Source organism: Talpa europaea (genome assembly GCF_964194135.1).
Source record: "Talpa europaea genome assembly, chromosome: 16".
NCBI lineage: Eukaryota > Metazoa > Chordata > Mammalia > Eulipotyphla > Talpidae > Talpa > Talpa europaea.
The window spans coordinates 45,268,641-45,324,933 of record NC_140084.1 but is presented as its reverse complement, the minus strand read 5'-3'; the positions used below and the strand labels follow the sequence as shown (position 1 = coordinate 45,324,933).

Here is a 56,293-nt window from a genome sequence, read left to right as displayed (position 1 = left end):
CCTCCAGGTTGCAGCAACAATGTTCTCTCTCGCAGCCAGCCCTCCCTCACTCCAAAGCAGGCAAGGGGCTGTCTGGGTCACTGCAGTATCTGCAGCACCACCCAGCAGAGGGTGGGCCACCGAGGAGGAGTTTAGGGATGAGACAAGCTCTGAACCAGCCTGTTTCTCCAAGGGAGGGCCGCAGACCTTTCCCCCGGTTTGGAAACCGTTTGGAAACCAGCATCTCCTGCCAGCACTCCCAGCACCATGTAGAGCTGAGAGCATCTGTCCTAGGCCATCAGAACATACCCCGCCTTTCTCCCAACCCAAGGCCCTGCCAGTTCAACAACCCTGCCCAAGACACCACAGGGAAGCCCCAAGAAAAGGTGGTGATGGTGGTATCACAGGAGTAAGACCCCATAAGCACCGGTGCACTCTCCAGGGGCTGACTGCCATAGTCACACAGTATCCGCAAGCTAGTGGAGGCTCTAAGAAGCCAGTAGACACAAACACGAATCTCTGTCAGGTGGTGACAAGTGCTATGAAGAAAAATAAAGCCAGGGGGTGAGGGGCTGGGGAGTGGATGGTCAGCAAGGGCCTGTAGTTTACCTCTGAGACCTGGAGGTGAGGGAGAGGCCCTGTGGATACCTGGGAGTGGGGGGGAGGGGTAATCTAGGTAGAGGGTATAGCAAATACAAAGGCCCTGAGGTCAGAATGTATTTGCTTGTGTTTGAGGGACAGCCAGGAGGCCAGATGGCTGAAGCAGAGGAGGGGGTGGGGGTGTTGATGGCAGGAGTCAGGGCATGGAGGAACGAGGAGGCAGATCAGGTAGGAGCCTGGCAGGCCCAGCAAGGACCTTTAAGCAGGAGATGGGAGCCACACTGTGTGACTTTTGTTTTAACAGGATCCCCAGACTGTGGGGTCAAAGGCAGAGGCAGAGAGCCCAGAGGAGGCCATAGCAACAGACCAGGTAAGAACAGGTCATGGCCTGGACCAGAGTGGCAAGGGAGGTGATGAAACACGCTGGATTTTGGAAGTGTTTCTGAAGGGAGAGCCCACGGAATTTGCTGACTGACAGACCACAGGTTTTGTCCTGAGTACCCAGTAGAATGGACCTGCCACCAGCTGGGTTTGGAGCTGGAAAAGGGAAACCACAAGTTTCGTTTGAGACAAGTCGGGTATCACTTGGGCTTTCAAGGAGAGAAGTGGGCCATGGGGTGTATGCGTCTGGAGTTGAGGGGAGAGGCCCAGACTGCAGCTGCCACATAGAAAGACCATCTGAAGCCTGACACTGGGTGAGGCCGCTGGGTGGTGGCAGGTACAAAGAGGTGATGCGCCTGAGGCTCACGGGGCTAACCCAGCCGCCCAAAGCCAGCGCGATGGGGGCAGGACCAGCGTGCAGACCCGGGCAACCCAGCCAGAGCCCGCACTCCGGACACCCCGGAGCTCGTGAGGTTGTTACGAGCTGCCCGAGGCAGCGCACTGGGAAGGCGCCTGAGCCTTCGCTCCCCGCTGAAGCTCAGCCTCTCCCCTGCGCTCTCCACCGGCCCCCACGCGCCTCGCCGCAGGGACCTCGCCCCACACGCTGCGCTGGGGTAACCCCCTGCCTCGACGTGTCCCGCGGGCGGCAGAGGCTGCATCACGGAGGCAGGTCGCCGTCCCGGCTTTGCACACTCGGCCCATCAGACACCTCCCGCGGGACACGAACCTGCCCCTCCTCACACGCCGCCCTCCGCCCCACGCCCTCGCATTCCAGCGCCTGATCCCCACTCCCGGGTCCCACTCGCCGGGTCGGCCGCTCGCCCGCCGCAGCCCGCCGCTCGGCCCCGGGGCGCCCCCTCCCCGCGCCGGGACCTCCCGCCCGGCCCGTGCACCCGCCGATCCCGCCGCCTCTCACCTCCGCGGACACCCCTCGCGAGCGGTTCAACTGCCGATTCGCCAGCCCCGCCCAGGATCCGGCCTTCTCGCTTCTGATTGGCCTGGGTTTACTCGCCGCCAAGTTTCCATTAGTCAAAACAGACGCTCGTCGCCTTGGCCCGCCCCTGAGAAGACTCCACCCACCAAGGCTTGCAATTAGCCAATTCGGAAGAGACGTTCCCAAGTGGGTTGGAGCGCCGATCCCTTCTCCAATCACTACTGGCTAGTAGCTACTGTCAATCATAAAGAGGGGTGTTCCCTGGAGGGGGGAGGAACCCCGGAAGTAACCCTTGGCTCCACCTACCGCCCCCAGCGGCGAATAGGCCGCGCCCACCGGGAGGGGAGGCGGGGAGCATCGAGCCGGGCGTGCTGGAAGCTGCGGGAAAGTTCTGTTGTAAAGGGAGCTTGAGGGTCATCATCGCTCCTGCGTTCCAAGTCTGCACTAAGCGCTCTGCCGGCCTTGGCTTATTTGAAGTTAACAGCGACCCTGTAATAGAAGCACTAGTGTTCCAATTTTGCCACTAAGGAAACAGCCTCAGAGAGGTACAGCCACTGGGCCGAGGTCACACAGCATGAGGACTCCCTATTTTGAGTCAATGAGTCGTCAACAGGGCGAAGACAGTTTCTAGGATTGGGTGAGGGAGTCGGGGAGAGGACAGTTCTTTAAGAAAAGTTCATGATCAAACCACCCTGAATGCTACGTGAAAATTAAGTGAGGTTGGCCTGCTTCGTATTTGGACCGGAGGAAAGGAACACACGAAGTTAGGTGTGAACAGAACAAATTACTTAGAATGTGAAAAATAACAAATTACAGCTTTAGAAGAGCTGACATAGCACAAACGTTGCAAAATCCTGAAAGATAACGTAATGTTTTTATTTCTTGCCTGACACACCTCTGACATGTTGCCTACTTTTCAGCTGCATCAATTTGTTTCATAATATCTTGATGTAGAGGGAAGAGAAAAGTAAATTATCTTTGCCTGATGGAAATTTTTCTGTCATTATAACTCAGCAGACCTTTTCATTTTCACCAGTCGACATTGGTGATACCACCTGTGTATTGGGGGAATAGGGTACAAACTTTTGTATTAAACTCACGGTAGCTCCATGTTCTGGAAAATGTTTCCGCAGGGTTCTTCTGCCTCTGTCCTTTTAATTTGGAACTTGCTGCCATTACTCCGGTGCTCCTGGACTGGACCACTGAAGGAAATGATCGTGACATAACAGACTGTGACTTGGCACCGATCAGGTTAGCACCTTGGATAGTGACATGTGGCATGTGGACACGGCCTGAGAAACTCATACTGGCACTTTTGCCATTGTGCGAATGTCATGGAGTGAAATTGCATGAATCTAGATGGCACACCTGATGGCGTACGGTAGATGGCTACTCACCTAAGCGATGTTAATAGCCTGTGGTGACCACCACTATATAGAGGGTTCGTCGCTAAGTGAGGATTAATTACAAGAACATTCCTGGAATGTTCAACCAGTTAGACAACCAGTTAGACCATCAAAGTATATCAAAAAGTATCTGTGAACCACATCAAACTATCCCACCCATGAAACCCAACCAAATGTAGCTTCTACTCAGCTGGGTGCCAATACCACCCATGACATAGAGATATCCAACTTAGAGGAAGTAGAACTGGAAAAAGACAGTGACCTTATCCAATTGCATTTTAAACAGTCTCCCTTGGTGAATTTTCCCCAAAACATCAGACATAGGCACATATTGCTATGCCTCTGGAAGGGTCTTGGAAGGGCTTGTGCAAGTCTGGAGTCCTAACGTTTACCTGTGTTTGCTATAATCCCTCCCCCAACATCAGTCTGTGCACTTCCTGGGTGGCCACTGTGTGCCAGAGGCTCTTGCCGGAGGTCCTGCTTCAAAGCATTAATAGCCAGTCCTGACAATGCCACCCACTGGTTGAGGGGAACCCTTTCCCTCTCTGGGTATGAGTTTTCCCACCTGTAAATTGAGTATTGATAGAAGACTAACTTGGTTATTAGGAGGCCCAGATAGAAAGTTTCCAAGACAGCCTAGAACTTGGATTCCAGGCTTAGAAGCTGGGTTTTGCCATCATAGACCTAGATTGGCATCCCAGGCTTCCTCTCACAAGCTGTCGGTCCTCCCACAAGCCATGCCTCTATGTGAGCCTCATTTTTGTCACCTGTAGATGGAGATTCATTCATTCATTCAAGCTTTTTTTTTTTTTTTTGGTGTACCTACTCTGTTCCAGGCACTTTTCTGGGTGCTGGGGCTAGATGCATTAGTGAATAAACAGTCCACACCTTTGCGAAAGGGAAAAAAGTAGTAAATGGAAATAAATTGGCGACAAATGGAGAAAATAAAGCAGAGTAGGGGGGTCAGGATGGTTGAGGAGGTATCTTGGAGAAACTGGCTTAGAGCAGAGACCTGAAGTAAGGGAAAGAGCCGTCGTGTGGGTACAGGGGTAGAGCACACTGCCCAGGGTGGGCAGAGAGTTCCAGGAAAAAGAAGGAGTGAGTGCAAAGGACCTGGGGTGGAAGCATGCCTGGTGCTTTTCCATAGCAGCAAGGAGCTCAATATTGGGTGAATTAGGAGTCGAGCGCATGATGTCCTGGAGGGAGCTCGAAGCCAAGTCAACAGGGTCTTACAGGTCCCTGTGACATCTTTGGGTTTTCCTGAGGGAGATGGATCCCACTGGAGGTGGAGAGCAACAGGGACATTATTTCACTCCTGTCTTAAGTGGCCAGGCTGGTGGCTATGTTAATAATTATTATTAAGCCATTAATAATTTACAAATTAATAAGATAATTTGAAGGGGATAAAATAGCGCAAACTATCCAAAACATTTTGGTGGTTCCTCCAGAAGTGAAAAATAGAATTACTGCCTGAGCCAGAAATTCCACTCATAAGTAGAATTGAAATTGATGTTCAAAGACCTGCATATTCACAGCAGCACCATCCATATAGGCAAAAGGTGGCAATAACTCAAATATCTATCAATAGGTAAATGGGTACATAAAAGGTTGTAGTCACATAATGGAATATTATTCATCCCTGAAAAGGGATGGTGTACCAGCACATGGCAGAACAGGGATGAACCTTGAAAACATCATGCTGTGTGAAAGACGCCAGAGACCAAAGATCACACATTGTGTGATTCTGTTCATATGAAATATAGAGACTGAAAGCCTATCAGAGGTGCCGGGCGATGTGGGGGAGAATGGGGAATCATTGTTTAATGGGTGTGGGGTCTGATTTGGGGATGATGGAAATGTTATGGAACTAGATAGAGATGATGCCTTCACACCATTGAGAATGTACTAAATACCACTGACTTGTGCCCTTTAAAATAGATCCTTTTATCTTACATGGCTTTCACCTAAAAAAAAAAAAAAAACCCTTTTAAAGCAAAGATTTAAAAAATAATTCAAATGAGAGATGATGGTGTCTTTCATGAGGGTGGCAGCAGTGGGGGTGGCGGGATGTGGTTAGAATCTGCATATATTCTGAAGGTAGAACTGACAGACCTGCTGATGGATTGGGTGTTGGGAGAGAGAAGGAGAGGGAAGTCAAACCTGATTGCAAGGTTTTGATCTGAGAGGCTGCCAAGATGAAATTTCCATTTATTGCGATTAGATGGATAGCAAGTGGAGGGGATGCGGAGGGAGCGTGGCAGCCAGCACTTGGGTTTGGACAGCTTGAGGTACCTGATAGATTTCCAAGTGGAAATGTTGAGAGGATTGGTGAATAGATGAATCTGAATTCAGGTGTGAGGTCCGGTCTAGAGAGCTATATAAATTTAGGAGTCTATCACCAAAGGAACAAGGAAAGAGAAAAGAAGGGATAAAGGACAGAGCTCCCAGATCCTCCAGTGTTTAAAGGAAGAGGAAGAAATAGTAGAGATTGAGAAGGAGCAGCTACTGAAATAAAAGAAAGGGGTGTCTTGGGAGCAAGGGAAGAAAGTAGACCGAGGAGGAAGATATGACCACCCCGAGAATGTTCCAGAACATGAGGGCAGAATTGGATTACAGGGTTGAGCCACTTGAAGGTTAGTGCTAATCTCAAGAGATGATGTGGCCAAGCAGAGGTGTCAGTCCCTGTTTTAGAGTGCTTCAAGGACTGGGAGAAAATGAACAGGAGACATTAATACAGATAACTTTTTTTTTTAAGATTTGTTTATTTATGCATACAAGAGCTGGGTACAAGTCAGAGGTGCAGGGGGTGCATACAAGAGCTGGGTACAAGTCAGAGGTGCAGGGGGTGAGACGACTCACCAGAGACATAGTGGGGAACAGAACAGGCAGACTGACTGACATACACTGCTGAGGGGAGCAGAGGGCGAGACAGGAGAGGTCTGCTGCACCATGTGGGTTTCTCTCTGGCCGGCCGGGGATCTAACTCGTGCTGCAGAGGCTGTGGATTGCCTCATAGCGAGGTGTCTAATCCCTTGCGCCACCAGGGAGGCCAATACAGATAACTTTTTAATTTATGTTTTATTGGAAAAGGGAGCTTGAAGGACTGTAGGGAGATGAGGTTAAGAAAGCACATTTCTATTAGAGCCTTTATTATGCCAATGAGAAGAGAAGAGAGAGGGGAACTGATGATGCAGGAGTTGATGCAATACAATTGCCTGATTATGTCCTTGAGTAGACGAGAGAGGACAGGGCATGGCGCAGGTGTGGAAGGGCTTCCAGTGTGATCAGAAGGCAGAGCTGAGGGTCTTGGGAGCAGGTGGGAGGTTGGGGTCCTGGGAACCAGCTCGTGAGTTCTCTTCTATCTCTGTGAGACTGGAGCCGGTCAAGGTTGACAGGAAAGGTGGGGAGGAGGCAGGAGAGCTTGAAGGAGAGAGGCAGGGAGAAGGTGTGAGATGGTCTTCGGAGTGTGTGAGAGTGAAGGGGTGTGAGGGGGCACTGCCACAGCCCCCTGACCTTGGCGGGGGTTGAGGGCACAGAGCAGGGGAGTACTGGTTCAGAATTGCCCTTCGATCTCCTTCTCATTCAGTTAAAAGCTGGAAACAGAACACAGTTCCAGTGAGTGCTGGGAAGGAAGGCGGACTGGGATAATTTTAAGGGCTTTTATTTGGGAAACAGAGGGGCTGTGAAAAGGCTAGGGACTGAGATCTTGAGCAACCCCATCCCTTCCCAGATGGGGAGACAGAGGCCCAGGTGAATCCCTTTCAAACACTAACATGATTTTTTAAAATGTGAGGTGCTTGTACGCTCGTACCACGGCCCGCTAGCTAAACCCACCGTAGACCCACTGTCGCATTTGCTGAGAGAATTAGCAAACATTTCCCCAAAGCCCTCTGGATCCTGTGAGAAAGGGACCTATATGTCAAGTAACCTCCAAGGACAAATGGAGAGACCACCTCCCCCCACCCCAGGCTAAGTAACTGGCCGCGGGTCATTCAGTCTGTGAGTGGCCAGGCCGGGCACAGCAAAGACTCAGTCACGGAGAGCTGGAAGTCAGCAAAGCCACGTAGGGGGCTCTCAGCAAGCACTGAGGAAGACAGTGTGATCTGAGGCTCAATGACATATTTGCAAATTTAAAGCATGCAGATACACATGGATCTTAAGAGAATAGAAGGATTGGAAACCCCAAATTAAGCATGATAGAGTGGGTACCTATGAGGGGGGCAGAGGAAAAGGGGAAATAACTAAAATCAAATTCAACCAAAGATAATTGCATAGAATCAGCTCATGTCTCTGTGTTTGGGGTTCTAACTAGGGAAGAAGTGAGTATCCCAGGGAGGAGGGAGGTTATAGGGGTGGGGAGGGTGCCCTGGAGAAGCATGGCTGAGGGGAGGGGGGCAGGGTGGTGAAGGTTGTCCAGAGCATGGCCCCTGCTTTGGGATGGCCCAAGTTCAGATCCCGGCTCTGCTCCAAGTGTCTCAAACTCCTTGTGCCTTAGTTCCCCCTATCACCCCCAGGTATAAAGCCTGCGGTGAGCCGCACAGAAAGCCCCACAACCTATGGCAAGAATCTATAATGATCTTCGGATTCATCCAGAAAGCCCATTTTTATTTCTCTTGGATACAACACAGCATATGACCTAACTTGCCTTTGAGAGGGATGGATGTTGCTATTGCTGGAACAGGATGGGCAAGAGCAGGAACCCAGAGGCCAGAGACCCCTGCCCCCCCCATCCCCACACCTCACCCCCACCCCAGTCCGCCAGGGAGGGAGCTGAAGGGTCCAGACCATGGTGTTGTTGCAGGGATGGGGTGACACTTAGAATCTAAAGGTACAGCAGAGAAGGCTTGCTGATGGATTGGATGAGGGTATGAGAGAAAGAGGGGGTGTCAAGGGCGAATGCAAGGTTTTTGGCCTGAGCAACTGAGAGAGTTTGGAATTTATCCCAGAGGCAGTAGGAAGTCAAGGCAGGGAGATGTTGAGACTGGGGGAAGGGGGGCATGGCCAGATGCCGCATACACCCTGGAGTCAGCCAGGACTGGGAGCAGGCCTGCAACAGGAGCTGGTTGGATTCTACTCTTGGACCAGATAAAACAGTCCCCCCATCATCATTTCCCCACCCTTCAAAGGGGCTGCTGGGAATGAAAGAGACCCCAAGTTCCTCTCGGCACAAATGGTTTTGCTCCAGGGTTTTCCGACTCAAGTATCCCCGGGATCAGATAAACGTGAAGTATTTAAGCCTCTTTTCTTTATCCTCCCTAAAGCCCCTCTTGCCACCACTGAGCAGGACAGAATTTCCTTGGTCTGAGAGCCCCCAGGGGTTACGGTGGCAGAGACTGTTTGCCAAGCACGCATTCCGTGCCAAGGGCTGTCCACTGAGAGCAGACAGGAGCCCTGAGGGATGGGTGCTTTATGAAACACCCTTGGTTCTTGGCGCACCCTTGGGAGCTTCTCCCTTGGTACGTGGAGAAACTGAGCTTTGAGGAGGTGAAATGATTTCCTCAAAGTCCCAGGTCAGAGCTGGGGCTCCACCGTTGTCTCCCTACCTGCACTGCCACTTCTCACCCCGGCACTGTGTTCTTCACACACGGCCAGAAGCATCTTGTGACCAACTCTTGTCCTCCCCTGCCGACAACCCTCCACGGCTCCCACCTCGCTCGGAGTCAAAGCTATGTCTTTACCTTGGCCCTCGGAGCTCCACAGCCTGGCCCTGCTGGCTTCTGTGACCTCATCCTTCCCACTCTCCACCTCCCCCCATAGTTTTTCTGGGCTCCTCTTTCCTCCATCAGGCCAGGTGTACTCCTTTGAGGGACCTTTGCACCTGCTCTTCCCCCAGACACCCACTGAGCCCAGCTCCTCACCTCCTCAGGTCTCTGTTAAATGCTACCTCCTCCTGAGGGCGTCCCTGCCTGCTCTATTTTTCTGTTAAAGATTTATTTATTTATGCATACAGGAACTGGGGTACAGGGCAGAGGGGCGGGGGGTGAGAGGATTCATCAGAGACAGAATGGGGAGCAGAACAGGCAGATTGACTGAAATACACTGCTAAGGGGAGCAGTGAGCGAGTCAGGAGAGATCTGCTGCACCATGTGGGAAGTCCCCTGGCCGGGGATGGAACACATGCTGCAGTGGCTGCGGGTAGCTTCACAGGTAGTGTCTTAACCCCTTGCACCATCAGGGAGGCCCTGCCTGCTCCATTTAGAACCCCAGACCCCCCCCCACCTCCATCCTTCATATCCCCCTTCCCACGTATATATTTCTCCCAAGCATTGTCATCATCTAACATGTCATGTTTTCCTTCTTCTACTTCTTTATTGTTTATGTCCCTAGAATGTGAGCTCACAACACCAAGAATTTGTGTCTATTTTGACCATTGCTGTATCCCCAGTGCCTAGAAGAGTGCCCAGAACATAGCATGTGCTCAAAAGTACAGTTGAAAAATGGCTGTTTGTAATCACTAGACATCGTATGGGCTACACTGAGTTCACAGCTTCAGGCATTGACTTCTGACCCTGTCCCTCCAGTTCCCCCACCCCTGCTGGGATCCAAGCTAAGGACCCCTCCTTCCTGGAGTCTGTTCTGGCTCCATCCCAGCCCCTAGTCCGGCCCTTCCCCTCCACTGCCCATTTGATGCCCATGTCATTCCTCTGCTTAAAATCCTCCAGGATTCCGCCTCGTAGCAGCCACACTGGGGATTCTCACACTGTCGGTCACAGCTGGCTGGTGAACTGTGAAATCCACTAACATTTTTCTATAGAAGAGACAAGATGGTCCAGACATGCACAGCGAAGGTAGAGGTGAAGAGTGGCTGCAGGAGGCCTTTGTTTCATGCTGTGTGTCCTGAGCCATATGTCCACGTATTTCTCACTGTGGGTCAGAAAAGTTTGCAAAACCTGGCTCCACGCAGTCCTACCTCCCCAAAATCCCATTATGTCCTGGGGGGTGATATCTGAATCAGCTCAGGTGGTTCTCTCTGCTGGGACTCGCCCCGAGCGGGTTTACCTGCCATGGCTCTTGGACTCCTTGCCACACCCTGAGCAATGATTTCCATTGACAGATGGTGAGACTGAGGCTCAGATCGAAGGCCGCTGCCTTCGGTCCCGGCTGGGAAGAAGCACGGGGTGTGGCGCTAGCCAGCCTTCCTCCCCAGCCTGCCGCCTTGCCGGCTCACCCAGCCTCTCCCAATCTGCTCCTCTCCTGTCAGGAGCCTGCAGGAGTAGAGCCTGTCCTCAGGGCCCCCGGGACCAGCTCCTTCGAGAGCCCCCAACACTCCAGCCTACGGTATGGCTTCAGCCCCACTCAGCAGGCTAGAAAATTGAGGCGAGGAGCATTCTGAGACTGTACCACCTCTTAGAGAGGAAGGAGAGACAAAAGGCTAAGAATGTGTCTCTGCCTGCCTGGGCTCAAGCCCCATGCTTCATAACTGTAGTTGTGCGGTCCCTGGCAAGCTCTGCGAGCCTCAGTTTGCCATCCTGTGAAATCGGACGCATAGTACCGCCCGCAAGGTCATGCTTAAGACTGGGACAGGAGGAAAAAGCAGGCTGAGGTTTGCCCCTGGCCCCCATTTGGTTTGGGGTCTTTAATGCCGGGCTCCAGTCCCTGCCCAGTCTAGGGTGACAGCTGAGGGCTCTGAGGTGGGGGTGCTGGAGTGGCATGGTGATGGCAGGGGTGCAGCAGCCCCCTCCAACGGCCTCTGATTGGGGCCCTGCAATCCCCCAGGATTTGGTGCTTGGGAAGCTGACGTTGGGTTGCTATGGCGATGGGTTTGGGGCGGTTGCCATAGCAGCAGAACTAGCCTAGGTTTAAAAATATCTAGAAGGAGGTTTGTGTTTGTGTGTGAGTGTGAGTGCGTGACCGACCATGCTGTTGTGTGTGTCCAAATGGGAGGCTTTGGTGGGGGGGGGGCGGTGTATGGAGCTGGGGTTTCAGGCATGACTTGGAGGCAGGGGTTGAACAGCACATGGGAATCCATGTGTAGAGCGCTGGGCACTGAGTGCTGGGCCCGTGAGATCCCATTTATTGTGTGTGTAACCATGTGGGCCGGCGACCTAATGTGTGTGATTACCCAGTTGGTGTGGAAGGCATGACCGAGTCCTTTGTAGCACAATCACATGTAACAGCCATGTATACCTGTGTCACACGGGTTGTGTACGTCTTAGGGCTTTGGTTTTGTGCTTGTAACTTCTCAGGGTGTGTGGACCAGCGTGGAGGATTCTGACTCTGAATCTGTGTGCCCAGGACATATTTGGATATTGTGTGTGTGTGTGGTAGGGCCTTGTGTGTGTGTGTGTGTATCCCCATGAGTCTCTCTCATCCATCAGTGTGCCTGTGAGGCTGTGCACCTGTGTGTCTGCAGGAGGGCCTGTGTGAGCCTGTGTAAGTGTGTGTGTGTGCGCACGCACCATGTATGTGAAGGGGGGAATCTCTCCCCAACTCCATGGATGTTGAGGAATGTACCTGTGTGGCAGGAGAGGCTGGCACTCAGAGGGTCTAAGGTGTGGATCTGGGCCTGACCCCAGTATCTCCCTACATCCTTCTCTCCTCTTCCCTGTCTCCATGGCAACCAGCTCCTCAGCTCCCTCCAGGAAGATGGAGGGGGAAGATCCAGACTGCAGTGGACCACAACCCCACCCCTCCCCCTTGGCTCTGGGGACAATGGGGGGGGAGGGGACAGATGGGCAGCCACCCCGTCCACTCTAGGCCATCTGCTGCCCTCCCCATCCCGGGGACCTGAGAGCCAGGCAAGGGAGGAGCCGGAGTGGGATGAAGCAGAGGGAGGGGCCCCCAGTTGCTACAATTACCCCCAGCCTGGCCCTTGGATCTTGCCCTTGACTAGGCGAGGAAAGAATCCTGGGAGACCAGGGATCCAGAGAGAACAAATTCACTTATCAGAGAACATTGAATATTAGCCATGATCTATTGCGAGGAAGGGCCCCGTCTTCCAATGACTTCAGACTCTGGAATGAAGTGCTTCCTGCCTTCAAAATTCCAGGTTTCCCTCCGCCTACCTGTGTGCCCTTGGACAAGCCACACTCCACATTCCTGGAAAATTCCTCCACTTTGTCATGTGAAAATCAGGTTTTCTTAATGACATGAATAGTAATACTTGCGCTGCCAGAGCCAAGAGTGTTCTGTTCCCCTTTGTGTCCTAGCGTTTGGGACAGTGTGTGCACATAGTAGGTAGTTCATAAGTGCTGATGATTGCATCGAGTGTCAGTCGTATGCTAGGCTCAGGGCTACCTGCTTCAACTCAGGTGCTCCTTGAATTCAGCCCGCTGAGGCTTGGCGGTCACCCTGTGTGGATTCTTCAAGGGATGGATGAAAGATCTGAGAGAAAATCTCCACCTGCCGTGGTGGGGAGATACTATGAAGAGGGATTTGTTATCTCAGCAACGGGGCCGAGTCTCTGAGGTTCGGTGTCCTCTAAAGTGGGGGTGTACAAGAGCACCTGCTAGAGTGCGGTGCTCTGGGATTAACTACGATAACGTTTGTGCAGCGCTTCCTTAGAGCCGAGCCTGCGCCTAGTAAGTGCTCACGAAACGTTCCTGACAGGTGGGGCGTGGGGAAGGCGCGGTCGAGCCCAGGGTCCCCTTTGTGGCCGGCGGGGAGCTGCGGGCGGGGGTGGGAACTCTCGCCCCAGCGGGACGGGGCGTGGCCGAGCCGGAGGGGTGTGGTCCAGGTTTCCAGGGCAGACCAATGGGGGCGCGGGGGCGGGGCCTGCCCGGCATGGGCGGGGCCTCGCGCGGGTGGGCGGGGCCGGGCCGCTGTGGGAGCCTCCGGGAGGAAGATGCTCGGGCCCGCAGCCGCCGCCAGCCCCGCCGCCGCCGCCGCCCGCGCCCGCCGCCCCCCGGGTTCCCACTAGCGGCCGCCGCCGCCGCCCGCCCCGGCCCCTCCTCCGGCCCCCCGCCCCGAGCAGGGCCTGGGGGGCTCGGGCCTCTGCCCGGGAGATCAAAGAAAGGGGGTGCCCTCCCCCCAGTGGCGCGGCCGGCCCCGGCCTCCGTGGTCTCGAGACCCCACCCCGCGCCCCGCGGGCCCCGGCGGAGACCCCCGGCCCCCCGCGCGGCGCGCCCCGCGCTCCGGGCCCTGTCAGCGCCCCCGGGCCCCCGCCCGGCCCCCGCCCGGGGCGCCCCCTCCCCCACCCGCGCCGCCGCCCCCTCCCCGCGGCCCCCGCCGCCCGCCATGAGGATGATGGCCGCCGGCGCGGTGCACGGCCTCTTCACGGCCTCCGCGGCCCCGCAGCCGCCGCCGCCCCCGCCGCCGCCGCCGCCGCAGCCGCAGCCGCCCCAGCAGCCGTCGCCGCCGCCACAGCAGCCGCCGCCGCCGCCGCAGCCGCCGCAGCAGCAGCAGCCGCCGCCCCAGGCCCCCCCCATGGAGCCCGAGGCCCCGGATTCCCGCAAGCGGCCCCTCGAGACGCCCCCCGAGGTGGTCTGCACCAAGCGCAGCAACACGGGAGGTGAGCGGGCCGGGCCGGCGGGCGGGCGGGGGCCCCGCGTCTCCCCGCGGCAGGTGCGCGGCGCGCGGGTCGCGCGGCCGGAGCGGGGGCGCCGGGGCGGCCTCTCCCTCCGGGCCGCGCGGGAGCTTTGTTCGCGTGGAGAGGGCGGGGGAGGGGAGCGTCCTTGGGGGCGCGGGCTGGGGCGCGGGTCCCGCGGCGGCCGCGCTGTGTCCTTGAGGGGTGCGCGCTGTGACCCTCGGGGCGGGGGCGCTCCCGCCGCGTCCCGGGGGCGGGGAGGGCGCGGGACGGCCGGGCCGGCTCCAGCCGCCCCCGGGTGTCCCGGGCGAGCGCCGTCCCCGGGGAGGCCGCGCGGGCCGGCGGGTCCTGCGTGGGGCCGCGGGTGGGCGTGTTGTCGAGCGGAGGCCGGGGCGGTGCGCGGCGCTCGGGGGCGTCCGTGTGGCGGGGACAGGTGTGCGCGCCCCCGGGTGGGCCCTGCAAGGCCTGGACGTGTGACACTGGGCTCAAGGCTCTGACAGCAGAGGCAGCGTGTGCGCGCACGCGCGTGTGTGCGTGCGTGTGTGTGTGTGTGTGTGTGTGTGTAGGAGACAGGGCGACGTGCAAGGGGCTGGGCTCCATGTTTGAGACCCTGCGGAGGGGTATCTGGGGCAAGGGGACGTGTGTGCATGTCACCCCAGAGGAGGCTGTGGCAGTGACACAGGAGTGAGAGGGTGTGTGTGACAGGCAAGGGGGTGTGTGGGGGACAGCGATGGGCTGGCTCTGGGTGTGAGCCATGGGAGGCTATGTAGATCAGAGAAGGCAGTTTAGGTGTGTGTGACACAGGCGTGCCTGAGGTGGGGTGGGACCAGGAGATGCTGGTGAGGGGATGTGACAAGAAAAAGGGTGTGGGTGTGACTCCAGAGAGGCTGTGGCTGGGTGTGACACATGGAGGTGTGCAACGGTGACATCAGAGGGGGTGTGTGCAGCCAGGGAAGGTGGGTGTATGACGAGGGAGAGGTGGGGGGAGCTCTGTGGGTGAAGCACACGAGGGCGTGTAACAGGGAAAGGGGAGGAGGGATGCCTGTGTGTCAGGGAACATGTGCATATGACACCCGAGGGGTAAGAAAAGGCAAGGTTGTGTGCATGTGTGTGAGACGCCCCTGGGTGTTTGTGTAAAAAGGGGAGGGGTGTGTGTGAAATGGTTGAGTGTATGACACCAGAGATTCGGGGCTGATTCTGCATGTGTGTGACAAGGGAGAATGAGAGAGAGAGAGAGTATGTGTGTGAGAGAGAGAGAGCAAGAGAGAGCGAGGAGAGAGAGAGAGGGCTGAGTGTTTGATTCCAGGGAAGGTACGAGTGTGACAGACAGAGAAACCGTTGCTCTGTGTCACTGATAGGATGTGGCCCAGAGACTGAAAGACAAGCCAGGGACTCTGGGCACTGGGACTCGGGAGAGGTGAGGTCTGTCGGGTCCTCAGAGCCTGGCCTGGTTGTCTCCCTAGAAGGAGGGAGACCCCAGAGCAGACAGCCCCTCCCGGCGGTCACCTTGGCCAAAATCTCTGCTTCCTCTGGCCTTTTCCTCCGGATGGGAGAGGGATGGCCTCAGGCGGGCCGGAGTGCGCCCTCCCGCTGACGGGCACGGGCACGGTAGCCAGTAGCAGTGGCTCATGGCCTGGGGTGGGGGGGTGTCCCCACTTCCTCCCAGTTGGATGAACACCAGCGGAGTCTGCTGTTCCCATCCCAGCTCCCAGCCCAGGTGGCCCAGGAATCAGGACCCCTAACTGCCTGTGAGGGTGTCCACTAGAAATTAGAGGAAAGGGAAGTTGGGGGAGGGGTGGGAGGGAATTTCCTGTCCTTCTTCCTGCTCCCCCACCCCCAGCACATAAGCGAATATGTCCCTGCGAATATGTCCCTGCCGACTTCCTTCCTCCCTGCCCTACTGCCATTCCCAGTCCTGGAGACAGTCGGGTACCCAGGAGGTCAGGGAGCCCAGCCTGGAGTCTAGCCCTGCTGTGGGGGGTGGGGACGGCTGCTGTCCTTCTCTTAAAGGGGCTGGGATGCTCGAAACCCTGTTACTCAGCCTCACCAGGGTGATTTCCAAGGACAGTGAGCCCCGAAACTGGGCACCTGAGATAGGGGTTTATTTCCCAATACAGCCCTCAGGAGAGGTGGTTTAAGCTGCTTTTTCAGATGAGGAAAACTGAGGTTCAGCAAAATGAAACCGTTTTCTCAAAGCTACACACGTAAGTGGAGGGGTGGGGATCAGTCCCACCCAGGCTGCCCACTTCCCGCGCTCCTCAGCACTCGGCTTAGTCACCCAGCGTCCTGCCTCCTGTGCTGGTGGCAGTAGTGGGGAAGCTACCAATAGAAAGAATGCTGGGGTTCTTCAACCTCCCCTCCCATTTACCAGTGGGGAAACTGAGGCCCGGCGGGGGACACTAAGGGGTAGTCCTCCATTCACTTTATGGAAACACTCAGGGCCAGGGCTGTGCAAGGGCCCAGGACTTTCATCTCAGAATCAAAAGTTCCTCCTAATAATACTGTCATGAGGAAGGTCTGCTGGGTCCACCCCACCCCTTTTCTGAACCTCAGTGTCCCCGTCTGTCAAATGGAGCAATGACAATAACCACAGCAGTGCCAGTAGCACAGCTCCCAGTTTTATTGCTTAATGCCAGACCTCTGCCCCCACTGAATCTCCCCAACCCCTGTGACATGGTGATAATAAGTTGCAATAATGGTTAACATTCAGGGGGTGTGGTCTCAGTGCTGTGGGCCAATCACTTCATCCTTGCAAGTCTCACCTGCTACCATCTAACAAATGAAACACTTTGGCCGCAGAGAGATTCTGTAACCTGCCCAGGGTCAGTCAGCTTGTAAGAGGCAGAGCTGCAATTTTTACTCAGGAGTCTGGGTAAACACTATAGTGAACCCCATTTCTAGGTGAGGAAAACAAGGTCCAGAGGGATGAATGGCTTTCTCAGGGTGTTACACCAAGTCGTGACAGAGTGGGCAGCCTAAGTCCCACTCCTGAGGGCTGACGGAGGAGATGGTGGCTCTTACCACTGGCTTCTGGGCCCTGGGCACCATGACTGGCAGGCAGATCATGGGGTTTGGGGGAGACCAGGCTCACAAGACAGGAGGGCTGGGGGGTGAGCTGGGTGGAAACTCCAGTTAGGGATTCCTGGGAGAAATCCGTGACCCCTGCTGTCGGGACAGTAACAGAGCAACCCCCTGAGTACAGATGATAACTTTTATTTTAAAGATTGTTTTTTCATTTTTTTAAGATTTATTTATTTATACATACAATAACTGGGGTTTAAGCCAGAGGTGTGGGGGTGAGAAGATTCTCCAGAGGATTCACCAGAGACAGAGTGGGGAGCAGAACAGGTGGCTCCATTGAAATAAACTGCTGAGGCGGGTAGCTGGTGAGACAGGAGAGGTCTGCTGTGCCATGTGGATTAGCTCCCTGGCCGGGGATCGAACTCATGCCTCATGGCTGCGGATACCTTGATAGTACTGAGATTAACCCCTTGCTCTACCAGGGAGGCCCCAGATGATAACTCTTAAGGTGCTGGAATGCCCCCTTACTCCTGACTGTGTCCCCTCCTCTGCTACCCCCATGTACACAGCACCTTACCCATATATATTCACACCCACACGGATCTTACACCAGCCAGCTGTGCTCCCCACATTCAGACACGAAGCTACTGTCCCTAGGGTGAAGGGTCCTTGAGCAAAACCTTCTAGGGTTCCCCTCATCACTGTCATGTGCTTGGGGTCTGCTCCCCAGACAGGTCATTTCCAGCTCTGAGCCTCAGTCTCCTCACCTGGAAAATGGGGCCAAGATGCACCTCTCTGGGCTGTCGGGTGAGGGCACCTTGCTTGCGGCCTCATGGGCTGGGAGCGCTCAGTAAACAATAGCTACTACGAGGTTACTGCTACTGTTTTTATTATCATTGCCGCTGGGGCCTGTTCCCCCAGCCAGGGATTTACCCCGAGGCAGTCATGCCCATCCACCTTCCCTCAGAGGGGGTTACCACCCAGAGAGAGCCTGGCACCTCCCAGCCCCACACCCACCTAGGCGCCAGCTCTTGTATTAGGTTTCTCACGTGCACCAGCGGGCGACACCATCTTTCACAGAAAGGCATCGCCCGCCTGACGTCAACCCCCCCCCCCCGTTGTACCGCTCCCACCCCACACCCCCACCAGCTCTTGTCTTCCACCAACAGGCCCCCCACAACTGCGTCACTCACACCCCAGCCTCCTCACACCTCCATGGATCCCACCATAGCTGTGTCTCCCTCAGGCCCCCAGACTGGAGGGGGGACCATGAGTACAATACCCCGACTTTGGTTCCCGCAGATACACGATCACCGAAAGCAACACATCCACAAAATACAGGGTCTACCTTTGTCGTAGTGACCCCCCTCCCAGGTCAAAGTCACCTCCAGGAGGGATGGGAGACCAGACACTCAGAATGACCAGAAAGGAAAGTCAGCTCTTCCCCAAGGGAAAGTGAAGTGGCCACCAGAGGGAAAGGTCCCTCGGGAGAGCTGAAGGTGGACTGGCATGGATTCTGGGGAGCTGCACAGACCCCAAGGGAAGAGCTAAGAGGGGAGGGGTGGTAGAAAATTCAGCTGAGGTCACCTGTCTGCCCCCCCGATGCAAGGGAAATAGACGCCTGGCTTCTTCTGTGGGAGGTAGCCCCCGAACTGGAAAGATACAGAAGGTTCTAAAGAGAGCCAGAGCAGGCTGGTGGCCACAAGGGGACCTCCTGAGTCCTGGAGTTCTGAGCTGCTACAGGTTGGTGGGGTGGGGGTGGTTTGCTCTGTGGGAAATCCACCTGAATTGGGGGCGCCAGGTTTCCACTAGGCTGGGGACCACTGAGCACCCTCCCACAGGGTTGTTTTTTAAAAAAAAAAGATTATTTATGCATGCAAGAGCTAGGGTGTAGGCCAGAGGTGCAGGGAAGTGGGGTAACTGGGTTCACCAGAGACAGAGTGGGGAGCAGAACAGGCGGATTGAGTGAAATACACTGCTGAGGGGAGCAGCTGGGAGACAGAAGTCTTGCGCCGTGTGTGTCAGCTCCCTGGCTGGGAATCGAACTCATGCTGCAGTGACTGCAGATAGCTTCATAGTGCTGAGACCCCTTGTGCCACCAGGGAGGCGCCCACAAGGGGGTTTAAGGAGGGCCATGACAAACTTTTTTTTGGCTTTTGGGTGTGTATATCGATTTGGATGTAGGGAGCGGGGGACGTGACTGCCCTTCCATCTCTGAATATTAGCAGTGAATTTTAAGTGTCCCCTTTCAACAGAGGCACTTAAATTTTAATTTTTTTTTAATTTATAGAGGCATGTTTTTATTTATTTATTTTATTTATACAAGCACTGGGTACAGTCAGAAGCACAGGAGGGTGAGAGAATTCACCATAGCCAGAGTGGGGAGCAGAGCAGGCAGAAGGACCGAAGGACACTGCTGAGGGGAGCAGCGGGCGGCAGGAGAGGTCTGCGCGCCATGTGGGACCCTCCTCTGGTGGCTGGGGAGCAGCCGGGGATCGAACCGGCACCTCAGAGGACGCGGGCAGCTTCGCAACCCAGCGCTCAACCGCTGCGCCACTGGGGAGGCCCATAAGAGGCACTTAAATTTTAAATGTGAATGGATTTAAAGGAAATGGTTTTGTCTGTCTTGTTCTCTGCTATATCGTCAGCACCTGAAACAAGGCCTATCCCCCAGTGGATACTGGGAGAAGATTTGTGGGTGAAAGGGAGGGAAGTGGGAGAGAGGAAAGAAAGAAATGATAATACAGAGATGTAAGAAAAGCAAAATGCAGGAAAGGAGGGAGTTGGAGGGAAACTGAGGCAAGTGAGAACACATCCCTCCCAGAAGTGGGGACAAGCTGGGGCAGCAGCTAGGGGGAGAGGTGATGAAGGAAGTAGGGTCTCCCCGCCTCTTCCTCTCTCCCAGCAGAACCCCAAATCTTACAGGCTCATCTCCCATTTATATAGCGCTTACTGGGTGCCAGATGCCCTGAGGAGAGCTCTGCTCTCCTCGAATCCTCCTGACGTAGGTGATGGTAAGGATAATGATAATGTCCAACGTTTCTCAAGTGCTTTTGTGCCCTAGACCACCCTGCATCCTAACACCTTGCGGTTTACCATTTAATTAATCACAGTAACCCCATGAGGTGGCGCTGTCATGTCCCCATTTTACAGATGAGTAAACTGAGGTGCAAAGAGGGACAGTGGCTGCCACACAGGCTGTCGCCGACACAGTTCACTCTCGAGTCTGGGCCTGTTTCATACAGAGATTCTCGGACAATACCCAGGGAAGTATGAGAGAGCCTAAAATGGAGTGGGGTGCCCCAGTTTTTAGAGTTTATGTTTAACTCCCATCTTCAAGAGGGAAGCAGAAGAGGCGCTGCCTGGAGAGACCATGGGGATGGAGTCAAAGAAGGAAAGAACGGGAATCCTAGTGAGACTCAATGGGTCCCCCACCTCTGTGAGAGGTTTAGGGCAGGGGCAGCCAGGGGCCACCTCGGTGAGCCCAGGGAAGAAAGTGAATTTGGAGGGGGATGGTCAGGATGATTGATAGGAAGGCACCCTGGGGAGCTAATTACCTAATGGGCTTTAATGGTCTGATTAGGCAAGTTTAAGAGGATTGCCTCAGACTCCGGGAAACCCCTTCCTACTGGACCCCCTCCCATGCCAGCAAAGCCACATCCAGCTCTATCCACCCCAGACCCCTATCCACCCTGTACTATCCATCCCTTCTGCATCAGGGAGCCCAGAACCTTCTAACTGAAAGGACCAGGTGGAGATGGGCAGAGCTGGCAGCCCCATCTTGCCCCCTCCTCCCCTGGAGAGTTTTCTCTTTTATCTGGAGTTTCATGTGCGACTTTAAAAATACATTTCCTTTGCTTAAAAGAAAAAGTTGAAAACTGCTGGGGGGAGGGGATGGCTGCAGATCTCAAGCTTTAGACCCGAGATGGCCTGTCCCCCGCCTTCCTTTCCCCAGCGTTTCTCACGCCCTACTGTGTGCAGGTGCTGCCTGAGTCAGCAGCGAGAATTCTAGTGATGTGCGTCCACAGACTTCTGTGATACATTGTCCTGAAGGCATGAAACGGGGTCCATCACCCCACAGCGTGAATTTCAGGAGTTTCCCACATGAAGTGTCATGTGAGTGGGGACTGGCAGGACAAGAGAAATTCACTGGGGGAAGGAAGTTCCAGGCAGAGAGACTGTGCAAAGGCCCTGAGGTGGGAGGGAAATGTTTTGAGGAACTGAAAGGAAAGTGTGTCCAGTGTCTGGAGAGGAAGAGGGGGGCTTGAAGCCGGGAAGGTGGGTAGGGCCAAACACAAAGAGTCTGCTCCTGAGAAGTGCCAGAATTTCTGCCCTGGGAGTACTTCGTGGCAACAGTTTAGTTAGATCAGAGAGCTTAGCATTCGCCTGGGACCGCATTACCAAAGCGCTGTGTGCATGGCCCAGCAAATTGGTCCCTTACAGAGACCCTTGACATCATCTCACCACCTCCAGGTCTTTGAAGTTGACCTTGAGGTTTGGCCACCAGCAGCAGAGGGTGTTAAGCAAAGAAATAACAAGAAGGAAGCAGAATCACTTTCGCATCTCAACCCACGATCGTCTTGGTGCCCTTCACGTGTCTGTCCTCCAGTGCCTCCAGCAGCGAGAATTCTATTGATGCGCGTCCACAGACTTCTGTGATACATTGTCCTCATGTCAAAATGGCGCTCATGTGACCCACCTTCCTGAGGCTTGGATGAGACTGTGCCAGGCCAATAGCAGGAGGTGACTGGAACCCTCCTCCTCCCTCACCTCCCACGTGGCTTCCCCTGCCATCATTTCCTGCCTGGCCCGCTGTGGCACCTCCTCTGGGCTCCCAGCTCCTTCACCCTTACTTCTCAAGCTGCTCCCCTCGTATCATCAGGAGGCTCTTGAAACCTAGGGCAGGTCACATCCTTCTGCTCAGGTCCCCCCAGTGGCTCCCACCTCACTTGCAGTAAGAGCCAAAAACCTCAGCGTGGCCCACAGGACTCAACACCCACCACCACTGCTCTCCACCCTCGTCTCTGCCCACCCTGCTCCTCTCTCACTTAGCCCCGGCCCCATTGAGCTCTTCATGCCCTCAAACAACCCAGGCAACGTCCTGCCCCAGGACCTTTGCACTCGCTCTTCTTCCACCTGCCACATGGTCCTGTACAACCTGGACATGGTTTATCACAGTTGCTCAGGGCAGTGACCCCAGAGCCAAGTTGGGCTCAGGCCTCAGTGGCCTCTTACCACTGACCTATGTGAACTTGGGTGATTTCTTTTTTTCCTCACCTGTAGACTGCATTTTTCTTGCAGCACCTCCATAACAGCATCCGTGTAAACAATTTAAAGAGTGATACTAGTTAAGTACAGGGAACTAAGTCACTGCAGAGACCAAAAAAGCTACATCCTTGGGTGGGGGCTGCCGTGGTCCCGGATCTGACACTGCAGCCCATTAACCCCCGCCCCCTTTTTCTGCCTCCTCTTTTGGGTTTTCTTAGTACTTACCACCAACCCACATACCATCATCCCCCTCTAGGAGAAGGTAGTTGTGTGAACTCGTGGCTGAATCACTAAAATTCTTTGGGCTTTCTCTGCCTCGATAACCTGCAAAATCTGGTTTTCTTTGTGGCCGTATAACTAGAACGGCACCAGGCATGTAGCAGAGACTCAGAAGTGAAAAGAATGAATGAGTGAATTAATGATTGACAGTTGTCCTTTCTGCTTTCCTCATCACCCTGGTTGCCCCGGTTCTTGTGATTTCCTACGTCTGCCCTCCTGGCCCTGTGCCTGCACCCCGCCCCCGAAGGTGCCACCCAAAGGCCCCCCTCCCCTGACTCCCCCCCTCTCTGTGTGCCCCTGCAGAGGAAGGTGAATACTTCCTGAAGGTGCTGATCCCCAGCTATGCAGCGGGCTCCATCATTGGCAAAGGCGGCCAGACCATCGTACAGCTGCAGAAGGAGACAGGCGCCACCATCAAACTCTCCAAATCCAAAGACTTCTATCCTGGTGAGTCCAGGCTTGGGTTTCTGCCCTAGGCCTTGAGGCTCTCCCACTCGGGCTCTGGATGAGGAGAAAGGGTTTCCCTAGGAGCAGCGATCTTGTCTGGGGGGAGGCCCTCCCCTCCCCCAAGTGGACAGAGCTGCCCTCAGCCCCAGGGGCCAGGCCTGAGCAGATGGGGCTGGGGGCAGGGCAAGACAATGGCCCTGCTGCATATTCATGAGCTCATTTGCATGATGTGCTGGCAGATGTGCCCCTTCCCACACACCTGCCCCTTTGGGTCAGTTGGAGGAGCTGTGGGGGAGGGCAGGGAGGCAGGTGCCAGGGTGTCCCTGAGGGCTGGGGGGCCAACCATCCATGTTACACACATGCACCCTCATTCTCCTCCCCCCCAGTCTATCCCTTTGGATTTCTGTCACCCCATCTTACCCAGTGTCTTTCTTCATGCGCCTCCCATTCTGCTTCTGGCTTTGCCATCTCTTGTTCCCTTGGCCCCTCTGTCTCCTCCTGCTCTTCCTCCTGCTTCTGTCTGATGCTGTTGCGGTTTCCTCCATTTCCTGCTCTCTCAGCGCCCTGTCCATGTCTGCCTCTCCCTCTGCTCCCCTCTCCCTCACTGTCTCCCCTTCTCTCTCCCCATCTTTTCCTTTCCCTGCACCCCTCAGGTCCTCAGGTTTTCTTTCTCTTGTTCTCTCATCTCTCTTTTCTGTTCAATCCATTCAGGCAGTGTTTAGTAGCACTCCTTATGGGGTCACGCTCGGCTGGGGTGCCCCCTCTTTCTGCTTCTGCTACGGTCACTCCCTTTGTGTTTCTGTCCCTTGTGGGTTTTTTTTTTCCCTCCCTCCAAACCCAGCCCTCTTACTGCCTCTCCCCCAACTTCCCCCCAACACACACACACACACACACACACATAACTTCCCCCCAACACACACACACACAACACACACACATTTTCAAGTCCCCTTACTCTCTCGAATCCTCCTCAATATCACTTGCCTCTCAGTAACGCCTGCTCAAGACCAGTGCTTGAACCCAAGGGAGGCCCCTGAATTGCATCTTTAGTCCAGTTCATCCTTAATCCCCTTGGATTTTTAGGTCAAACACCAGAGCTGAAGCCCAGGGTCAGGACACATTCATTTTCATTCTCTCTCTTTTTCTCTCTCCCTCACCCCTCCCAACCCCCCATCGCACTAAGCAGCTTTGGCAAGAGGTTAAGAGAAAAGTCCAGGGAACCAGGCACACACCCCCTTTTCTCTTCCACCCTGGCCCAGTTTCCCCACACGCCTCTAGCCCACAGATATGGATGAGAACTCTGTTTGGGACATGCATCCGAGAACACTTGGTTCCTTGCCCCTGGATCACATTCTGAGACATGAGATGTCATCCTCTCCCAAGCCAGCGACACACCCCGTGGCCAGGCAGCTGAGAACCCCAGAGGTGGGACTGTCATTGGCTCTCCTGGGCCAGACTATTCAAAACAGCCGCTGAGCCAGCATCTCCCCCTAGCCCCTCCCGACTGCATATCATAGGCACACTGGCTCCTAACCTATACACAGGACACAGCCCCTACATCCTAGTCCTGATTCTAGACTACCCGGGATCCACAGGAATGTTGGAAATGGCGATACCTCTGCTCAAGACAGAGCTCATATTTCCCGCTGCTCTTGGCTGACACCCTTCCATTCATTCATTCATTCATTCATTCATTCATTCAGCACACATTCTCTCAGTACCTAGTCCATGCCAACTGTATGCTGCATAGAAATGGGGATACAGCAGTGACCAAGATGCTGTCGACTTGCTCTCAATGGGGTCTCAGCCCGGTAGGGGAGACAGACAAACATAGTGATAGCACAGAGTAGCCAGTGCTGGGATGGGGGATCCAGACAGGCCAGTCACACAACCTGAGAAGGTCAGGGAGGGCTTCCTGGAGGAGGAGCCCAGAGCCATGAGTAAGAGAGAGCAGTGAGGGTGCTTTGGGAAGATGAAGGAGCATGTTCAAAGTCAGGGAGGAAGTGTTTAATTTAATTTCTTCAGTGTGACTGAAGCATGGAGAACAGATGAGAAGTGGCAGTGGTGAAATTGAAAGTGTCCTCTGTGTCTCATGCACGTGGACACACACACACACATTGTACTTCTGTGTTTCCTACATAAAACAAAAACCTATGTGACCCCTACCCCCAATGGGGGAGGGGCAGAGCACACAAGAGGTCATCCTTTCTGGTGGAGGGGATCTCAAGCCCCAAATTCTGTCCTTCTTGGTCATATCTGGAGAAACGGAGACCCGGAAAGAGGCAGTTGCCTGCCCCAGGCCGCACAGTCTCCCAGAATCTGCCCGACGCTCTAACCTCTACCCCCCAGAAGAAAAGTAGACACAAAGGGTTTATTTTTTAATTTTATCTCTTTATAACGCATTTGTGCATAAGTACAAAATCTTCAGCAACAACTTAATAAATGCAGAAATATTCTTTTTTTATGATCAAATATGCAAAAGCAAAATTGCAATCATTTTATGCCTCCTCCCAAAACACACATTCCTTCCGAGAACCCCTGGGTCAGCACAGCATGGTAGTGTAGTTAAAAGCCCATGTCCTGGGGCCTCCCCTGGTGGCGCAGCGGTTGAGCGATGGGCTGCGAGGCAGCCCACAGCTTCTGCAGCGCCGGTTCGTTCCCCGGCCGCCAGCGAGGGTCCCACAAAAAAAAAAAAAAGGCCCATATTCTGGAGCCACACACCTGGTCAAGCCTCTGACCATGCATTCCTGGCTGAATGAATTGGGACAAACCCAGACCTCTGTGCCTCAGTGTCCTCGACAGGAAGTCAGGACTAATGATAAAACTTGCCTCATGTGCTAAGTGAACAAACATAATATATATAAAACACTTAGGATGGTACTTGGCATTACATAAGCACCAGCTGTTATTCTTGGACATTCTTTCAGGGTTTAATGGAGCTCCCAGAGCCTCAGGCCCCTGGGAAGAGCTCAGGGGGGTGGGAGATCACAGACCGCTGGAGCAGGAAGCAAACTCCCAGAGATGGCTAGCCTGGCTGCCTCGGGCTCCCCCTGGGGCCTCCCCTTCCTCCCTCCCAGCCTCCCCCCAGTTCCCACCCTGACCCACACCCTTTCCTATTTACACCCAGATGGAGGCAGCCTGCACGCTGACTCACCCTTGGCTCTGACCTAGCCATTGTTCTGGGGTGGGGGGAATAAGAGTGAGGAATGGCAGCCCAGAGGTGATGGACACAAGTGACCCAAGACAGTGACACCCAGACACATGGTGAGTCTGGGATGCCAGGCTGAGAGGCGGCAAGCCAAGGGTCGGGGCAGCGCCAGCGAGCCACCCTGAAATGCCCAGGGACTCTGGACGCTCACTCCCAGCATCCCAGACACACAGACACACGGAGCCTGGAAGGCAGTCTCAGCCCTACACAGGCCCAGGGAGCTAAGTGATCCTGCAGGCAGAGTTCCCCCCCAGGCTCTTCTAGGCACACACATTCTCAGACTCAAGGCTCACGCAGAGAGGAGAGCCTTCTTTGTCCATCTGTAACACATACGCTCAGACACTCACACAAATGCATGCATCCTCCAAAGGGTCTTCACATAGAGATACCTGCGTCAGCCTGTTGACCCCTTTCTTTCTCCTGTCCATACACATCAGTCAGAGGCCGGTCTGTCTGTTTCTTCTACACACACCCACACTCGGGAACGTGCATCATGTACAGCCATCCAAGTAGTCTTTGGGGTACCTAGAGGTGTCTGTCTGTCTCTCTCTCACACACACACACACTTACAGTGTTATACACTCTTGCATGCACTCATCCTACAACTTTGGTGCCGCTGGTGAAATGTCTTTCACACTCACACACACTCAGCTCCACCTCACAAATATACACATGACCTTGAACCCAAAGTCTTCCCCACAACAGCAGTGCACACAAACATCTTTACTGGAGTGGTCATGCCAGGCAGTCTGTTTAGATCCCAGTCTCTGTTTAGATCTCCAGCTCTTTCTCTTACAGATGAAGATAATCCACTAGAACTGCCCAAGTATACACATGCACGCATGCACGTGCACACACACATACACGCACACACACCTCTCCAGCAGCCTCACAGATATACTCACACTGACCACATTGTCACCCAGAATCTGTCTCCCACACCCACATATCCCAACACCAGCCAGGGTTAGCGTCTCTTCCCTCTACCCCACCCCCTCACCCCCCACATACACACACAGAGCTAATGAGAAAGATGCCCAGGTCAGAACCGCAGCCAATATCTGGAGATTCTATAGCAAAGGCACCCACCCCACCTGCTTCCTCAGTTCCCCAGTCCCCACTCTTCAACGAGTTGCCTTTGACCCACTATGCTCTCCCCTATCCACACCCCTGCCCTCCCCCACCCCTGGCCCTCCATCTGGTGGGTCCAGGGAAGCACTCAGGCCTCTCTTCTGTCTCCCCCATCCCCCAGCCCTTCCCCATCCTCTCCAAAAGCCCAGAGGCTGTTGCTGCAGGCTTTCAGAGGTTGCCACGGCAACGGGGCCTCGTCCCTCGTCCCCCTGGGGGTGGGCTGAGGACCCGGTCTGACCGATAAGGGGGTTCCAGTTACTGTGGCAACCGTTGCAGGCCTGAGCGCTCCGCTTCCAGAAGGAGGGGGGAGTGAGTGAATGGTTGCCAAAGCAACTGGGAGCCAGCAAGGACTGGGAAGAGGCAGCTGAGCCCTGTCTCCCCTGCCCAGGCTGCCTTGGGCATCGCAAAGCACTTAAGCATCATTCTTCCATCCCCTGGGGTGGTTTTAGGGGAGGGAGATGAAACACGAGATTATAAAGCAGGGATTCCACTCACTCTTCCAGTTACCCATCACAGCCCAGGAGCCCATGCCAGCTTGCCCAGGCTTACCACATGACCTGGGACCTGTCAGGTCCACTTTCTGCAACTGTTTTCTCTTTCCATTAAATGGGGCCTGTCTCTCAGGAATGTCCCCAGTCCTGTCTGATGAGTGTGCCCTCTCTCTCCCTTGCTCAACAGGAACCACAGAGCGAGTATGCCTGGTACAGGGCACAGCAGAGGCCTTGAATGCTGTGCACAGCTTTATTGCCGAGAAGGTCCGAGAAATCCCACAAGCAATGACCAAGCCTGAGGTGGTCAACATCCTTCAACCCCAAACCACGATGAACCCCGACAGAGCCAAGCAGGTCAGCACAGGCAGAGACGGGGTTTCTCTAAAGCTGGTGAGGTTCGGGAGGAATCCCTCCTACCACATCACTGGATCACGGTGGGATTCTATGGGACAATGCTGATAAGAAGTTTTATCCATCAGTAGGAGTGGTTAGTGGCGCTAGGGCATCATCCTGTGGATGCCGGACTGCTTGCAAGGGGCTTGATTCCGGGCATGAAGATGAATTTGGCCCAGGCCCCCTACTTTTCCCCCCTTCCTGTTATTCTCTAGATCTCTTCTTCCACTTCATTCCATTGTCTTTCAGGGTAACCTGCCTCCCACTTCCTGCTCTCACCGGAAGTGACCTCAGTGTCGGCCAGGCCACATCCAGAAGGGCTTAGAAATGGCCTCTTACTCCCTCTCTTCCGTTAATTGCTGGAAGAGAGTAGTCACCATTTTGGGGAAATGGTGTTTCCTTTGTGGGGGGAAAGGGGGGCGTGCCCCCCTCCTACACAGCCCTCTCCGGGAGCGGTGGAAGGAGGAGGGCAGTGCCTCCAGGTTGCCTTGGTTACGCGGAAGCGGTGGCGTAGAGGTGTGGCAGTGAGCGGACCAATGGCGTTCTGGTCCTCTCCGGTTGCCATGGCCACAGTGCGCTCGGGACAGGTGGGCTCGCAGCTAAGTCCCCGGCTGTGCGGCCCTGACCAGTAGGGGGCGAGCGGGAGGAGGAACGCGGGGCTGCTGCGCACTCTCCCTCCCGCTCCGGTGTACAGGCGCACCGCACGCAAGGCCTTAAATCTCCCAAGGGGGCCGTGGTAGGAGTATGGAATTTTGGGGAGTTCTTGTTTCCCAGAGGCGGGGGGAGACCGCAGGACTGTTTCCCCAAGCTCTTGGGGAAACTGGGGGCGGAAAGTCGTGGAAGAATGCTGCTGGGCGGGTCGCTACCCAAAAAAGACCGGCGGGCTTGGGGCTTGGAGCGCGGCTGCTGTCCTTGGTGCTGAAGCGGTTCCGCTCCTCGCTTCCGAATCCCTCCCCACCAGCAAACCACAGCTTACCCACAGCTTACTCTGCCTTGGTGGCAGCCACAAGGGGCTCAGGGGTCATCGAGACTTTGTGTGGGTTTCACGGGGTGAGCACCATCTGTGCCTAAGCCTCCCACCCCACCCCCTAATCCACAGGAACTCTGAGATAGTGGAGTGGCAAGGTTATAGAAGCAGAATTTATCCTCTGCCTGACTACTGGGGGGGGGGGGGGTGGAAAGTGAGAAATAATTGCCAAAGGCTCAGATCCTCGAGTCCAATACTGAGTTGAATCTTATTGCATGACCTTGAGCAAGTGACTTGATTTCTCTAAGCCTCATTCTTTTCACTGGTAAAATGAGATTTCTCGTGGTACTCGCTTAAGGGCAGCAGTTGGTGTTCATTGATGTCTGAAAAACACTTAGGGGGTATCCTCAATGTATGCCTAACATACACTGCCGTCGTTATTGTTGGTATGGGATTTTTGAGTCAGTTCTGTTCCCCTTTTGCCTTGGACTTGCTGTATTACTCCAGGCCCCCTGCCCTTCGGTAAGCCTCTGTTTCCCTTTCCTTATAGCATGGGAGCTAGACCAAACCAGGGTTTATAAATTTAAATGCCTCTGGGACTCAGGAAGAGATCATAAAGGGCTGAGGACTACGGCCTCACGATGGAGACATTGTGCCATCCCTACAGGGGGCAGCTGCCACTCAGCTGCACTTGACCCTCACCCTTTGGAAAGGTAGACACAATGCCTCCACGTCACCCAGACTCCTCATCAGAAGCGAGATCTGTTTGAGGTCGAGTGATTTCTAAAGGTTGACTTAGTTCTTAAAACACCGTGTTGCTGTGGGCTGGCCATGGTCTGAACACCATCAGTTTGTCAGCTCTGGACCAGACCAGTGGTTCTTTGCCTTGGTATCTGGGTCATCTGGGTAGCTTAAATACACATCCCTGGGTCCCAGATAGAAACACTTGAATCACCATTCTAGGAATCTAAACCGGGGCTCTGACCTGGGATCAGATCCTGCACTACCTCTGTGTGAACATGAGCGAGTTCCCTAACCTCTCTGTGCCTCCATCCCCATCTATAAACGGCAATGATAACAGTCCCTACCTTGTACGGATGTTGCAAAGATTAAGTTACCACATGAAAGTGTCTATAATATTACCTGGCATGTGGTAAGCACTGGTAGCTGCTGCTGCTACTATTAATATTAATATTACTATTATTATTTGAAAATCTCCCCATATTTGCAAATCCTTCGAACAGATGGTCTCTAAAATAATCCTGGCTCTAAAACTACTACAATTCTATGATTCTGTGATTGTAAAATTCTAGGCATAGATCCTAAGATTCTACTGTTCTAATATCCCAGGAACCCAGGATTCTAAAGAATTTATACTCTATAAGGTGCTGTGGTTTTACAATCTGGGCTCAACACAAAGGCAGCTACCATTTTCTGAGGGTTTTCCAGAGGTGAATATTCCCAGTAACTGTATGGAGTCTCTGTGGTTATGTCCATGTCGGAAACAAGATACCAGAGCGCAGAGAGGTGATGGCACTTGCTTTCCCCATTTCTCGGTGAACAGTTTGTTGGATGAAAAGGTCACATCCTTCCCCGTTGTCCTGAGATGTGCTCACCTACCAACACTCCTTTGCACGTAGGTCTGATTTTGTATATTCTGTACAGTCCCTTCAGCTTGTAGGACATTTTTTTCCCTGATGAATTTTTTTTTAAATAACAACTGTATTGAGATATGGTTCACATACTGTGAACTTTGCCACTACAAAGTGTACACAATTCAGTGGGTGTCAGTATATTTGCAAAGTTTGACACTATCCAATTCCAAAACATTTTCACCCCCTCAGAAAGAACCCCCATCTCCATCAGGAGTTACTTTCCATTCCCCTAGCACCCCCATCCAGTCCCTTCCACACATTTGCTTTTGATGTCTGTATATTCCATTGTTCTGGAATTTTATATTAATTTAATGGTAGAGCATGTGACCTTTTATGTCTGGCTTCTTTTCCTTAGCATAACCTTTTCAAGATTCATCTACATTGTACCATATACCTATTCCATTCCTTTTTGTGGTCCAATAATATTTCACTGTGTGAATAGACCTCATCTTGTTAGTTTACTCATCAGTCGAGAGACATTTGGGTTGGCCCACCATTTTAGCTATTATGAGTAATGCCGCTATGAACATACATGTGGACATGTATTTTCAGTTCCTTTGGGTATATACCTAGGGATGGAATTGTTGGTGCCTATCATAAAGCTACATTAAATTTTTGTTTTTTTTTAAAGATTTATTTATTTATTCATACAAAAACTAGGGTACAGGCCAGAGGTGTGGGGGTGAGAGGATTTATCAGAGACAGAGTGGGGAGCAGAACAGGCAGATTGACTGAAATACACTGCTGAGGGGAGCAGCGGGCGAGGCAGGAGAGGTCTGCTGCGCGACATGGGTCAGCTCCCAGGCTGGGCATCGCACTCGTGCTACAGAGGCTGCGGATGCTTCATAGTCTGAGACTTAACCCCTTGTGCCACCAAAAAGTTAAAAGTTCTTTAACTTTTTGAAGAACTGCCAGGCTGTTTTCCAAAGTGGCTATAACACAGGTATAGGATTTGAATCCAGATCAGCCCATGGGAGTAACCATGGAAACAACCATTTCTTGAGTACCTATGATGGTACACTGTTACCATATTGATTGCACAATCACATGGCACCCTATGTTGGTGCATCATAGGTGCTCAGCAAATGGTGCTTGTTTGAAGGAACATACGACAGTTTGTTCCCAGGGGCCAAACAGAAGCAGGACAGAGCGGAAGTAGCTGTGTGTAGCCTGGCATGTGCTGAAGTCAGTCACCTAAAGGGCCGTCATACTCAATTCCCCTGAATTGTGAAATTCAATCCCATTATATCATTCATCGCCTCAAGTAGGCCTCACAATCATCCCTTGGAGGACATAGAGATCCCCTCATTTTACAGGTGAGAAAACTGAGTCTCGGTGAGTTTAGGTTCCTTCCCCCAACATCAACAGTGGAGCCAACATTTGTACCTGTGCAGGTATCTCCAGAGTCTAAAGCAGGGATTTGTGGGCAACACTGCAGCCAGTAGCCTGGCTACTACTACACAGCATTCGTAGAGATTTGCAAGAGGTTGCCAACATTTCTAAACTAAAATGTTCTGCATTTTACAAATTAGTATTTCCATCTAAAAAACTCATATCAGGCTGTGTTTGGCTCCGCAAATGCACAGAACCCTAACAAATACAGACAAACACACACACACCACCAGATGAGCTATATGGGCTACCCCCACCCAATCCCATTCCTGCTTGGGCTTGTCATCATTCTTCTTTCTTTCTCTTTTTTTTTTTTTAAGTTTATTTATTTATGCATACAAGACCTGGGGTGCAGGCCAGAGTTGCAGGGGGTTAGAGGATTCACCAGAGGCAGAGTGGGGAACAGAGCAGGTGAATTGCCTGAAATACACTGCTGAGGGGAGCAACAGGCGAGACAGGAGAGGTCTGCTGCGCCATGTGGGTATCTCCCTGGCCGGGAATTGAACTCATGCTGCAGTGGCTGTGATAGCTTTGTAGTGCTGCATCTTAACCCCTTGTGCCACCAGGGGAGGCCCCTCATTCCTTTTTTCATTCACTTACCTACCCTTTGCAAAGGGTGTACCAATTACCCTGTAGGCATTGGGAAGCCAGTATTTAAAAAATACAGTAAAAAATCTTTTACCTTGTAGATCTTAAATTCTTTCCTGGGGACAAGGAAGATAAACAAGTAAATAAGTAAAATGTATAGAAGTCAGCGAGTGGAAAATGCTATAAAGGAAATTAAAGCAGAGAAGAAGGAAAAGGAATACTGAGGCATATTTTTTCCTCCTGACTTATTATTTTAAAATTGTTCAATAAAGAATAGTACAAGGGGGCCTCCCCGGTGGCGCAGCGGTTGAGCGCTGGGTTGCGAAGCTGCCCGCAGCCTCTGCAGCGCCAGTTCGATCCCCGGCTGCTCCCCGGCCACCAGAGGAGGGTCCCACATGGCGCGCAGACCTCTCCTGCCGCCCGCTGCTCCCCTCAGCAGTGTACTTCGGTCCTTCTGCCTGCTCTGCTCCCCGCTCTGGCTCTGGTGAGTTCTCTCACCCTCCCGCGCTTCTGACTGTACCCAGTGCTTGTATAGATAAATAAATAAATCTTTAAAAAAAAAAAAAGAATAGTACAAGGAACCTTGTATATACCTTGTAATACCTTGTAATACCTTGGAGTTGAATTCAGCAAGTGTTAACATTTGCTTCTCTCTTTACACACACACACACACACACACACCCCTACCTATGCACACACACTGGTTGGTTTGGTTTTGGGATTTGGTTTTGTTTTGTTGCTGATCCATTTGCAATCAAGTGATAGACCTCATGTCACTTCATCCCAAATACTTCAGTATATATCTCCTGATGAGAACAGTCTCCTGTATTATTATATGACTATTGTCACACCTACAGTAACTAACACTTCATTCCATACAATTATTTACCAGAAAGTTCATATTTCAGTTGTTCCAAAATCTCTTTATATCTATAGAATATTTTTCTGTCCAAGATGCAGTCAGTGTTCACACACTGCTTTTGGCTTTTCTACCTGCTGGGTCTCTTGATCTAGAATAGAATAGGTGAAGATAGATTTTGAAAGCAGAGCCCACAGAGTTGCTGATCAAATGTTGAGTGTGAGGGTGAGTGAGGACTCCCAAGCGTTGTGCCCGAGTGGTGGAAGGATGCGTTTTTCCTGTATGGACATGAGGAAGACCATGGCAGGAACACATCTGAGGAGGAAGATGAGGGATTCTGCTTTAGACTATGAGTTTGAGGTGTGTGTACAACATCATCTGAGAGATGTGAGGATAGTGGTTGGGTGTGAGTCTGAAGGAGTCTGTGCTGGGGCTACAGAACAGGCAAATAAACAGGTTTTGATAAACAGGTGGTCAGGGGAGGTCCCCCAGAGGGGGAGCATTAATGCAGTGACCAGAAGAAAAAGGAGCGGTGAGCCGCCTTTCCAGGGGGAGAGCATTCTCAGTGAGGGAAGAGCGGTTGCAAAGGCCCTGAGTCTGGACCTGGCTTGGCAAGTTGGAGCAGTGGAGTCAGGTGGGGTTGCGGGGTGTGGAGAAGAGTTAGGGGGACTTACAGGGAACAGAGCTTATAGAGCAGTAGTTCTTGACTCGACACTGTCAGAGCCGATGGTTCTTTTCTCCTATAAATATTTTTCCATACCCACTTTATTTTCTGCAATTATACACATATATATATATTCATGTGTATGTATATAATAATCATGCTAGACATATAGATCTTATATGCATGTGTCTGTGTATATATACAAATAGAACCTATGTCGATAGAACAAATATTGGTATGATTTTTTTTAAAGATTCATTTATTTATGCATACAAGAACTGGGGTATAGGACAGAGCTGCAGGTGGTGACAGGATTCACCAGAAAGTGGGGAGCAGAACAGGCGGATCCACCGAAATGCACTGCTGAGGGGAGCAGCGGGGAGACAGGAGAGGTCTGCTGCACCATGTATATTGCTTCCGGGCCGGGGATCAAATTCATGCTATAGTGGCTGGCAGCAGTTTGATAGCGCTGTCTTTAACCCCTGCGCCACCAGCGAGGTCCCCATCACCATATTTTATTGCCTCCAAAAGAAACCGCGATCCCCTTTGCTATGGTGAGCCCCCCAACTCCCCTCCCCCAGCCCTGAGCCACCTCTGATTGACTTTGTGTCCCTAGAGATTTGCCTTTTGTGCATCTTCTGAGCGCACACTCTGTGGCCGTCGGTGCCTGGCTTCTTTCCGGCTGGGCCTCCCCGGTGTTCTCTGGATTCATCCAGGAGGTAGCTTGGGCTCGTTCCTTATTTCTTTACAGTGGTTGACAAATAATCTTCCATTGTACCAATGTACATTTTCTTTAACTCATAGGGCCTCCCTGGTGGCGCAGTGGGTTGAGCACAGCACTGTGAGGCTGTCCGCAGCCTCTGCAGCGCGGCCAGGGAGATTCCCACATGATGCAGCAGACCTCTTCTGTCTTACCCGCTGCTCTCTTGGGCTGTGCATTTCAGTCAGTCTGCATGTTCTGTTCCCCGCTCTGTCTCTGGTGAATCCTCTCACCCCCTGCATCTCTGGCCTGTACCCCAGCTCTTGTATAAAAAATAAATAAATCTTTTAAAACTTAAAAATAAAGGGAGAAATAAAAGGGAGTTTATTTATTTTAAAATAAGATGAACTTGAATATGTAAATGCTCAGCCAGAACCACAGCTAAGAAATATTGAAATAGCCGCTCAAACATCACATGAGCCCTACGAGCAAGACAGGCCACGGGTGGCTACCAGCATGCAGTGCTGGAGACCCCCCCGACGCACGGCTGGTGCTGCTGAGGTCAGGGTCTTCTGAAAGGAAGGCCTCCTAACAAAGTTCAGAGCAGAGCAAAGTACAGTTTTCCCTTGATTTACTGGGAGTTACAGTCCTGGGATTTTCAGTAAATCTTAAAACCGTGCTCAAAAAAATACGCGGCTGGGCCTCCCCGGTGGCGCAGCCGTTGAGCGCTGGATTGCGAAGCTGCCCGCAGCTTCTGCGGCGCCGGTTCGATCCCCGGCTGCTCCCCAGACACCGGAGGAGGATCCCACATGGCGCGCAGACCTCTCCTGCCGCCCACTGCTCCCCTCAGCAGTGTACTTAGGTCCTTCTGCCTGCTCTGCTCCCTGCTCTGGCTCTGGTGAATTCTCTCACCCTCCCACGCTTCTGACTGTACCCAGTGCTTGCATAAATAAATAAATAAATCTTAAAAAAAAAATACGCGGCCTGTTGACCCCAACACAAAGTGGGGGTGAGGAGCCCCGATCCCCTGGGTACTCAGAAATCCACATATACCTTTTGACTCCCCCCAAAATGTCACAGCTGATAGCCTGCTGTTGACCAGAAGCCTATAAATCATATAAACTGTTGATTAACACCTATTCTGTATGTTATATGCGTTATCTATATTGTATGTTTTCTATTCATTCAATAAAATCATCTAGAGAAAAGGCAGCATTATTAAGAAAACTGTAAGGAGTAGAAAATACACTACAGGGCCATATTGATCCATACCCTAAGTTTATGTCCTCTGTTTACCAGAAAATCCTAGCCGAAGTGGGCCCCACAGTTCTAACCCCTAGTGTTGAAGGACCACGTGGCTTCCGTGTGTCATGTGACCCGGTTCTGGACTCAGAGCTTCACAGACAAGCCTCTTGCCAGCAGGAATGGCCAGTGGCACATTCAGAAGTCATCCCGGACCCGAGGCAGTTCTTGGAACTGACTCTCCCCCTGGGGTCACAGGGTGGCCTCACCTACTGAACGAAGGCCCACATCCACCCACCCTCTTACCACCAAAACTGACCCCACAGACATCCCCAGCTCCCCCGGGGTCTGACCTGCGGGTGGGGAGTCCACAGTCTGAGGATGTGGGAAGAACCGAGGAGGACTGTAGGTAGAGAGTTGCTTGTGGAGTGTGAAAGGTGCTTGCTTTTGAAACATCCCCAACAGGGTACAGACCATCAGCCCCGGGGGCCACGGGCTGCCCTGCACCGCTGACTATAAGTGGCCAGTTTTCCCATCTTGGAGTGATTCTAAGTCTCTGCCTTCTCTGGTGAAAGGTTTGATGTTCTGTTGTTTTACAGATAAGGCCACTGTCTTCGTTAGCCTTAGCCGGGGTTGCCATGGCAAAGGCCCCCAGGCCTGGGGCTCCAACAACAGAAATGCTTGGTCACATGTTCTGGAGGCCTGAAGCCCAGGATCAGGGTGTGGGCAGGGCTGCTTTCTTCTGAGGTCTCTTCCTGGTAGAGGCTGTCTTCTGTGCTTCACACCATCATCCGGGTCACTAGATCAGGGCTCATGCTAATGACTCCCTCAGCCTTCAGTGCCTCTTTTAAAGACCCAGTCCCCAAATACAGTCAGATTCTGAGGTCCTGGGGCTTAGGGTTTCAACACAGGAATTTGGGAATTGGGGGATACCGCTCAGCCCCTAGCAACAGAGGTTAAGGAGTGACCATGACATAGAGAGGGAAGCCCGATGGACCAGGACCCTTAAGGCTGGACTTTAGCTCCTTCACTCTCTGAGCGACCTGGGGCAAATCTTTTCACCTCTCAGCCCTCCAGTGGCTCGCCTGAAAAAGGATTCTGTTGGTGCCCTTTAGGGGCTGGAAGGCAGAGTGATTTATACGGAAGGCGTAGGCACAGGTATCAGCTTGGAGCAGAGTCCTGAAAGCCCCCCAGTGGGCCAGCCAGTAAGATGCTAGCTGGACGGGACCGGGCACCAGGGGCAGGCGCCAGGGTGGTGGAGAGGCTGCTGAAGGGCCTGGAATCCTAGCTCCAATCCAGCAGTGTTGCAATGTTTTTAACCAACCAGTAGGACCTCGCTGGTGCGCGCCGAGGCAGCAGGCTGGGTGGGATTTGGAAACTTGGGAGCAGGGGCGGGAATGACTTGAGACTGCAGACCTCACCCTCAAGTCGCTATGGTGTCACCAAAGACCACCCTAAAGACCCACCCTCTCGCTCCCCACGCAGGCCAAGCTCATCGTCCCCAACAGCACAGCGGGCTTGATCATCGGCAAGGGGGGCGCGACGGTGAAAGCTGTGATGGAACAGTCCGGCGCCTGGGTGCAGCTGTCCCAGAAGCCAGAGGGCATCAACCTGCAGGAGCGCGTGGTGACCGTCAGCGGGGAGCCGGAGCAGGTGCACAAGGCCGTGAGCGCCATCGTGCAGAAGGTACAGGAAGACCCACAGAGCAGCAGCTGCCTCAACATCAGCTATGCCAACGTGGCCGGCCCCGTGGCCAACTCCAACCCCACCGGCTCACCGTACGCCAGCCCGGCCGATGTGCTGCCAGCCGCGGCCGCTGCTTCTGCCGCCGCCGCCTCGGGCCTGCTGGGCCCCGCGGGGCTGGCGGGCGTGGGCGCCTTTCCTGCCGCCCTGCCTGCCTTCTCGGGCACCGACCTGCTGGCCATCAGCACGGCGCTCAACACCCTGGCCAGCTACGGCTACAACACCAACTCCCTCGGCCTGGGCCTCAACTCGGCAGCCGCCTCCGGGGTCCTGGCCGCTGTGGCCGCCGGTGCCAACCCTGCAGCCGCGGCGGCCGCCAACCTCCTGGCCTCCTACGCTGGGGAGGCTGGGGCGGGGCCCGCCGGAGGTGCTGCCCCACCTCCACCCCCGCCACCCGGAGCCCTCGGGTCCTTCGCTTTGGCCGCAGCTGCCAACGGCTACCTCGGGGCTGGCGCCGGTGGAGGAGCCGGTGGAGGGGGGGGGCCGCTGGTGGCCGCTGCGGCTGCAGCCGGGGCGGCCGGGGGCTTCCTGACGGCGGAGAAGTTGGCAGCTGAGAGTGCCAAGGAGCTGGTGGAGATCGCGGTGCCTGAGAACCTGGTGGGAGCCATCCTGGGCAAGGGGGGCAAGACGTTGGTGGAGTACCAGGAGCTGACAGGCGCCCGCATCCAGATCTCCAAGAAGGGCGAGTTCCTGCCCGGCACGCGGAACCGGCGGGTCACCATCACCGGCAGCCCCGCGGCCACGCAAGCCGCTCAATACCTCATCAGCCAGCGGGTCACCTACGAGCAGGGAGTGAGGGCCTCAAACCCCCAGAAAGTGGGATGAGGCCTGTGGTGTGTGCTCCCACCCTCCTCCCCCTCCTCCTCTCCGTCCTCCCCCTCCCTGCTCCTGACCTCAGCGCGGGTTGTCCTGCTCTCGTGGGATGGGGCTGGGGTAGGCCTGACTGCGCCCCCCTTCTGGTAGTCCTAGGCAGGATTGAGTGATGGCTGAGGATGGGGCCCAGAAGCTCCCTCCCCAGCCCCGGCCGGACCCCTCCTTCCTCCCTCCCTCCGCTTGACTGGGCCTGCCCCCCTCCCAGGGCCCAGGTCTGTGTGATATCTGTATATATTGCATTTTGTTGATTTTAATAGAAAACAAAGCGTTATTTTCTCTTTCTTTCCCTCCTTTTTTTTTTTTTTCCGGTAAGGATTTTTTTCCCCCTTTCTAAGTTTTTGTTTCCACATGGGAGGAGGGGAGGAAGCCTCTGGGTCTCCTAGAGCAACACCCACCTCTCCTGCTTTCAGTTCCAGAAACGAGGGGCGTGATGGGAGGAGGGGTAGCAGAGGCGTCTGAGCTGAGTGGGGCATTGGAGCAGGGACCCCAGATTTTCTGAGCTACTCTCCCCCCACGATGGTTGATGGGACTTTTCACTCTTTTGTTGTCAGGCTGTGACGGGAGGGGCGGCGGGGGAGCGGTGCCGCTGGGAAGGAGGCTGAGGCGGAGGCGGAGCCAGCCTGGCGTGTGCTGGAGCGCCTTCCCGCGGCCGCTCCGCTGCCCCTTCCCAAGTCACGGGACTGAAGATCCCTGTTGTGATGTCACTGAGTCAAGTACTTTCTGGGGTGTTCCCGGCACTCCTGATGTCACAGGGAGTAGTTCCCCAGAGGCGGCTTCCTGCGATGATAGGAGAGACAGGTGCCGCCTGTGATGTCTCAGTGAACCTTCCTCGAAGGTTCCTTCCGTGAGATCTCGGGGCGTGCGCTTCCTGCAGGGTCCCCAGATTACTTCCTGGCTCGTCCTTGGGATGGAGCAGGCGCTTCTGTACCAGGCCAAGGCCAGTCCCCGACCCTCCTCCTCCACCCACACCGCTGGGTCTGGGCCTGGGGGTCTTCCTAGGAGGAGAGTAAGGCATGGGAGTTGGATGTAATCTGGGGGACTCTAAGGAAAAGCTCCCCATCTTGTCAGGGTCCCCTCCATGCAAGCGCCCCAAGTCTGTGAACTCACCTGGCAGGGAGGGGTGGGAGGTGGAGCCAGTGAAAACAGGTGGTTAAAGACCCTCATTCCCACCCCCGCCTTTTGTGTGCATGCTTGTGTCTGCGTGGCTTTGTTTCATTGAGTCTGGTGAGCCGATGTGTGGCGGCTCTGTCGGGCCCGCGTGGCCGGCGTGGAGTTCAGTGAAATGGCCGGGTCGCTTGGGCCAGAACGCTTCCCGCGGTCTAACGGATTCGATTGGTTTGGTGGCTTCCAGTGAGCTGGAGATCTCTGGTGGTGTCTGATGGCTCAGCGTGTCTCGGTGCTCTCACGGGGCTCTGAGGAGCTGGACTGTTGTGCGAGTCTGCCCAGCCGGGCCGTCCTGAGAGTGGCTTGGGCGGGGTCAGCTCCGAGGTCCCGCCAGGTCACCGGGCTGAGACCGCAGGGCCTGACAACCCAGTGCATCTAGGGTAGCTGAGACCCACCTCACCCTCCTGCTCCCCCTCCCCTTTGGAGACCACTTCCACTTTCTCCAACCCAAAGCAGGGCCCCTGGCGCCCTGGTTTTCCATCATCAGCATCTCTGGGGGAGGGGCACCCGACGCCCGCCCTCTCCCACACCTGTCCCTTTCCTAGGTCTTCCAGGCCCCTCTCTTCTCCATGGCTGTGGGGGAATCTGGCCTCCTGGTCTCTCTCCCCCCACAGAGGGAGGGAAGGACAGCCAGAGACAATTCCTACCCCTAGAGCCTGAGAGACCCCTACCCCTTGCTAGAGAGCCACCCCCAAATCAAAATGTGAAAATCCCTAGAAAGCAATAGCCTTCAAGGTACCTTGCACTGAACTTCCCACCCGCCAGGAGGCTGTCCTTGGGCACCGTGGGGACATTTCCTGCGTCCTCTGCAGCTCCAGGGTGGGGGGCAGGCCCCTTTCCCCATCCCCCATCGCTGCTGCCCTGCCCCCTAATCTCCAGACTGAACCCAGATGGAGATCTGAGTGCCAAAACAATTCTGCTGTAACTTTGTACATATCTCCCGAAGCTGGGGCTCCTGGGGTGGGAGGCAGGCGGCCCCATGGGCCATTGCTGCCCCTTCCACCTTGCAAAACACCTTTCAGTATTTCACAGTATCTCCACCCACATGTGGGTATCGCAGTGTCTAGCTGGAATGTCCCCCTACAAAGCCCCCAGACCCCCTGATAGGAAGCCCCCCAGGCTCCCATTAGGAAGGGAAGGAGCCAGGAACCGAAAAGTAAGGTCTGGGAGTGGGGCGGTTGGATTTGAAGGCTCCTTTGCATATCATTTGCATATCATTTGCATCTCCCTCAGCCCTGCGCTGCTGGTGGGATGCTCTCCGTACCCCCAATCCTTGGGAGTCCGGGTCCAGACAGCGGGCCCAGTGCTCCTCTCACGCAGACACGTCTCTGGAGGCTGGGCCTCCTGGAAAGTGTTCCCATGAGGTATCTGTGTGACAACCCCCTCCCTGTTTATGTATCTCGGGGACCCCCCACCCCGCCATCTAGGGCTAGCTGAGAAGTAGTCTGCTAGCTTGGGGAGCGGAGAGCCACACCCCCGTCCCCACTGACCCTGGGCCACTCACTCTGCCAAGGTCCCTTCTGCAACCTGACCTCGATCTTTTGTGCTGCAGTTTGTCCAGAAGGGACACAGAGGTGGGGTCCCCAGGGGGATCACTGAAAAACCCATAGCCTCTTCTTTCCCCTCCCTCCCTCATAGCCAGTCAGACCTGAGACTGAGTGGCCTCCACGCACCCTGCTCCTCAGCACCGCGGAGGTGCTTAATAAGTGTTCGCTGCATCCAACTGTTCCCCCTTTCCGTCCCATTCGCCCTGCACCCCCGCCTCCCCCCCATGCACCAGTGTCCCCCGCTCCTCTTGCTCCCCCATGGCTTTCCACTTTCTCTCCCTGTGGCCCGCATTGTTGCCTGTCCCGTCTCTATCTCCGTCATGTCAGTCTCCCCTCTCCTGACTCTCTCAACCCCCCCCCCCCCATTTCCTCATTCATTAAAAAAAAAGTGCCAAACTTCCTTGGAACTGAGCCGCTGGGGGAGGGAACCTCGCAGAGAGGAGGGGTGCAGGGGCCATCTCTCCCTGAGGTGGTCCCCGAGAGGCAATGAAGAGGTCTGTGGACACTTAGCTAAAGTGGGTCCCCCTTCCTCACCCCTCCCACCCCAGAATTTTCTTAGAATATTTGTAAGAAAAAAATAAAAGACAGAAAAAAAAACTCCCCTTCATTTAACCCCTAAGCTTTTGGATCCCCCAAATTCCACCAGCCGGGCATAACTAACCCCACTGGCCGCTGGCAGGCGAATCTGTAGAAACTGGCGAGGGGCAGATAAGCTTCGCCCCTCGTCTGCTGGCCAAGGGGCAGCGCCACTGATGGAGAGAAGGACCTCAAAGCACTTACAAAAAGGGGTTCAATGTGCCAAATTCACCTTCATCCCCCATCTCAGGGGGGCTCTGAGCCAACCTGCCCCAGCCACCACCTTCTGCCCTGCCCCAGCCATCTCCGCATGGGCAAGGAGTCTCACTGCAATAATCACTAGGGGGCCAGAAGGCGGACGTGCCATCTTCTCTCTCCCCACCCGCCTGGCCGCGCGGGGCGTCAGGGGTGTCCCGATGGAGTGTGCGAAGGGCCGACTTAGGGACGATCGTGGACCTGGACTGGGAACAACCCGGTGCCACTTTCCTCGGGGTGGTCTGTCTGCTTCCTTCCTAACCTCCAGATCCCCGACACCCCTGTGTTGTGGTTGTCCCTCCTGTGCCTCCATCCGCCCCCCTTGCTCCGTGTCCCACCAGTGGTCTGTAGCGCAGTGACAGGCGTTCCCCGCGCGGCCACCGCAGGGCTTCCAGGCGCTGTAGACAGACGGTGGAAAGCTGTGTGAACCCAGAGGGGTGATGCGGCCCTGCTGATGGGTGCCCCCAGTCCAGACAGCCAGGCTGGCCTTGGGGTTCCCCGAGGGTCCGCCCCGCCCCCACCCCCGGCTGGCGTCCAGGCGGGCTGGCGCGAAAGCCTGAACTGGATGTCATGGGGAGGCCGGGCTGGCACTGCGGGTCCGGGGCCCTGGGTGGCCGGCGGCGGCTCCCCGGGGTCGGGACTCCAGCCCGGCCGTCGCGGTGCTCGCCCTCCGCTGCGGTCCCCGGCAGGAAGGGGCTTGAGGCGCCGGGGGCAGGTGGGCATTCGTGGGCTGGTCGAGTCGGGGGGCCGCTGGGTGGCGGGAGAAAGCTGGGCGAAGTCTCTGTGGGGTGGGGGGTGGTGAAGGCTGCCGGTGTTTCACCCCTTCTCAACCAGTCCAGGCCACGCTCGTCTCCCAGAGATACACGGGGGAGACCGCCTCGTCCTCCCTCCACCTCTTTCTTCCCCCTCCTCCCCCCACCCCCAAAACCACCAACCTCTCATCTTCTAAGTGACTCCATCACCACCGGCCACCGGGACCTGCGGCCTCATTGCTCCAGGTCGCCCCACTCGACCGTCAGACTCGCTCATCGAACTCTTTAATTAACCCTTTCTGTGTCCATCCCACGGAAAACTGTGTGTCCGGCGAGGGGCGGGGCGGGGCAGTAGCTACCTTCCATCTCCTCCACCGCCCATGCCTCCCCACCGTGACCCCACCCATGCCGCCCCACCCCTGGGTCCTCCCCGCCTGGGGATGGAGACCCCTTATGACCAGCCGATTGGCTCTGGCCCTTTCCAAGGGGGGGTCAGGGCCGTGGCCTCCTCCCTGCTGAGCGGCCGCTCTGACGCCCCTCCGTCGCCCCACCACTCCCCACCCCTTCATTGTAAATAGTCACTTTTGTACTGGGTTCGAGCCAGGGGACGTGGGGAGTCATTTTTTTTCCTTTGTGTTGGCATTCCAGGCCACTGAGGCATGGCCCACATCCCGGTTCCGTCTGGGAAAACCCCCAGGCGTGTCCCTCCCCGGCCCCCAGTGCCAAGAATGTCCGGATAGCAGTATTATTCCTGGGGGGGTGGGGCGCCCAGAGGTCCCTGGGCAGGGCAGGGCGTTGGGAGAACGGTGGGTGGTGTATCTGGCCGAATGACTCCATTTCCCCCTCTGCAGGCCAGGTCCCTCCTCCACGTTCCCCAGAGGGGCCTCGGCGAGGCCACGGTGGAGTCAGAGGAGTCAGACTCCGTTCTCTGCTTCCCTGGGACAGACAGGGTAGGAGCAGGGGGGAGCCAGGCTGTCTTTGGAGAACTGACTGCCGAATCTCGGGTAGGCCCCTCAGCCAGCCTCTCCCAAGCCTGTTCTCTCTCTCAGGTAGTGGGGAGGCCGGAGGACCTCTCCGGTCCCTGGGGCGGCCCCTGTCCTTACGTGAAAAGGCCCAAGCCCAGGGCTGGCCCCCGCCTGCCGACCATTCCCGCCGTCCAGCTCCTGGCCCCAGACCACCCGCCATGTGGCCATGCCTCAGTGCCTCCATTCAACCCCCCTGATTGATTCCTTCCATCCTCTGCGACCAGAGACGCTGCCCGCCTCCCCCCACCGCCTCTGAGAGCTCCTGGCTGGGGCCCACTGCCCTCTCCTCTCCCCTCCCCGCATCGCCATGCCTGGGCCACACCCACTCCACCCCCCACCCCCCCCAGTGTCCGTCGTGTGACCTAGTGCACCATGTATTAGCTTCCATGGCCCCACCCCGGCCCCCACCACACCCCCTTCCCCCACCCCTTCTCCCTCGGCGACTTCACCTTTTTTTGCCGCGATAAACGCCATCTCAGCATCTGTGTCTAATGTTGTCTTTTTTGCTTGACATCACACACTCCTTCTTAACCCATCCCCTGCCCTCTCCCTCCTCCCCGCACCTCCACCCTCATCCTAAACTCTTGCCCCCTTCCCCCCAGGGCTCCGGGCACCCAGGGGAGGAGGGAGGGGGGGCCCCTGCGGATGGGCCGGGAGGGGGGCCAGGAGGGGTGGGCGTTCTCTCTGGACTGGGTGTGTTTCAGGGCAGCAAGAGCTCCAGACTTAGCCTCCCGGGTCTCAGTCCCGTCAGGAGAATCGACCCCACCACCACCCATACTGGACACTACAGCCCCCACACACTCCGGGACCCTCAGCCCCCCACGCAGCATTGCCATCGCTCAGCCCCAAGGAGCGCCTGGAGGGTGCAGGGCAGGCTGCAGTCAGGTGAGATGGAATCCCAGCTCCAGAGCTGCGGTGGCGTCCTGGGCTTCCTCCCCTACAGCCTCCAACTCCCCATGTGTAAGATGGAGATTGGAAAAAGGATGTTACTGTGGTTTAACCCAGGGTGCCGCGCACCAATTCGCTTAAAGCCAGCAGCCGCCCTGAGTCGCGGCGCTGTCCTAGGTGCTGGAGGGAAAGCCATGGGCAACCCGGACCCGAGAATCTCAGTCGCCCCCAAGTATGCATTCCACTGGCATCTGCAAATTCTTCCTTGGCACAACACGGCCCGTGGGACAAGGCAGAGGTGGCAGACCCTTGGCCCGTGGGCAGGCCTGCCTCATCTCACCTAAGCAGTATTTTGTGAGAAGTTGGTGCCTAACAGTTCAACCTGGGAGACCTCTGAAGATGTGAGTTCAGGCCTCTCGTGGGAAATCAGACGTGGCCTCTTGGTGGCAGCCGCCACCTGGCCTGTGGTGGGGCGTGGGCAGTCACTGCCCCTCCACACCCCCACTGCTCGTGTCTTACATGCCTGGCATTTAAGTTTGCAACTCCTGTGGTAAGGATTCAGTACTAATACCCTGACAGTCTAGGGGTGTCAGACGCAGCCGTGACGCTGTACCAAGCAGGAGGACGTCTGATGGGAGAGAGGTTTAGGGTGAGCCCAGTGCTCTCGTTCTAGTGTGACTGGGGCCTTCTCTCCGGGTCTTAGTCTCCACATCTGGTGAACACCCCACACGGCTGCTCTTCTGGAATATTCTAGGATTCCAAGAGCCGGTCACCCCATCCACACCTGACACAGCTGCTCAGCATGGGATGGTCACCGGAAGGCCCCTCCTGCTAAAAATAACAGTAACACGATGATAGAGAAGGATGGAAACCAAGGAAATAGGCTTAGACGAGTGAGCAAGAGACAGCGACGGGGTGAAGAAAAAAGGGGGGCTGTGGAGAGGAGTCCTCCACTGCTTGGGGTGTGTTTATTCACTCATTCATTCAACAGACCTAGCACCTACCATATTCTCAGATCTGGGGACACAGCGATGACCAGGACAACTCCCTGTTCTTGTTACACACAAGATACAGCCCATGAGCCGTATCCCCAACTCTTAGCACACGGTAAATGCCCAAAAGTTTACCATCCTCTATGTCACAGGCACTCACAGTCCTGCCCTGTGGCCCACAAGTATTGGCTGGGATTCAGAACTATCCCAAGCCGGGCCATTTTCAGAAAGAGCAGAGCAGTTTTCCATCAGAAAGCTGGGGACTTGCAAAGGATCTGGGGGAAGAGGGTGGAATTTAGTTTTTATTCATTCTGCGGTGTGACTTTGGGAAACTCTCATGACCTCTCTGGTCCAGGAGATGGACAGGAAAGGAAGTCAGGATATAGGTGAGTACTGGGGAATTCCTAATTCTCTCGAAGCCTCCGAGCTGCCCCTGGAGGGGGGTGGTAGTGGGGAGAGTTGCAGAGGGGTCCTCCCTGAGAACTGGGACGAAGAAAGAAGTTGGAGGAGTTGCCTGGGGGACAGATGATGCTGAACAGGTCTGAGATGGCAAGCAGGTGAGAGAAGGGCCCCTGGCAGGGGTATGGGAAGTCTCCAGTGGTTCAGAGAGACCCACACACAACAGCGCCAGCTCCTGCAGAAGAAATAGAGAAGGAAGAAGGACAAGAAACAAAGGAAATACTGGGCCTCCCTGGTAGCCCAGCGGTTAAGTCCCAGCACTAGCACTGCTACTGCCCGAGTTCGATCCCCAGCCAGGGAGCTGACCCACATGGCGCAGCAGACCTCTCCTGTCTCGCCCGCTGCTCCCCTCAGAGTGTATTTCAGTCAGTCCACCTGCTCTGCTCCCTGCTCTGTCTCCACTGATCCTCTCATCCCCCACCCCACGCCTGCACCTCTGGCCTGTACCCCAGTTCTTCTATGCAAAAAAAAAAAAAAAAAAGCATCAACAGGAAAAAAGATGGAGCTAGAGTTGCCAGATTTGGCATACACACAGTAAGAGACTAAAAAAAAAAAAGAATTTTCCTAAGTACAAGAATGACCCATGCAATATCGGGTCCCACTTATGCTTATCTGCAGTTTCAGTGTCACTGGGCACCCTGCACTGTCTCTGATCGCCCTAGAGTGAGGAAAACTTACCTCAGGGCAACAGCAAAGCCAGGAAAACAAGTCAAAGAGTTAAGCCATCCGAGTCCACCATCTGGATCCCGAATCTCCCAGGCCTAGCAGCCCTCTGTACCCCTCTGTACCGCGGGGTCTCCCTATCTTTGCTCCCCTTCTCGCTCTCCGTACCTGTCATCTCCCGTCTCTCTGCCTACGGCCCCGGTTCTGTCCCTCAGGCCCCTCCTTCCCCTCCGCTTTCCTCTCTGTTCCAGGACTCCTCTTAGTCCTCAAGCTTCCTCTACCCTCAGGAATCGCAGACATCAAAGTGGTCGCGTCGCCAACCTATGGCCTCCAAGTCATGGAGCAGCGGCTGGTCTTGGGGGCAAGTGACAGCGAGGTGGGCAGTGCCCTGGGGCCACTTCCCCCTCCTCAGCCCACTGTTACGCGTGGGGCACAATGAGGTGGTAGAGAAGAGACACCTGCAGGAGACCGTGCCCTCAGCAGCTGGGCCATCGTGCTGGCAAGTAGGGGGGGCTGCGCTCAGGTTCTCTCCACTCCTGCTTCCAACTGCTAAGCCTCATTTTTAAGGGGTCCTCTCTGTCTTCACTCCCACTCCAACATTCTGGAGGAGTCTCTGTGTCACTCAGACCCCCTTCCGTTGCCTCTGCTTGCACTTCTCTCTGCCTCAGTTTACCTTCTGGATTTCTCTGGGTGTGCCTTTCATCATAACTTACTCCATGGTCGCCCCTCATTCATTGTATCCCACAGGGCTGGGTCTCATTCCCGTCCTCTGCTGGAGGCACAAAGGGTGGCTGGGCTCTCTCTGCTTGCCTCTCTGAATCACTTCCCAGTTTCTGCTCCGGTCTGCATCTGTTTCTCCCTCTCTGAGCACCCACTGCTGCTCAGTGGCAGTGAATAGAGTCCACTAGGGCCGTTGCTAGCAGAAAGGGACTTAGTATAGGACACAGAGGTTCCAGAACACTCCTGAATCTGTGGCCCAGAAAGGGCCACTGGGTAACTGCTGCCCCCTCTGCCCCCACCCCACACACACACACTCCGTGTGATCAGAAAGCAAGTGCAAAGGCCCTGGGGTAGAATGTGCCTGTGGTTTGTATGCAATAGCAAAGAGGCAATCGTGACTGGCACAGAGTAAGCAAGGGGAGGGTGGGAGGAAGCGTGTCAGAGAGGAGAAAAAGGGACCATATGCTTTAGGGTTTCAGGGGCCAATGTAGGACTTTGACTGTGACACGTGTGAGAAGGCTTGGGCGTTCCCGAGGGAGGGCTATGAGTTGACTCAAGGGTTAACAGGATCCCACTGGTCTCTTGTTGAGAACAGCCTGAACGGGTGGGGAGCTAAGACAGCGGGGTCAACAGGGAGCCCAGGGAGCAGGTAACAGTAGCAGAAGCCCAGGCAGGAGATGATGGTGGCTGTGGGGGCGGAGAGGAGTGGCTGGACCCTGATGTCGTAGAAGGAAGTGCCACCCGCACTTGCTGGCCGACTGGATGTGGGGCGGGAGAGATGGCAGTCAGTGACAACTAGGATTAGAAATTAGGAACCGGGCTAAGGTGAGGAATGGCAGCAATCGATAGCAGTAGAGTTTGGTTTGGACCTGCGGGTTATGATTCTGATAAAGAGGATGTTGGGGTCTGCTGTTTGGTTATTTGCCATCGTCAGGGCCAGGGCTGAGTGCACAGAACCAAGGCCCAGACTCAGGTTCTAGCTAGAATCCAAATCAAGGGTCTGTTAGGGCTGGTTTGGATTTAGGACTGGATTGGATCTAGGATCAAGGTTAGAGTGAATCTGTGGTCAAGACGAGGGTTAAGGTTGGGGACAGCATCAAGGACAGCAACATTAGAGACAGACTTAGGCCAGGTTGGAATCATGGCTACGAATAGACCAGAGCTTTCGGGTTGGGGACTGTGCTGAGATTAAGGACAAGTTGGAGCAACGTGCAGGTTGATGACAGACGCAGGGCTAGGGGTCTAGCTGACATCAAAGGCTGAGTTTAGGGTCAATTACTCTAAGATGGTGAGTCAGCTTTTGGCAGGATGTGGGTAGGTGTAAGGTTCTGGCCGAGTCAGGACTTGTGTCTTATCGTCAGAGGGCATCGCCCTCGCATGGGCCGTGGATGTACCTTGGAGCTTCAGGAATTTTGGCGTTGGAGTTTTGTCAGCTCTGGGGATGGGGACAAAGCTTGGGTGTGATCTTGAGTTAGGTAACACCGGTTTGTTACAAATAAACCTTAAGTCTCAGCGACTTAAGTGTCAGTAGGTTAATTCCTGCTCACACAACTGTGCAATGTGGATCCAAAGCACAACACGCCCACATTTTGGTGCCACCAACATTAGCACAGGCTCCAGCACCTTCCAAAAGTCTCTCCGCCAGCCCAGCAGTGACACGGGTCTCCCACGCTAAACTTCCATTCGCAAAGAGAGACACAGAATGGTGTTGATGGGAAATACGGATTCACAGTCTGTAACCTTGGAGTTGAGGGCTGAGGAAGACGCAGAGCCGAAGGCAGGAGAGATGGAGAAAGAAACGCAAGCAGCTCTCCTCCCAGGCCTGCCCATCTGTGTCTATGCAGGTGCCTCTCTTTTCTCTCGGCTTTTCCTAATAAACCTGAGAGGGAAGGCCAGAGGCCAGAGAAGTGAGGGAGGACCCAGTGATGCGGACAGAGGCCGAGAGAGACTGGGACAAGACAGGCAGACACAGGACAGACAAGGGAGGAGGGAGGAATAAAGACCAGGGAGCCCGGGAGTGTGGGACACAGGCCCAGAGAGGAGGGAACAGAAGCCCTGAGAGGAGAGAGGGAGAGAGAACCAGAACTAGAACCAGAGAAATCCAAGGAAGGGTGAGGGAGGCCCAGAAGCCCCTTCTCTCCCTCCCCTGAGCCGGCCTCCCTCTCTCTTCACTTGGTGACCCCACCTCCCCTCCCCACGGTTCTGAGGGAGACTATAGCTGGGCATGTGTTGACTTTAGTGGATAAAGTATCATTTTCTCCATCTCCTCTTTTTTCTTTTTATTTATTTATTTATACATGCACTGGGTACAGTCAGAAGCGCGGGAGGGTGAGAGAATTCACCAGAGCCAGAGCGGGGAGCAGAACAGGCAGACCGACGAAGAAGGACACTGCTGAGGGGAGCAGCGGGCGGCAGGAGAGGTCTGCGCGCCATGTGGGACCCTCCTCTGGTGGCCGGGGAGCAGCCGGGGATCGAACCGGCGCTGCAGAGGCTGCGGGCAGCTTCTTCGCAACCCAGCGCTCAACCGCTGCGCCACCAGGGAGGCCCTCCTCTTTTTTCTTTATACCTTCTGTATGTTACAGACCAGGAAGGGGACCCTGGACCCTGCCAGTTCTGAGTACCTGTCTTTGAATCTCTCTCTCCTCCCCCCCCCTACTCTGAAGCTCCGAGGGGGCGGGGCCTAGACCAGGGCGCCAGGGGGTGGTGAGAGGCCTGGAGAGGAGGGGGCGTGGCTAGAGCGGACGGGGCGGGAGGCGTGCCGTTCTGTGGGAGGATTGGGGCGGGCCCGGAATTGACAGAGAGGCGTGGCTTAAGGATTTCACGGTTGGGATTGGAGGGTCAGGGAGGGGCGTGGTTCGGGGCGGGGCCACATTACCTCGGGTCAGAGAGGATGGTGCAGGGAGATCTTGTGACTAGTCCTGAGAGAGGAAGATCAGGCAAGTATCCAGGTGTCTCCTCCAAGCGCAACATAAAAACACCCCGCGGACACACCACTAGCTGATGGAGCATCACCTGGCCCACAATGCAGAGTGACACACCAAACGCAAAAGACAGCCCCTGCGGTAACCCCCCCGCCCGGCCCCATGTCATGCACCCTCTCCTTGAATCCTCCCAGCCACCTGCAAGGTAGAAACTGTTATTTCCATTTTACAGATAAGGAAAAGGAAGCACAGATTGGCTAGATAATTTGCCTAAAGAGGCCCAGCTTGTGAGACAGGTGCTGGGATCTGAAGCCATACGTCCTCTTCCTGAACCTATGCTCTGATTTACAAAGACTCAAACACTCCCACGGACCCCAGGAGCAGACACAAGGTAACAAGCAACGAGTGTCCATGACGCACACCCTCTGATTGAATGGTCCTCCCTGGTGCCCCCTGGCAGCTGTGGGACCCTAACCAGCCCCCTCCCCTAGCCTGGGGTCCTCACTTGACAAAAGAGAGGCCGTGCTTCTCCCAGCTTTCTGGCAGATCTGGAGTCAAACAAACGATCAGAGTTCCTAACCACTGGGCCTAAGACCCCCAGGGCAGACCAGGATGGGTTGGGGGAGCCCTCATTCCTGAGATTGAGTTAATTTGGAAGGAGTCTGGGTGGAATGGCTTAGAACAGACTCAAAATCTGTTGTAATCCCTCCCAATTGACTTCATGTGTAATATACGAAAAGCAGATACACAATTGGATCCCTATTTTCCCCTCTGGGCAGTGGGGATCATGAAGTGTTAACTTTTGGGGGATGTTATGAAGACAAGCTGTCTGCTTAGAAAGAGCCCAGAACAGCCTGACACAGACTAAGCGCTCCTGGGTGTTAGGTGCTAGCTATTATGAATGGGTATGAGTCAGTTTCTCCACCCGAGGGGCAGGGCATAGACCAGACAGTCTAGAGCTGATCAATCAATGAACTCCAACACGAAATCGCCTGTGTTTATGTGGATTCGGACAGTGGATTCCTCAAATATGAGAGGCACAGAGAGACACAGAGACAAAAGTGATGTTTCTCTGCAGCAAGAATGAAAGGGGCATTAGGTCGCATCCCTCTGCTTACACCCTACCCCCAGGCTTTCCATGTAAAATCCAAGCTACCCATGTGGTCTTTGCAGACCTGCTCCACCTGACAGCTCTCAAGCCTGATCCAGTGGGGCCCGGGGCCCATCTTCAGGTGCTCGCCTCCCTTCTCCAGACCTCTCTTCTGCTCATCAAACACCGCATTTTGTCTTGCCTCAGGGGCCTTTTACATTTGCTTTATCCCTTCTTTCCAACTCAAAACCCTCTAATCACATGAATAACACCCTCCCTAAAGTAATCACACAACACACCTCACCCCACCATTACTTTTTTTAAATGATTTTTTGGGATTTATTTATTTATGCATACAAAAACTGGGGTACAGGCCAGAGGTGCGGGGGGTGGGAGGATTCAACAGAGACAGTCTGCCATGTGGGTCAGCTCCCTGACCAAGGATCAAACTCAGAACTTGTGCTGCAGTGGCTGCTGATAGCATCATAGTGCTGAGACTTAACCCTTTGCACCATCAGGAGGCCCTCACCCTATCATTTTTTTTTTTAAGATTTATTTATTTATTTATTTATACAAGCACTGGGTACAGTCACAAGTGCGGGAGGGTGAGAGAATTCACCAGAGCCAGAGCAGGGAGCAGACCAGGCAGAAGGTCCGAAGTACACTGCTGTGGGGAGCAGCGGGCGGCAGGAGAGGTCTGCATGCCATGTGGGACCCTCGCTTGGTGGCCAGGGATCGAACCGGCACTGCGGAGGCTGCTGGCCGCTTTGCCACCCAGCACTCAACCGCTGCGCCACCGGGGAGGCCCTCACCCCATCATTTCTAATGAATACCCTGTTTTGGAATTGTCATAGCATTTTGCTACTTAGCTATTCATTCACTCATTCAACATGTCATCATTGCTTGTATGTACCAGGTGCTGTTTTAGACTCAGGCAGCAGCAAACACAAAGCCCCTGCCTTCACCAGGTTCACATTCTTTTTTTTTTTTTTAAAGATTTATCTATTTATTTATACAAGCATTGGGTACAGTCAGAAGTGCGGGAGAGTGAGGGAATTCACGGGAGAGTGAGGGAATTCACCAGAGCCAGAGCGGGGAGCAGAGCAGGCAGAAGGACCGAGATACACTGCTGAGGGGAGCAGCGGGTGGCAGGAGAGGTCTGTGCGCCATATGGGACCCTCCTCCCGTGGCAGCTTCTCAACCCAGCGCACCACCAGGGAAGCCCCCCACCAGGTTCACATTCTGACCCTCTTAAACATTTATTTGTCTGTCTTTTGTCTTCCTCCCCCACCTCACCCCCACTAAAATGTGTGTTCCCTGGGAGCACAGAGCATTCATCTCCTTCCATTTAAGAGCAGGTACTTTTTATTTATTTTTTTTTAATTTTTTTTTTAATAGAGGCATGTTTTTATTTATTTGTTTGTTTGTTTGTTTGTTTGTTTTGTTTATACATGCACTGGGTACAGTCAGAAGCGCGGGAGGGTGAGAGAATTCACCAGAGCCAGAGCGGGGAGCAGAGCAGGCAGAAGGACCGAAGGACACTGCTGAGGGGAGCAGCGGGCGGCAGGAGAGGTCTGGGCGCCATGTGGGACCCTCCTCTGGTGGCCGGGGAGCAGCCAGGGATTGAACCAGCGCCGCAGAGGTCGCGGGCAGCTTCGCAACCCAGCGCTCAACCTCTGCGCCACCGGGGAGGCCCAGAGCAGGTGCTTTTTAAAACATTAAAATGTATCCTAAACCGGATCTTCCATAGTCTGACATGACTTTCCACCCATTAGTTGGTGAGTACAGAGGGGAGAGGCACCAGCTTAGTGAGATCTGGAATACATGCCACCTTAAGTAAGGGGTGGGCGCCCTTAAGAAGCATCTCCATTAAGAAGGCAAACTGAGGTCATGGGCCCACCCCCACCCCAGCCCTACCCCCAGGGCAAGCTGGCACTATGGTTGCCCAAGTGTGTATGTCTGATCATGAGAAAATATCAGATACTCTACCAAACATCTGGTCTTTTTTTAGAAAAACATGAGTATCATGAAAGAGAAAGAGGTAAGAAATTATTCTAGATCAATAATATCTGAAGATATTATTACTAATAATATCTACAGTGCAGATCCTGAAGAGAGAAAACTAAGGGAATCAGAAGTAAAAGGGGACATGACAGCAGATACCACAAAAATGCAAGGATCACAAGATACAGACAACTGTATACGCCAATACATTTGATCATCATGAAGAAATTGGCACTTTTTATTTTTTTATTTTTTTATTTTTTTTTAATAGAGGCATGTTTTATTTACTTATTTATTTGTTTGTTTTGTTTATACATGCATTGGGTACTTTCAGAAGCGTGGGAGGGTGAGAGGATTCACCAGAGCCAGAGTGGGGAGCAGAACAGGCAGAAGGACCGAAATACACTGCTGAGGGGAGCAGCGGGCGGCAGGAGAAGTCTGCACCCCATGTGGGACCCTCCTCCGGTGGCCGGGGAGCAGCCGGGGATCGAACCGGCGCCACAGAGGCTGCGTGCAGCTTCCTAACCCAGCGCTCAACCGCTGCGCCACCGGGGAGGCCCAATTGGCACTTTTTAAAAAAAGATTTTTAAATGTGTGCATATAAGAACTGGGGTGCAGGCCAGAGGTGGGGGGGAGAGGATTCACCAGAGACAGAGTGGGGAGCAGAACAGGCAGACTGACTGAAATACGCTGCTGAGGGGAGCAGCGGGGAGACAGGAGAGGTCAGCTGTGCCATGTAGGTCAGCTCCCTGGCCGGGGATCAAACTCATGCCCTTCTGCCACAGTGGCTGGTGATAGCTTCATAGCGCTGACACTTTAACCCCTGCACCAGCATGGAGTTCCCCGCTCCCCGACATACTGTATTTCACTTGTCTAATTTTCTATCACTAAAATTCCCATTCCGTGAGACCAGAGTTTGGTTTGTTTTGTTGATCACATTATCTTCAGTCCCACATATAGTGGATATTCAGCGACATGTATTACATGAGCAAATATCCTCTCACCTCACTGCCCCACAGACTCCGTCTCTCTACCTAGTATTCCTCAGTGAAGGAATAAGCCTGAAAATGCCGGGCAGCGCTCACTAAGAGCTCCCCTAATGACTGTGCTAGTGGCCGCCATCCTTAAGGCAGGGACCTCCCTTCTTTTGACAAGGAAACCGAAGTCCAGAGAGGTGACACCACTTGCTCAAGGCCACACAGCTGGGAGTGGCAGGCCTAGGTCTGACCAATCCTCTGGCTGCAGGGGCCACACTCCAAGTGCCAGGCTAAGTCTCGCCTTATTCTGTTGACAGAGCTGCCCCGGGAGTTTAATGAGATCCTGTAGACCAGCACTCAACAGACAGAAAGGAAAGGACCTTGGCCTTGCTGGTCCTGGGGGCGAGAAGGGGGGTTTATCTCTCTTCCCCCTGGACTCCACCTCCCCTGTGTGGGGTCTCTGTATGGGTGCCCTCCCCCCAAGTCCCTGCTGCCTCTAAGGGTCTCTCCTCTACTCCAGGATTCCCTCTTCCAGACAACCCCCCCTCCCCCACTCCTCTGAGGGCTGCCTCCCCAACCCCCCACCATGAGCTGTTTTCTGCCAGGCCCCAGGCTGAGAGGGAAACTAACAAGTAAACAGGGCCTCTGTGGAGCCAGCCAGCCAGGGTGGGAGGCCAGTCTGGGGCTTCACTGTCTGGTAAACACCCAGCCTGGTGAATTTCTCATCAGTATCAGCTTTGACTTTCCCTCAGTCCACCCTACAGGGGGGGAGGGCTTGTCTGAGGAGCCCCAAGGTTCAGTGACTCACCCAATAAAACAGGAGGGTGAGAGTGCGGGGGTGGAGGAAAGGTGCCCTGCTCTCCAAACAGAGTCTGAGAAGAAAACAACTAGGAAAAAAAGGAGTCAAGAAAAAGTAACATATGGTGGCCTCCTTGCTGGCTCAAGGGGTTCAGTCTGAGCACTATGGAGCTATCCCCAGCCGCTGCAGCAAGAGTTCCATCCTAGCCAGGGAGCTACCCACAAGGCACAGCCCACCTCTCCTGTCTCCCGCTGCTCCCCTCAGCAGTGTATTTCAGTCGATCCACCTTGTTGCCTTGCCTCTCCTCAGCTGCTTCAGACCCCCAGCACATGCCACAGCCACAGTGACCAGCCCCAGGGCAGCCTTGCAGCACACGGGGGTCACACTCCCCTCCGAAGGCATCAGCTGTGGCTTTTGTGGGAAGCACGTGGTCCAGTGGCCTCCAGGTCCGTCCTGGCTCCTGCTTCTGAAGACTTGTTCCTTCCCTGTGACATCCATGGTCCACAAGTCTCATGCCTGTGGCTCAGACACCCCATCCTTCTTACTTTGCCTCCTCCTTCTGTCCCTACACCTGGCAAGTCCCTCCACGCAACCCTGGTTTCTGCTGACCAGGCTTTTACCGGGGGTGGATGTCCTGGGCCCCGGGTTTGAGCTCCAGCCGACCACTCACTGTCCACACAGCCGCAGACAAGCACCCTGACCTGAGCCTCCCACTGCTCATCTGCAAAATGAGGCTATGAACAGACCCTACAGGGGCTGGGGTGGATTTTGAGAT

At 54.6% G+C, this 56,293-nt stretch overlaps 1 protein-coding gene across 1 annotated transcript; it reads left to right on the top strand.

Moving 5' to 3' along the window:
• Window positions 1–13,650: 13,650 nt before the first annotated feature.
• NOVA2 (NOVA alternative splicing regulator 2) lies at window positions 13,651–38,638 on the top strand (the record flags this gene model as incomplete). Its single annotated transcript, XM_084257924.1, has 4 exons — window positions 13,651–13,750; window positions 22,637–22,780; window positions 27,798–27,964; window positions 37,556–38,638. The coding sequence occupies exons 1-4, from the start codon at window positions 13,666–13,668 to the stop codon at window positions 38,636–38,638; spliced, it is 1,479 nt and encodes a 492-aa protein (XP_084114050.1). The 5' UTR covers window positions 13,651–13,665.
• Window positions 38,639–56,293: the final 17,655 nt, after the last annotated feature.